This window comes from Convolutriloba macropyga, chromosome 9 (assembly GCF_964194025.1).
Source record: "Convolutriloba macropyga chromosome 9, txConMacr16.3, whole genome shotgun sequence".
Lineage (NCBI taxonomy): Eukaryota > Metazoa > Xenacoelomorpha > Acoela > Convolutidae > Convolutriloba > Convolutriloba macropyga.
This window is the reverse complement of record NC_134476.1, coordinates 53767158-53839246: the sequence shown is the minus strand read 5'-3', so window position 1 is coordinate 53839246 and position 72089 is coordinate 53767158. Positions and strand designations below refer to the sequence as shown.

At 34.4% G+C, this 72089-nt stretch overlaps 2 protein-coding genes across 2 annotated transcripts in view; both read left to right on the top strand.

Annotated features, from left to right (window-relative positions):
* Nucleotides 1–5435, top strand: part of LOC142345460 (uncharacterized) — a 14992-nt gene extending 9557 nt beyond the window's left edge. The window contains exon 2 of the mRNA XM_075397519.1: nucleotides 4223–5435. Coding sequence (XP_075253634.1) covers nucleotides 4223–4740 — 518 coding nt within the window. The 3' untranslated portion in view covers nucleotides 4741–5435. The remainder of the gene's footprint in view (nucleotides 1–4222) is intronic.
* Nucleotides 5436–15735: 10300 nt separating this feature from the next.
* On the top strand, nucleotides 15736–59869 carry LOC142345459 (uncharacterized). The gene is made up of 6 exons (XM_075397518.1): nucleotides 15736–16258; nucleotides 21382–21500; nucleotides 23217–23371; nucleotides 49082–49400; nucleotides 54168–54476; nucleotides 59467–59869. Exons 1-6 carry the CDS (start codon nucleotides 16166–16168, stop codon nucleotides 59795–59797), a joined length of 1326 nt encoding a protein of 441 aa, XP_075253633.1. The 5' UTR covers nucleotides 15736–16165; the 3' UTR covers nucleotides 59798–59869.
* Nucleotides 59870–72089: the final 12220 nt, after the last annotated feature.

Here is a 72089-nt window from a genome sequence, read left to right as displayed (position 1 = left end):
CTCTTCATTCTTATCAACTTCTCTAGTAAAAGCATCTTTGCACCTCACAATGAGACGTTCGAACATAACTTTCCCGTCTTGCTTATCCACAGCATTGTTAATTTCACCATAGATGTTATTAATTTCAGCCTCTAATTTTGCCCTCGCACTATAAAGTTTGTTGAGTTTGTCCTGCAATGTTGTCATGATCTTATCAAAACAGGAACCAAAAGTTTAGTTTGGCACTATTATAAAGTACACACACATGCAACAACACAACACAAATGGGTTATACTGAACACTAGTGTGACGGTTTGCCTAGCAGACTGCCAAGGAGCAAAGATGTTTGTCGAGTACAATAGTACCCGGCGAAAGAAAGAACGGTGAGCGCAGAAAGCGCAACACGGGACAGAACGGGAGACGGGATGGATGGGAAGGGACGCCGAACGAGTAGAGCACGACGCAACGGGAAACCGGGCGGACAAACGGGAGCGTCGGGCGAACGGTGCGCGACAAAGCGGGAAAATGGCACGGACGGTGCGGGAGCGTCGGGCAGACGGCGCGCTACGAAACGATAAAACGGTACGGACTAGAAGAAAGCGTCGAGCGGGTAGCGCGCGACGGGACGGAAAGCCAGGATAGCACGGGAGGGAGACAGTAAGCCACAAGCAAGGAGGCGGGAAGATCAATGCTCGCATACAACAGCAACTAACTCCACCAAACAAACTAGCCATAATTCCAGAATGAACTTAAGTCACACCCTAGAAAGAAGGAAAGAAGCTACTGCCAAGTAAACTAGCGCAAAACATTATGGCGATTTATCTACAGCATCAAAACATCAAAACATCAAACAATTTACGGCAACAAAGTAGTATAACCAAATATCGCAAAGGCCGGGAAATTTACTAGCCTTAACTCCAGAACAAATTTAAGTCACACCCTAGCAAACCACCATACCCAGACAACAAAAGTACATACTACCAAAATTAATAAAGCTTCAACAAATTGCTAGCAAACAAGTGTGGTGAAAGTCACGAAACAAACCAGCCGTAACTCTAGAATGAACTTAAGTCACACCCTAGCAAGCAACGAGACTAAACAACCAACCAGCATACTAGCAAAAAAAAATTACTACAGCAAAAACTCAACATACTACATCATACAACAGATAAACGGGGGATAGAAAGAAACACGGCGACACGGAAACAAAAAGACGGAATTCGAAAATGAAACCAGATAACCTGCGGAAAACGGACGGTAGTGAGTAACTCAAAACATTGGGAGAACGAAACGTTTAGTAAAGCGTTATAGGAGAGAACCAACCACAAACTAACCCGTAACTCGTGAGTAAACTAAGTCACACCGCCAGTCAGCGGGTAGACTCCCACAACAACGCAAGACTAAGTGATATTCAGGTTATCAAAGGCTTGAGTGATTTCCGCCTCCTCGAAGGCATGACGGGTGCGAAGCGTTTTACAACATCGCTTAGAGAGCTTTTTCGGTCGGGAGCGCGTTATCAAGGGCCGGAGATTGTTCTTATGAGCTAACACAATAGTGAGCGTCTTCAGCTCAAGCGCAGGCCTTTGGTGTAATGCTCTATACTCTCTAAGTAAACTAGGATCTTTCTGTTTAGGTTTAGACACAATGCCTTTCACTATGTGGATGGTAACTAGAGTACTACGCTTGAGCTGATCGTAGAATTCAGGAGTTCCCTCTCGGGGGCAATACACAATAGCTTCTATGCGCTCCTGATACTTTACAAGCACCTCAATAAGCTGCGAAGGTGTTAAAGGCTTATTGTTGTTACTGCGATGACGAGACAATGAATTGTTCACAACATCATGCAATATAACTAGCCTCTTTTTAACACGGAAGAAATGACTCAATTGGAACTGAGCAGTTTTTTGTACTTTCACCGCGTTAGGATTGAAACTCAGATCCGGTAATGCGTAAGTTCTTTTTGTATAATGGTCTTGTAACGCTTGAGGCAAAGTTTTTATGGCGCGATGCAGTGAACTTGCAGCTAATATGAAAACCATATAATGTTTTTACAACATAACTGATGTGAGTTTTGGAATATTTGGAATTAACAAGCCACCATTAAATGGCCTGTTTGTCAATACAAATGTACAGTTATCAATTGTAGGCTTTTAGAACATATCTTCTAAATTGTTTTTAACTGCTGTTATTTTGAATCTTAATATAAAAAAAAGTTTCTCAGCTCCCTTCTCTAAAAATTTTTCTATTTCGCTGAGACTTGTCAGGACAGTATTAATTGCTTTTCTTTACAATCTGGATTTGTGAATTTCTTTAGCTTTACTCAAACTCCGAACCTTGATGTTTTTCAAACTCAAAAAAACATAACGGATAGGTTATCGGTAACCAAGGGAAAATACCCGAAAAATTGAGCATGAGTCAATTTAAGAGGGGTTAGCTAGATTTGCCGGTTATTAATCAATTTACGAAAAAGAGAAACGTTTTTCAAAATGAGTTATTGGATGAGTCTTACAGTTTCATGCTTGTGCCGCTAGTTTCAGTAACCCTTCTCTTCTAATTAGCAACAGAGTAGAACTGAAGATGGTAACATGGCATCCAATGTCCAATCTGGGGCATCAAATAGGGCAGGAATGATAGCACCGCAACTAATGGGTGAACACATCATTGCAGTCCAGATGAAGGCACCCTTGCACATTTTATGTCTGAGTATTCTGATATTCGGCACTGCTCTTGTCAAATCTGCAAAATGTTATTTGTTGGATGATTGTACGAATAAACTAGGACTAGTGCAAATGTGTTGAGAGAGAACGTCAGCGTAAGAACTTATCCAATGGCTATAAAGTAAAGCAAATAATGATTTGGGTGGGTTAGGTAGTAGTCAAGTTTCTCCAGATATAATCAAGGAAAAGTGATGGGGGCACAAAGCAGCCATTAATGCGTTCAGAGGTAGAAGAAAATTTATTTGCCATTAATTTAGCAGACTTGCTTTTAGATTGTTTACGCACCGGAATCTGACATTGCAGACTGGCACACAATTAATACGAGTTGGGGTTTTCTTTAAAAACGGTTGTTCGAAAGATGAGCGGCACCAAAATTATAGGTCAAAACACTCTATCAACACATTGTTTAATTGAATAATCAAATAGAAATCGAGCAATTTTTTTGTGAAGACTACTGTGAGCAACGTACTGTACGAAGGCAACGTTCAAGGGAAAGTTTTCTCTGACCAACGGTTCTACTTCTCATCAGGGCAAAAGATTTTATCGCAACGTTGAAGCATTAAGGCTTCTGATCGTAACATCATCAAGGCGAAAAGTTATATCGCAACGTTGAAGCATCTGCTTCGTAGCATCATAAAGGCAAAAGCATCGTTTACTTACAGGCAAATCTAGCTTGATCTTTTTTAGCAGGGAACTGTCTGAGCCGATTTTCGGCTGAGATTGGTCACCAACACGTTTTCGAAACATAAAATTATTAAGCCTAAAAAGAGCGCAATCGATTTAGTATATTAGTAGGCTCAACGAAAATTATGTTAACCGAACTTTTCCCGAGCTTTCAATGCCAAATAGAACGTATTTTGTGTGCATTGACATGGCTAAGAAATATGACGTAATAAACTTTCTCGCTGGATGGATTGAATTGTTCATTTCTTGCTTTATTTAAATAGCGTTGCTCATTTACGCGGTAACAAGTATTGTTTACCAGAACTAAGGCTAAATTTTTTTTCTTATATTCCTATTGAATTATTATTATTATTAGTTTTTCTGGATGGAAACATGTTGAACCCACTAAATTATTTATCGAATCGCTTTTTCTTGCGTACCATTCTTTACTTTACTGTTGCATTTCGTGTACAAAGTGCAGTTACTATTTTGTTATATGAGATAAAGCTACCAGAAATTGTTATTTTTTTAGGATTAAAAACTCTAAATCAATTGACTTGAAGTCTAGAATTTGTATCACCAGAGTAATTTGAATTATACTGCTACATAAACCAAGATTTTGATTATATTTGAAACAAAATATTTTTTAATTTTGAAAACTGACATCGTGCGTTGATGTTGCCTTGGGCATTAGTTTTTATTTAGGCTTCAAATCACTGAGCAAAAACTAAGTTGCCATAAGAATCACTTCCTCCACTTTCTGCGAACTCGGTTGGCAAAATATTTTTCCTGTAAGATTGATCCCATATATTGCAATTTGAAAATATCAGGAAAATAGAGTTTAAAGTTGTGTTTATTGGCAGATTCTGATGGAACAGAAACAGTGATTGAGATCCACAACGTCGACATGCGAAAATTGGAAAAGGAGAGGAAACGAAAAGAACGGCAAGAACGTAAAGAGGCAGCTAAGAATAAAAACAAACCCAATCCCGACCAGGACCGTCAAAATCATCAACAACAACAACAGCCACAACAACAACAGCAGAATGGAGAACAACAATCGAATCTGCGTTTTGATGAAGTTACAGATCAAGTGGACGAATTGGAAGAAAACAGTGAAATTCATCAATTACTAGATGACTGGGCCAATGAAAAGAAGGAGCGTGAACGACTTCTTAGAAGTCAAATTCTGAGACATTATCAGCAGAAACTCATTGAGAAGAATGCACAAAAGAAACTAAACAAGACTGCAGAGGCCGATGTAGATATTGAACAAAATGAGCGGTATGGCCTGATTCTGAATGGAGAGGACGGTGTTACCACAAACATACAACAGCCTGTTTATCATGCTGAAATTGAGAACGAACCTGTATCTTCCTAGGAACGAAACAGCGAGATGATTGGATTAAATGAAAGTAATAATAACGATCAACAAAATCAATCGTTTCCGTCGCAAAACAAACAGACACGGAACGAAAAACAATTTCTGCATAATGAGTTTGCGACAGAAACGGAGCTACTGATCAGTACTGAAGTTGAAGAGAAGGGACCTTCAGTTGAGAGAACAACGAGTGAACAAAACCCGAATGCAGAAACTGACGCAGAATATTGGGCTGAAAATGAAGTTGAGCAGGAGATTGTGAATCATGAGTCAAATAATGAATTTAGTCACACTGTTTGTGGCAAACATTCAGAGATTTTCTAACCCCAAAATTTTTGGTATCATTGCTTTGGACCAATCGTAGTGTCCAGTTACAACAGCTGCATACATTCTGGCACTCTCTTAGTGATTAAACCACCAAGTTCCGCCACTTTTTTCTCTCCGCCGTCCATGTAACGGCACTCGTAAAAAATGACAGATGTACCAATATATAGAAATTGTATGGCATGCCAATCAGAGGTCAGGTAAAGTTGGTCGATTTCTGATTGGCAGAAACTCCCCAGAAGGCTCCCATCAATTAAGATATGACATTAACTTAAATTTAATCACCCGAACCTAACTTTCAGAGTAATTCAGTACTGAATCAGAATCATTCTCAGAAATATATCAGTACTGATTCAGACTCTGTTAACGTCACATTTAACAATTTAGAAATTCTCTGATTCAGACACTGAATTATTCTCAATTAGTTTCAGATTCAGACTTTGACAGCAGTAATCGCGCTAAGTTGAACCGAAAACTGAGCATTTTTTTACTAAGCTTGTCTCCCTCCTCTTCCGCTGTGATAGATAGATATGAAGTCCAACGGGCCACTGGGACATGACAATTGCACAAATGGAATCGCCAAACGAAGTAGACTTGAAAAAAGGCTACGGCGAATACGCTAATGAAGCGCATGAAAATACTAATTTGGCTGCTGTAATCAAATTCTCGGCCAGTGAGGTTCCATGAAATTTCTATACTTTGGTACAATTAATTGTTGAGACGTCGCCCCATTCAACAAATGGGGAGTTAATCCACGGTTGTTGACGGTTCTTCTAGCACTATGGGCGCATCATTTTTAGTTGATCAATAACTTGTTGATGCAACTTTTTTTTATTACAATAAGTGTTGATGAATTTTGAATGAAGTAATCAAGAAGCAGTTTTAGTTGTTAGATGAGTAGATATTGCAATCGTAGTTAGTTGATGCATATAATAAAATTATTTTATCTTTTGGTTGTTTGATAAGTCAATTCAATAGTTGCACTATTCGAGATGAAGTGTTCTCGGCCTAATATAGGAATCAGAATGAAAACGACAAAAAGACAGGTGTGGACCAGACCCAATAGATTTTGACTACCGTGGGCCAGACCGAACTCACCCACCAAAGGCATCGGACACTGGGCCAGACCGACCACGCCGGAAATTAGACAGACCGAACATATTTTGACTCTTTTTGGCTAGACTGAATAGACTTTGGTAACCCTGGGCCAGACGAAACATTCTCAAGATCAGACACTGGGCCGGAACGAACAGGCCCAAAATTAGGCATATGATAGAACGAACAAACTTTCACTGCCCTGGGTTAGACTGAAGAGTCTTTGGCGCCCCTGGGGCAGACCGAAAGAAACCAAGGCAAGAAAATGTGACAGATCGCTTTGAAATTTAAAACAGAAGAAATACTTCTTGTTTCACCTCTGAAAGTTAACAATTTCAACTATTTCACAAAAACCTATCATTTTGTTTTCCTTTTCTAAAAATTTTGTTCAAATTTTTTTCATATTCTTTTTCTGCCGATTAAAAATTTTGTAAGAACCAGCGTACCTCCGGATCAAACAGAAAATACAACATATCACACAATTTTGAGCTCTCAAAAGAGCAAACATCAACTTTGATATTGGAAAGCTCTGTGCAGAAAATTGTTTTTTTTTCGTAATTATTTATATTTATTTGATCAAAACTAACTTTTTCAGCATTATCAAAATTGAGGAGACGTAAAGAACTGATTACATGGACTAAATATCAAACTAACCAAATTCATTTTTAAAAAATAAAGATGGAAATCTTTTCAAATCATCTTTTGTATTCCTTATGTTTTCAGAGCAGATCATTCGACCTAACCTCATCTAGCATAATGCCATACAGAAAAAAATAGAATTTGAGTATTTTTTGATTGGTTGGTAGAAAAACTTTAAAAAAATGTTCATAACTTTGAAAATTAGAAGAAAATTATTCTTCAAGTGTCTATATTCTGAAAATGCTCTTCGATGCAATAGTTTCCAAAATTTGGGGTTTTCTGTTAATTGAAAAACTAACTAGTTCGTTGAATGTGAAAGGCCTCATATAAAAAATGAAGAGTGTTTTCAAAAGCCGAGAAAAATTCCTTTTCTCTTTCAGTTCACTTCAAACTATTAGAATCTAAATCTTTGAAAAAACTTCAAAGTGTGAAAAAGCGAAAACATAATTATTACGGTTATTAAGTTTTCTTTAAAACTGCTTTGGGGTTTTCATTTAAGTGCTGTGTTTGAGTTTGTGTGTTCGTGTGCGTTCGTTTGTGGATGTATGTGAGTGCTTATGTGAGTAATATGTGTGTTATGTTTGTGTAAAAGTAAAAGGGTGTTAATCTGGGAGTTAGTCATTTCACGGAGTAGACACACACAAATGCAGGCGGAGTTCAAAATCTGTCAGAAATCATAAAAATTGGAGTCTTGCAGTTAACACATCCACAGATTTGTAAAAAATGATATTTTTTTGTGATCAGGAAACATCAAAAACGACAAAACTTGTTGAAAAACTTAACTTTTGAGCATGACTAACCATGAGTTAGAATCAGCTGCCAAAAGATAAATTTCTTTAAAAATTTTTTGGTGGTGGTGTTTGTTTTTGTGTGATTTTCTTTTTGTGTAAGGTGTGTGATTTGAGCTCTTGTATGGTTTCTCCGTGTCTTCCTCTTTCAAATTGAACTCCACGTATCTTTCTAGAATGTGCTCAGGAGTTTTGGTTTTCGTCTTCCAAAAAAAGACGGAATATTGTTTGTTTCAAACAGTTGCTTTCGGATACTCTAAACGGTTTATATGGGAGAAATAATGGTTGTTTTTGCAACCCTCATAGTTTTGTTGGAGTCTACTGTGATACGTACAGACCCACACGAGCCATCATGTTTTAATTAGCTGCAGTTCAAACAACTTTAACCTGGACCTGGATCGAATATCGAGCTTTAATTAAGGCTACGGATCAGGACTCCATCAGGGCTAGAAATATGTCATTTTTTTCAACGTTTTTGCTTTTTGATACATCAACTGACACATTAGTTGGTCATAAAATTCATAGATATAGAGTATAACTAAATCATTTGATGAAACATTCCAACAGCAACTGATCTCAAAAAATAATTAATTAATCAAGATATGGTTATAGCGGCAGATAGAAACTCACAAACGTTTCTTCATTTTGGGTCAACAAACAAAATCTGGTGTTCAATGTGTCAAAATCAGTGTGTGAGTGGCATTTTGATATTCTCATGATTAATTCTATATGCATTAATTAGAGAATAGGGAAGTATTAAAAAAGATTTAATTCAGAAACAGGCTATTGATTTTCCAGAAAATTATAACCAAAAACAAAATTGATCGGGCACATTTCATCAAAGCTTTACTCAAAAGTTCTAAAAGTAAAGGCAATCGTTATAATTTAGTTATGTTCCTTTTTGCACGCATCTTTAGAATATTCAAATCGGATATTTTTTTTTAAATCTGCAAACATGTAAATTAAACTAACCACTTGGTTAATGTTACATGTTAGAAATTTATTAACCAAACATTATTTTTTTCTAATTTATAACAAACTAAGGTTCGGTTTTCGTAAAATAATTTAATAAAAAATATGTTTAAATCCTGCAACCCTTCTGTCTATTGGAACTCTTTCGTGTCGTTTAAGCATTTCCGCTGTAACTTTTTGTTTAAATTTGGTCTTCGACGTTTCTTTTCTAATTGTAATTGGAAGTGTGTTCCATTTTCGAATAAAGTTACGAACAATTGAACCATTACTCCATTTTGACTTACATTTTTGTTCTAAGAAAAGGTTATGGGTTCGTTTGTTTACAATAATAGGCACGTTTTCTACAAATCTGAAATGTTTATTAGAGCGATTTCTTGTTTGTTGGAGAATATTGAAAAACCTATTTAAAGACACCCGTGTTGTTTGGAGCTCTGCTGGAAGAATTTTAGTCTCCAGAAGTAGATCTCTGGCAGTATCGTATTTGGTTTTCATAAAGCAAACTTTTATTCCCCAGTTTATCTGTTTGTTAATTCTGTCAATAGAGTAAGATGGTAAATTTTGAAAAAAAATTGCGCTAAAATCTAAATGGGACAAAACTAGTGATTTAAAAAGATTTATTCTTGTTTTTAGCGGTACCTGATAACGAACCAAATATAATGATCTGATTGCTGAAGCCATTTTACTGATAACCTTATTTAGTTGATTTTGGTATGTCAGTTCCCTATCAATTATTACACCTAAATATCTACATTTTTCAGATGCTTCCAATCGGTGTCCCTTGAAATCGACAGTTTCAATGATCGGCAATTTTTCATTCCTGAACACCATTAACTCCGTTTTTTTCTCATTCAAAGTTAACCTGTTTTGTTTCATATATTGATCTGTCTTGTTTAATGTATCTTCAGCTATTAGCTGCAAATTTGCTTCATTCTTTGCATGACATAGAATTGCTGTATCATCGGCAAACTGTAATTGTGAACGTGATCTCAATTAAGAACGAAAATGTTAATATGTTGACTTCTTAGCTATGCTTTCTTTATAAAGCTTAGAAAAGATTTAAAAGACTTCCTGTTATCTCAACTTTCTGCCAATCATCTATTTTTTCTCTGCTCTGAGTGCTGAAACTCACTCAATCTTTTCAGCAGTATGGTAAACTGAGCGTTCTTTGTTTGAATTGAATAAAGTCGGATTAACTCAACATATGAACGGAAGAGTACCGCAGAGGAGTATGATAAAAGCTTATTTTAACTTCCGTTTAAGATCTTGTGCGATTGTTTTTGCTAAACATAAATTATTTAGTTTAAATGTTTGCAGCGTCGGTTGATCCTGCAGTCTGGCTAATACCGATTTTCGGTCTTTTAGGTCTTGTCAAAACCCACATTTTGGTTTGGTCTCTCAACTCCCCTATCTGCAACCTAAGTTAGTAAGACCAATACCTTTCATGTGCCTCAGTTATCATACTGGATTGGAAAGAATAGTAACTGAAGATTTTTTACAAAGAAAAAAATTAGATAATTGTTCCGACCCACTTTATATTTTTTTTGTTAGGACTGGGTTTATTTGTTTGGACAATTTTCACCGATCGATACAGTGAGTGGTATCATTAGAAAGCTTGCCGAAAGTAGAATTTCAATTTCAAACATCTTTTTTTTCGAATTTCGCCTTTTTCTTGGGGTTACGGAGGTTTAAAGGTGTGAACGTTAACCTAACTTCCACTCTTTTGTTCAGAATTTTCGTAATTTTTGCTTCAGTTTTGATCAATTTTTGCCCAAACATTATAGAACTAATAACGAAATCAAATTGGTTTTACGTTTGAGTATAGAAGACAGTTGGTAATTTGTTTGAACCAACTGTTTTGGCTAGATTTCCAGCTATTTTTTTTTGGATAATTAAATTTTTTTTCGAAAAAATGCCATCAAATATGCCTATTTGGCCCACTTTGTCCAGTTTCACCGTTGATGCAGTCATAAAACATGCTGAGACAATCTTTCTTTGCTCAAATATTAGCCAAACTTACCTCCGGTTTCTAAGAAAGTTTTCTGAAAAAATAAAAACATATTTGCAGTCTTTCACTAATTTAAACCGAAATATATAAAAAAAGCATAGTTTTTTTTCATATAGCAAATCTTTTGTTTGCTAAACAAAGTTGTTTCGCATTAATTAGAAAAATTGCGTTTTTTAACATCCGGGCACTAATAGCATGGCCAGATTTAGTCTCATCGTTGAGTTTTGCAATAAAAAGGATTAGCATTTTATTTCAAGTCTGTCTTATAAAATATCTTCGTTGCTTTTACGCGCTTATTTACAACAGAGTGTTCTTTAATTTCAAAATTTCATTGGGATTCCGTTATGTTCCGGAGAGGACTAATAAGAAAATATAAAGTTTTTTTAGTGATTATTTTTTTTATATTAGTCGAATTGTTTTCATATTTGTTTTAAACAAATCCTGAGATTTACCAGCATTTGATGCCTTTGTAGTCTTAGTAGTAAGTCTACTAAAGAAAAACTCTCATTTGGTATCTAGGGAGCTATTAAAGAAACTCTCTTAAGCTTTCATTTGATGCGTAATGCTTTTTTTTGGTAAAATATCTCAATAATTATCCAAGATTCATGATTTTTTGTCAGTCAATTTAGCTGTTTCGGTAGAAATTTAAACAATTTTTTGTTTTAGAGGAGAAAAAACAAGAGCAAAAGCAGTTTTCGTTCGGTTGGCGAATCTTTTAGTTGAATAATTCTTCGGATTGTGAAGGGAGCTGTATAATTTTTCAATAAATACCTTTGTTTTTTGTTATTTATGTGACTACTGGCATGAATGATTTCAAAGCAAATCTCGGCTATTGAATAATAAAATTTACGTGAGAAAAGAGGCCACCGAACCTCCTTAAAGCAAAAAGCATATGTTGCGCAGCTTCAACACCGATTGAAAAAAAAAATGTTCGTGAAGTTCTGAAATCTGTCTGTATTCAGTGCTAATGTTTAGACTTTTGAATTGATCTCACTAAATGCATGTAGAGTTGGTTTCCCTGAGAGCTACAAATTAAATTTTGTCTTTTTAGATGGAGGCTTGCGATTATGATGACTTAAAGAACTGTTTTTTAAAATTTTTGTTTTATTACATTTGCCCTTCTTAATCTTATTTTCTGCAAATTTTTAGAGTAGTCTCATTAAGGAAAAAAGTCAAAAATTTTTTTAAAAATAAATTTGATGTATTCTTAATGACTTTTTTAATGTTTCAATAATGATTTTCATGGCTGAAACTACGGTTTTTCATTTTTTTTATTTTTTGACATGTCACAATTTTCGAGGTAATATTTTGTGGTTTTTGCAATCATCAAATAAAAGCACAATAAGGAAACGTCGACCATCAAATCAATGGCGTTGAAATGAGGCGCAATTGGGCAATTGGTTTTTTCAGTATTTTTTATGAAAAGGTTTTGATCTTAGAGGGTTCCACACCGTTTCCTCTCAAATTTGAATTGGGATTCTGAATAATGACAAGTGTCAATGATGATTTTGTTTGAAGGAAAAAATGTAGCCATTGGATGGTTTCGGTTGATAGCCCATTGCTTTCATACTTTTAAAGGTTTTCAAAAACTGTAGGCGTCTTTTCTAACTTTTTGATTTCTACTTGTCTTCCTGTTAATTATTCTCATTAAGACAGGTCCCTTATCTTTTCTGGTGACATTCAAGTCATTTGGTTTAGTTTACCTTTTATTTAATGCTATTTTGACGTTTTCATTTTGAAGTTTAAAAAACGGATAGACATTGATTTTTGGTCCTAATAATGCATTTTGATTTTATTTGAATTTTTTGTTTCTATTGTCTTTTACGCTCCTTAATGGCAGTTATTATCGGCCCTCTAACGAGTAATTGTTTCTTTACTATTAATAGTGGTTAGAGTTAAAGCTTTTTTTGAAAAGCATAAATTAATTTTTATTTCGAACATTAATTGATTTTTTGAAAGTTTTCTTTCTCTTCCTTTTATGGTGGAGAACTAAGTCAAAAACGTGGTTGAGCGGGTTTGGAACTTAATATGTGAACGCACACGACCGAGCCTCCTTGTTTTAACTGAACGCTAGAAAATTCAATTATTCCATTATTAGAAAAATTAGCAGTAAATTAAACGCTTTTTTGCTAGAGCTTTTTGTAACCCAATTTTTCAATATAAGATGCCGCTATGAACTAACTTCTGAGCACTTTGGCTGACGAAGCCAACTAAGGGCACCTAGCAAATAATATCCCTAGTGATGAGCGGATTGAAATCTTGCAAGAATCTTGCAAGATGATTCAAAACTTGCAAGATTCTTGCAAGAATCTTGCAAGATATCAATCAAGGCCAAAAAATAAATCTGGGTACAAGTGTTTTAGGAAACATCTTTGAAGCAAGTTTTTGTTTACTGAACAAGTTACGAAGCCTAATTCAATGAAAAAAAATAGCCAGGATTCAAAATCTTGCAAGAATCTTGCAAGAATCTTGCAAGATTTTGAAATCCGGAAAAAAAATTTATGTGTTTTTGGTAGCTAAAACTAACTGAAAACCAAATATCATGATTTATATCAGAATTCTTGATCAGCAAAACTGAAAATAAATGACTTTTTTCGTCAACGTCTTTTGAATGTGAAATCTTGCAAGAATCTTGCAAGATTCTTGCAAGATTTTGAATTCACATACAACTTTCCGACAAAAAAATAGAAATTACTCGAGGCAATCAAATCCGTCTTTTTAAAGTTCAATTTATCTAATAAAAAACAGAAACATTTCAATATTTCTCTTATCTTTCATTAAAACAAATTATTTTTTAGAGAAACAAACAGTTGGGACTTTTTGTTACTGATCCTGTCCGTAATTTAGCATGTTTTTGTTGTAGTAAAAAAATTCCAATTAATTTGAAGTCTAATTATCTTCCTAAGGAGATTTAAATTAACCCATGATGCCTTCAGTTGATAGCTGATAGTGTTAATGTCCTTGAAGTGTTTTCATTAAGAAAAATCGATGTGTTTTTGAAAATTCATCTTTTGTTCTTCTTTCATTCAATTTATTGTTCAATCTTCATGTCAGAAAATCAACCTTGGCTTTCTGGTAGATCAAACATTAACTTCGTTTTTGATCTTATGCTAGGTAATGCTTCTTTTTGGGACAAAGAGAAAGCAACAGTCGGAGTTTTTTATTTCTGATATTTTGCAATGTACCGCAACAAACTAATTGTAAAAATGATATATTAGTTCGTTCAACCAATCTTAAAGTCATCTCATAGAAAGAAAAAAACTGTTTCAAAAATATGGCATTTTAGTTCTGTGGTGCTTTTAATAATTCTTGTTCCAAATCTTTTTTTGTCAAATCACACAAAAGACACCAGCCTCAAGGGCGAGATGGGAATTTTCTCCCAGTTCACAGTAGTGATCTTGGGTGTTCATAACTACTAAGTGGACTTGAATTACGTTCAGAATTGTCCACGTTGCACCGTTTTTAGCCGTTCTGCTCAATTGTTTGAGAAGTTGGTGTCTCCCATTAGCCCAAAATTCGCGGGTGCGCTTCATGTGTTTGACGATTTCTCCAAAACTACTGTACCAAATTGAACGGCCATTGTCTTTTTTGATGAACACTGAATGACCTTGTTTGCAGTGTTTAGTTGGTTTCCCAACTCGGCCTAAAAAAGAAGTTACTAATGTTTAAACTTGAAAATTGCGTTGTTTTAGCGTACTATATCGGTACTCTCATAGTTTATTTCTGTTACTCCGCACATTCCGGTCCATAGTCCGGAATGAAAAGGTAGGGAGAAAGCACAAATTTTATATTGGAAAACCTCAAAAGAGTCAATTTGTTCTTGACTTAAGATCATTTTCCGATAACTTTTGAGCTTTTCAAATTTTAGCTATTCCTTTTATCTGGTGTTTGTCGTTTTGTTTGTTTTGGAGAACTGTGTAAGTGCGGATTTTTTACCGCACTGTATCAGTACTCCTATAGTTTAATTCAGAAACTCCGCCACTGCCGGTCCCCAGCCCGGAATGAAAAAGGAGGAGGGAAAAACCAAAAAAACATACTGGAAAATCTCAAAAAAGTCGGTTTTAAGCTTGACTTGAGATAATTTTCCGACAACCTGTTTGCTATTGTAAATTTAGTGATTTATTTTATCTGGTGTTTGTCGTTTTGTTTGTTTTGGAGAACTGTGTAAGTGCGGATTTTTTACCGCACTGTATCAGTACTCCTATTGTTTAATTCAGTAACTCCGCCACTGCCGGTCCCCAGCCCGGAATGAAAAAGGAGGGATGAACCACCAAAATCATACTGGAAAATCTCAAAAAAGTCATGTTTTAACTTGACTTCAGAAGATTTTCCGACAGTTGATTAACTATTTCAGCTCAACCGACAGCAAAAAAGCGGCCAGGTAACCAGGACAAAAAGGTAAATGTAAATTCAAAATCTTGCAAGATTCTTGCAAGATGGATTCAAAATCTTGCAAGAATCTTGCAAGATGGATGCAAATCTTGCAAGAATCTTGCAAGATGGATACAAATCTTGCAAGAATCTTGCAAGAAAAATGGAAGAACTATGCATTCCCTTGCAAGATTTCTTGCAAGATTCTTGCAAGATTTTAAATTTTTTCATCACTAGGGATAAGTAAACATGAAAGTGTTCAGCTGAGCGATATTTTTATCGTCCTCGTGTCGAATTCAGCGTTTCTGCCACTCGTGTGAAAGTTAAATTGTATTGTATCTGTTTTCAAATATCTGAAATTTCCCATCATTGGTTCCCAAAATAGTCGTGTATTCAAAGAAAAATTAAGAAAAATCATCAACAACAGAATTTCTTGTTAAGAGCGTTTATAGAAAAAAAAGATTTTTTTTAGTTTATGGAAAATATTGATGCTTGTGAATTTACCAGCATCACTGAGAAGAGATTTGTAACCTTTGTGTCAAATGAAAATTTTGTCAATTTCAATCTGAAACAATATAATCCCCTAAGACCGTAAAATATTTCATTTTTTCCTGAACTGATAAAAACAAACATTAAAGAAGATTAGGTTACTTGCATTATTTTAAGATAGTCCATAAATTCCTCTATCTTGTAGGATTAAAAGATTAAATCGTTCTTATAGAATAGTTTGATGTTTTTGAGTTCATAAATTTTGAATAGAAATTGTATATACGCATTATTCATTGAGTCTATGACGTTAAAAGTGGCCGTGTATTAGAATTACTTACAGCGCTGTTAGAGCAAACAATGCATTTTGAAAAAGCAGCAATTAAACTTTCAAAAAATCATTCACAGCTAATAATTTATTCAGCAGGCACAACAGATTGTAAAACTGCAAAACAGTCATTTAAATTCATTTCTGCTCTATTTGGCTTTTTCGAGTTTGGCTGTAACAAAACGAAAGACGCACGGCTTTAATTTTTAGTGTTCTCTTTTCTCCAAATATTTTTTGACGAAAAACCGCTATTTTTTCCTGGTTAGCAGGCAACGAAAAGTGATAACTTTATCAATTGAACATCGAATTTTCTCGCAGTTTTTTAAAATCAGCGAACAAACAGCAATAACAACATTTTTGTATTTGAAATATCTCTTCTTCTACCCCAATTTGTTATTATTTTGGGCATTAGTAGTTATGGTTTACAGCGAGACCCTCTCTAAGGGTTATGGGGACAGAATGGGCATTGAGCGCGTGCTCTTTGATGCCATTTTCACCGGAAGATTCAAGGTAACCTTCAATCCTTCATTACTATAATTAATGAATTATCATACGTCATACATCGTAGAATACCCAGGTTGAGGTTCAGACCAAAATGGCTTTTGATCAGACCGTCCCAGACAAAAGCGACCTCTGATCAGACCGACTCAGACTGAGGTGTCCTCTGATTAGACTATCGTGCGCTCGAAGCTTCGTGGAAGCTTAAAGTGCGCTCGAAAACCTCTTCAGATCAGACTATTGTGCGCTCGAAAGCCATGCCCTGGTCAGACTAGTGTGCGCTCGAATCGGCCTCTGATCAGACTAGTGTGCGCTTGAAAATGCCTCTGATCAGACCGTCCCTGACCAAAGTGACCTCTGATCAGACCGTCTCAGACCAAAGTGGCCTCTGATCAGGGAAGTTCCAGACCATTGTCCAGACAAAAGTGCGCTCGAAGCCTTTTTCAGACCATGTAATTCGAGCGCACCGAGAACATGTGTGCGCACGAAGATGGTCTGATCAAAGCTCAAATCGGTCTGGCCACCTCGACCTGGGTAGCGCTTCAGTGAATTATTTACTAAATGAATATTATAAAACAAAACGTACTGCTAACTCAATTAACTCTTTCATAAACTGATTTACATCTTTGTTGTTAACTCTATCTGCGGTTGATGAAATAAACTTTTTATATTTGTTCTGCTGTGCGATGCAGTTTTGAAACACTTCGAAAAGGCACATGATGAAATCAGATTTTCTCGCTTCAAGTGACGATAGTAAAATCCTGGGTCGAGGAATACTCGAGGAAATAATGTAGAAAACGTGTTGAATTGTGTTTAAATTGAAATGCTCACTGAAATTTTGTTACATTCTTAGCAGTGAATACATAAAGTTAAGCAGTGATTTTTTTAATTTTCGTTATAGCGCAGTTTTTTCAGCCACATTCCCATACGGGGTGAACACAATATACCGATATAAACCGCATCAATACAAAAATTCACCACAATAAACGTAATTCCTACATAAATAGCAGTGAATTGATCAAACTCCTCGACCTGGTATTTTTAAAGTTGAAGCACTCGTTTGTTCTATTTGTCATCTACCAACTCAAACAAATTCCTGGATGAGCTACATATTCTTATTTTCCCAATTCCTGTAATTAATTAATGTTGCCTTTGAAAAAGTTGACTTTATCTGCAGTAATTTATGAATTACTAGTGCCAACAAAGACTACAAGTTTCTACAAAAATTGCATTTACTTAAATTTTGCATGTTTTTTTCTCGGAAAATGAAAAAAAAATTTTGTTATCACACGTCATAACGGAATACAGCTCCACTGACTCAATCGTAGGTTGTTTACTTCGAAAAAATAGCTGACCTGTGTGGTTGCATTTAGTTGTAAGGACGCAAAAAGTCTCTTCAAAGTTAGACGATCAGGAAGCAAATTTTGTGAACTATCGGTTTCCGAACTTTCGCTAGGCCGAATCGTGAAAGACAAGTGTTATAGTGTTGTTTTACCGATATGACTCTATAAAGTAAATGATGATGACGTTGACTTTTTATTTTTATCTATCATTGGTTACATTAATGATATCATGCGCATTTAACAAAAACATCTGAACTAAAAACAAGGTAACAAAACACTTCTACTCTTAGACCTTTTTCATTTAATTTCATTAAACTCGACGAGAAAAGTTTCAAATATCATTATTACCTTCAAGTGTCAGATAGTGCAGCAGTGCACTTAAAACTCTTTTGAATTTTTTTTTGAATCTAAAATCCTCACCTAAAGTTGACTTTAAAACCATAAAAATATTCAAACAAATCCTTAAAAACCATCGTCGAAAGAATTCTGGAAACGACTCGAAGGTAGCCAAAAGCAATCCCTCCAAAAAACTAGTATCTACTTAAACCTCTCATTAGATTTTAAAAATAAAATCTGAAATTAAATCCTGAAAAAAATATCTTAGAAGGTATTGAAAAGAAGTTGAACTTAAAAACTAGAAATAAATTTAGAAACCAAAAAAAATTGTCTCAAGCCAAAATAGGCTATAAAAATATGCCTAATTTGTGGCGTATTTTTCAACAAAAAGGGTTCTATAATAACAAAACTGTACTTTTTTGGTATTTAAAAGCTCTTTAAATAGTAGGCGTCTTTCAAATCCTACTTAAGGCAGTGAAACAAAACCATACGCTTAAAATTGCTAAAATTCGCCTAAAAACCAGAAAAAAGCAAAAAAACGGCAAATTAGCATAGGACTCCTATGTGATATCAGCAACCTGGAAATCAATAACAAAACAATCCTAAATAAAAACAAGCATATTCAAACCTCCTGACCATCAAAAATTAAAAACAGTTTGAGGAAGCCGCATATGATCAGCAAATTTTTTTCGCTTATACAAAATTTCATCACAACTCAATTTCTTGCTGGGTATATATACAGTGGTATAAACAGAAAACCACTCTCTATTCGCTCCGCTCTTCATTTTTTTCAGCACCCAAACCGATCAAAAGTTTATCACGCGTTTTTCTTCAAATTTCACTGCAATTGAATCCTTCTAAGAAGACACTTCTCCAATACGCATTCTTGATTCGTAAGAAAAAGACAACCCCAGTACAATTCAATTGGTTTGATACCATGTTTTGAGATATGAGAAGGAGGAAAACTCATCTAGTCAAGAATACCATCTAAGCGTCTTTTTCCACTTTTGCAAAAATTTAAGATTGTGTTAATTGTTTGGCATAAAATCACCCAAATTTGTTCTCCTTCAAATGAATTCTTTTGAAATACCGGTGGCTGAAATGGAAGTAAATGCATCCAATTTGGGGTATTGGCAGGCCAAATTCGTCTGTAAAATTTATTTTGGAGAAAATTTCAATAAAATGTAGTCACTTTAAGACGGTTTGTTGGAACTTATCAAAAATTCTTTCATTTTTTGCCCTTTCAGAGATATAAAGATCAGAGGTTTATTTATTTCTTTTGGTTCGTATTTTGTGTGGGAAATTTAGCTTCAAAGTGGCTGGAAATTGCTGCTCTAAAACATAAAAATTGGATGCGAGTATTATCAGAGCTTTTGAAAAGTTTCAGAGCTGTTTAAAATCCTTTTTGGCGTGGCTATCTATTGTTAAGAAGCAGAACCTGATTTTACTGTATCCGCCAGCGAAAATTCGCTATAGTCAAGAGCACCAAATCGACAAATGATGATATCGGTATCTTCGGTTTTAAACGCAAGTGAGCTTTGGTATCATCAAAGTCTTCAGTATTGTTGTTTTTGAACGCAATAGAGATTCGTTATTGTCGGTCTTGGACGCAAGAAAATTTTAGTTTTCTCGTTTCTGGACGTAAGAGAGATTCGGTAAGTTTGGTTTTAGAAGATTTACAAGAAAGATCTTGTACCGTAGATTTTGAACGCAAGACATATTCGGTATTGTCATCTTTGAGCGCAAGACAGATTCGCTATCGTCATCTTCGGATATATTGTTCTCTCAAATTAATTTTTGTTGCCAGTAATCTTGAAAGATTCTGGCAAATGACGCTTATCGTGTAAGATCTTGCAAGAGTCTTGCAAACAACGTCTATCTTTCAAGATGCAAGATCCGGACGCTCTTCGCGGAGGAGTCTCACAAGATCTTGTAAGATATTCGTCCATTTTTTTCTGGAAAATCTTATATAGCATTGACAATTTTGATCTCGTTAATAGCCCAGAATATGACCAATTTTTCTTTAAATTGACAGAGTAGACAAAACTTTCTCTAAATTCAAAACTCAAAATTGTGCAATGGTATTGAAATAATAGTTAATTTGGCTAAATCGAGCCTCCAATTTACTAGCTTGGAGCCGGTTTTTCCTTATTTTGAGCCTCTGTTATTTAAGACTCTTCAAAAGAAACATCAGGATGCATAAAACGGCAAAAAGATGCAATATGCGGGTCAAGCGGATGAGACAAAGTTTTCTTTGAATTGAAAGACCATTTTAATTCTCAGGTAATATTAATTTTAATTCAAAAATTTTAATTCTCGACAAAATAGGTTTTAAAATACATTAGAAGAAAAAGGTTAGCAAGTATTAACGAATTAATCAGAATTGAAATTTTCACCCTAGTGATGAGCGGATTCAAATCTTGCAAGAATCTTGCAAGATGATTCAAAACTTGCAAGATTCTTGCAAGAATCTTGCAAGATATCAATCAAGGCCAAAAAATAAATCTGGGTACAAGTGTTTTAGGAAGCATCTTTGAAGCAAGTTTTTGTTTACTGAACAAGTTACGAAGCCTAATTAAATGAAAAAAAAATAGCCAGGATTCAAAATCTTGCAAGAATCTTGCAAGAATCTTGCAAGATTTTGAATTCCGGAAAAAATATTTATGTGTTTTTGGTAGCTAAAACTAACTGAAAACCAAATATCATGACTGACATCAGAATTCTTGATCAGCAAAACTGAAAATAATTGACTTTTTCCGTCAACGCCTTTTGAATGTGAAATCTTGCAAGAATCTTGCAAGATTCTTGCAAGATTTTGAATTCAAATACAACTTTCCGACAAATAAATAGAAATTACTCGAGGCAATCAAATCCGTCTTTTTAAAGTTCAATTTACCTAATAAAAAGCAGAAATATTTCAATCTTTTTCTCATCTTTCATTAAAACAAATTATTTTTAGAGAAACAAACAGTTGGGACTTTTTGTTACTGATCCTGTCCGTAATTTAGCATGTTTTTGTTGTCGTAAAAAAATTCCAATTAGTTTGAAGTCTAATTATCTTCCTAAGGAGATTTAAATTAACTTGACTTGAGCAAATTTTCCGACACAATTTCATGCTTAACATTGAAATTTTTAGCTCGTCTGCCATCGTCATCTAGCCAGGTAACCAAAAAAAAGAATTCAAAATCTTGCAAGATTCTTGCAAGAAAAATTTAAAATCTTGCAAGATTCTTGCAAGAAGAATTCAATTCTTGCAAGAATCTTGCAAGAAGAATTCAATTCTTGCAAGAAAAATGGAAGAACTATGCATTATCTTGCAAGATTTCTTGCAAGATTCTTGCAAGATTTTGAATTCTTTGATCACTAGGGCATGATTCGATTTTGACCGTTCTCAAGAAATGTCACTTCGGGTACATCAAAACCTTTACGCGGTTAAAATTTTATTTATTTGTGCAGTACCTGCGGAGACTGTTGGATGCTGGATTCAACCCTAATGTGGTGGATGACAACAGAATGAGTCTGCTCACACATGCATGTCTCATCGAGAACCATCTACAACGACAGTCTCTTGTAAAGTAAGCCCGTTTCCAATTATTCCACAAGGTAGCACCTGCTTGTGAAATAAAAGGGATCAGTTGAAGGCTAGAAAAATCTTTTAGTTGTCCCGGTTAACCATAGTTTCAGATTCAACGAACCAAGCTTTTAATAAATCTTTTTGCCATTTGCATTAAGTTTATCTACAGTTTCTCGAAACCAAAAAAAATCATAACAATTGGTTTTTCGAAAGTGGAAAACTAGCACACTTTCCTTTCTCTGAAGACAAATTTTAAAAATCTTTTTCTTGCTTTAAAAGCTTAAAAAATGCAAATATTTTGAATTTCAACGTCAAAGTTTGCTCGATAGGCAGTCTTGTTAAGCGCTTCAAACTACTTTGCGTTTGTGTAGATTTCCCAAGTTTTCCCTCAATTATTTCGTTCATTGCTGATATGGTTGTAGTTCAATCAACGTTCCACTAATTCAGTTTAACGTCCCTTTTCCTGTTCGTTATTTTAATCTATTATTTTCTTATTTACCGTCAACTCAAGCAACCTGCGCAACTCCCCTATGATTGGGTGAATCAAGAAGAAATAGTGGATAAACAAAGTCCTATCTCATTAAGTGACACACTATTTCAGCTCCAATATTTAACCAGTAGTTACTTTAGCAATTGTTCTGCGATATGAAAAGTTACGAGATCAGCTTTTGATTTATTATGGGCTAGTTACCACCCAATCTAAGACTTAAAATTCCATTTAGCTATGTATTTATTTGATACCGTTATTATAGTAATTTTTTCAAATAATTCTAAGCTCATTCTTTTAAATAGTATATGCTTTGAAGTGACATAGATTACAGTGCAATTGAAAATTGAGTTTATTTTTTTAAAAATTGTTTGCCGTTCCTGGAAAATTCAATTTTATGAAACTATTTCATTCATATCATTTGCATGTGAGTTCTGATAAACATAGATAAATATAGCTTTGCTTACAAACGAATAGCTTCCTAGAACTCTTTGTGAAATATATTTGTGAGATATTACATTTGAACTAGTCTTTGGGCAAACCTTTAGGTTTTTCACATTTCTTTCAGACGCTACATGAAAAAAAATAGCAGATATCATGAAGGTGAGTGGTTTGTGTAGGTAGCTGTTTTAACTCCAAACAAAAAAGTACTAAGTAGTGTTTTGTTAAAAACTTAATGTAAAAACTGGAGTTTTGATTGCTCTCAAACCATGATTGCGTTTTTTTTCTATGCAAAATTTTGATTTGATCTCTTCTTGTGCTTGCTCCTGAGCTAGCTTAAATCAAAGCCCAACCTTTGCCCGTCGTTGGAGAGCCATTTGTCTGACGGTGTTCCGTTGTCTGTGCCGTCTCAAGAAAAAAATCGTTTTACAGAGCAGCCAGAGTTTCTTAGAATAAATTTTTATCCTATGAAGTTTTTAGTTTCTTTTCAGCTTAACTGTGATATTTCCACTAGTTTCGCGGATCGAGGTTATTTGCGGTTAATTGTTCAGTTAAATATTGAGGCTTAAAACATTGCAAAAAAAGACGACCAACATTTTCAGGGAAGCAAATTTAAATCGTAAATAATCTCGATCCGCGAACCATTCTAGTTAATAGTTATAATCGTAAATAACATTTATAAAGTAAAAATTAAGAAAACGAGATATTTTTGTTCGAAAGCCAACGCCGCGTCCCTGGTACGTTTTGAAAACAACGCTACGAAAAGTATTTTACAATTTTTGTTTACAGACTTCTACTTGATCACGGTGCAGTTGCTGACAAGAGAGACAATTTTGACATGGACAGTGTGATGCACGCCACTCTAGCTGCACACTGTGACATCATTCAACTGCTCATTGATCACTGCAGTGACGACATCGATGTCAGACACTTGTCAACTGAGGGTAATCACTTCATATTCTATCACGTGTCTATCATATATCTATGGTCATTCACTTCATTTTCATTATTGAATCCGACTAGAGCGTTGGCAAGAATAATGGATGCTAGGCTCTGTCTCTGTTCTCACTGGTGCATTATTCTTGTATTTATAATATTGTTTATAATAATGGATGACCAACCATTGATAAAAAACTAGAAATAAATGTTAGTACAGCATAGTAAGGGTACGCGCAGCTTTTGTCAGTAGGATCACATATTGTAGGATCACATATTAGGGCTCAGCAATTTTATTTCATGAAAAAAATAAACAGTGTTTAGAAGCAAAGGCTAAAAAATATTGATTGAAACTGAACAATATATGAAACAAAACAAGTTAACTCTAAATAAGGGGAAAACAGAAATAATGGTTTTCAAAAATGAAAAGTCACCAGCTGTCAATTGCCTTGAATATAAAAGTCATTCTTTGAAACTAACAGACGAATGCAGATATTTAGGTGTTATTCTTGACAAAGAGTTGAAATACCAAAAACAACCTAATAATGTGATCAGTAAAATGGCTTTAGCTATCAGATCAATCTATTTGGTACGCAATCAAATAACTTTAAAGGCTCGAATAATCTCTTCAGATCATTTGTTTTGTCGCATATAGAATTTAGTGCAATATTTTTTCAAAGTTTGCCATCCTACTCAATTGACAGAATAAACAAACAAATTAGGTGGGGCATAAAAGTTTACTTTTCTTAACCAAATATGGCAGTGCTCATAAGCTACCTCTTGAAAATTAAATACTTCCCGCAGAACTCCAAATAGCAAAAACTTCATTAATTAGACTTTTCGATATTGTCCAACAAACAAACATACAAGTCCATAAGCAATTCAGAATAATCGGAGACGTTGAAATTACAGTAAATAATTGTACAAATGGTTTTTCTCTCACAACAAAATGTAAATCAAAGTGGAGTTAAAATTCAATTATAAGAAACTTTGTTCGTAAATGGAACAAACTTTCAAAAGTTTCAAGAAAAGAAAAATCAAAGAAACAGTTTTAAAAAATTAAAAGAAGAGATGCAAAAAAGACACAAACGAGTTCCAAGAGACAGAAAAATTGAAGGTTTTAAAAGTCTATTTTTATAAAATAATTCACAAAAACTAGAATTTGAACCTTAGTTTTTTTTTAAATATTATATTTAGTTTTTTAAAGGAGAGAATTAGTATATTTGATTTATAATATTACAACATGTAACTTTAACGTCGTGGTTATTCGAATTTATATGTTTGATTTTTTTTTAAAAAAAAAGAAATACTAAAAAAGTCGTGTTGGTGTTCAAACTCTTAAGGAACTCAGATTGGCAGGTTTAGGGATTTTTTAACGCAAAAGTTGATTTTCATTGTTTATTGAGGGAGGCTATTCGAAGAGAGAGAATTTTAATCAAATTAGAGTGTTCAATATCCACGCGTATATTTTTACTTCTCTACAATAGTTTATTTTTAAAAAAAATAGCGTTTTCGGCGATACAAACCCTTGTCCAGAAATTATTGCTTTACAACATAAGAAAATCGTCGGTGTGTTCGGTTTTGGTCAGACGAAAATGACGAAATCCCTTACGTTTTTTTTCTTTGTTATAGTCGGTATGTCGGTTTTTAAACAAAAAAAATTGTCAATGTGTTTGGTTTCTTAGATTCGATATGTTCGAAATGAATTGAAGAAGCAGAAAGGATCAAAAATACACCACAAATATTTGGGTCTCTCATTAGAGCCCCCATGAAATTTTATTCGTCCATTATGGTATATTTACCATGATTGGGGGGCTATAGGTTATCTTACCGTAAAGTTGGGAGGGGGGCTGTAATGGAAAATACCCCAACTATTCTTGTTGTGTTGAACTTCCAACCAAAAGGCAAACTTACATACCAAGTTTTCTTTCAGTTGAAGAACTCCTTGACCCGCTGAAATCCACTTTTTAAAATTTGTTTCCCGCTTATATGCAACTAAAAACAGATGAAATTCTCATTTTTTTCATGAAAAAGCTATCCCAAAATTTTTGGTGCTTTCGACTATTATTACATAGGGAAACTTACGTATCATGTTTGGTTCCATTTGACACGGTTGAAACTTTTCTTGCCTCGAAAAATATATCCCGTTTATATACATTTAAATACAGTTGAAAAGTCGAACATTTTCCGAGAAAAGCGCATAAGGGACACAAACTTAAACACAATTTTGGCTTAATTTGAACAACTCCTTAACTAAATTGAACTCCATTTTTTTCCTGTTATCTTACATTCATGTGATCAAATAAGAGACTAAACATACCACAGAATATCGTACGTTTAAAAACAAACATAGCTGACGTTTTGACAGTTTCTTAAAATTGAAACCAAACATACCAGGTCTAGGAGACCAGACGTACCGACTATTATATTGCGTTCAAAAACGAACATACGGAATCTGAGTAACCGAACATAACAAGTCGAAGAAACCGATCATACCTAATGTAAGAGACCAAACCCACCGACGAATTTTTTAAGTTTGAAACTGATAAAACGGAACATTTAATAATACGTTTTTTTTCAATCTTCTTGACTAGTTTAAATGTAAAGCTGCTCAAGATATTTATTTGATGAAGAAAAGGGGCGTTCGGAAACTATTTGCAGCTTTTTGTAATTTCATCAGTGCACATTTACTTTTAAAAAAATTTTTAACAACAACTTGCCGATTAATTATACACTGTTAAAATATGAGATCAATTGACCTTCTGCAATCGTCGTAGCTTGTTTTTTGTAACAATATACCGTACGTTTCAATTGCGCTTGAACCAGTTCCATGCCTCAATTTCCCATAGGCCTTGATATAAGTCACCCGCAATTGATCATTGGGCCACTTTATAAAGCAATTGTTTTGTTTTTTTTTAGTTCCGCAAAGCGTAGGGGACCGAAGCTCTTATCGGCGATGTGTTTGTGTTTTTTGTCATCAAAATTATTTTCAATTTTAATCATTTTCGAACGTTGGGGGACCTAGCCTTGAAAATGACCTATTTGTTTTGCCATGCCGTCGGTTAGCAGATGATAAAGAAAATAACTATTTCCAGCTTTAGAAATTCGAGATTTTGCATCTTTACAATTTCCTTTCAAATTGATCACAAGTTCGGTTTATTTTAGTTGGGGACTAAACATTTAAGGGTTTCTACGTAATCGTATTTGAGAAAAACACAGAAAGCACACATTTATTGCAATTGTGGCCCCCAAACTTGTCAAAATCATTTGCTGTTGAAAATCAAAGCCAGTTAAACCACGCAAACGGATGATTCGACTTATCTGGTGCCATAAAAATGCAAATGATAAAATATCTTCAATTTTTTCCGAAAATCTTTTTATAAAAAATTTTACATTTGGAAAAACAATAACCCTGAAGCTAGTGTAGAATTTTTTGATAGTTTCAAAGATTAGTAGAATGAAATGCGAAATGAGAGATCAATTTTAATTTTTTCAAAAATATCTCTAAAAGCCACAGTGAGTGATTATTTTTTTGTTTCCCTGAATATTAGTCAAATTAGTGCTGAAAACCTTAACAGCGTCCCAGGTTGCCAACCTTAGAAGAAACTTTGAAAACTTGCTTAGAGATATACGGTGTCGTAGAAAACTTAAAAAACTTGGTATGGATAAAGCCGTTACAAGTTTTCTACGGCAGTGTAACTATATAATGTTTAATTATCAATTCATAAAGTCTGAACTCATAAAACGATTTAAAATATAGAATTTATCTTATTCAAGCTATTTTTTCATTACTATTTAGCACCGGGTATAACTTTTCACACCTCAGAAAACTTAAAAAAAAAACTTAATACCGCGCCGTGGTAGGCGAACATACTATTTTCAATATTTAGCATAGTTGAGGGCGGAGAGGGGCAATTTTGTGTCGATTTTGTGGGCATTTCTTGAGAGGGTCTATCGCAGGTGGAAATTGACTCCAAAACAAGATTAAAGAAAGTTGCCAAAGTAGAAAAATAGCATTTAAAAGGTATATAGGTGTAAAGCACTTGTAATGTGGACGCATACGGTGCATCATAACAGCATTCAATGGAATGTTCCTGAAACTTAATTGACTTTTTATTATCACTATATTGCACTTTAATTGATAACCTGTTAGTGATGTGAACGATGAAATCTTCGAAGCTTTCCAGGTTTCTGATGAAAAATTTGGACAATTTGGCGTATTGTATTCACGCAATCTACTGTCAGTTTATTGCCATTCACAGTGGAGACCTTGACTTTATGAAAAGATTTGAATAGAGTTCAGGGGGTGTACGTTGACTTTAATTACGCAGCAGGGGAAACCCAGTTAACGTCGAGTAATCTTTTTGGTTGTTTGTACCAAGTCTGTTTTTCACGTAAATAGGACGCGGACCGAGATCAATCCCGAGACATAATTATGAATACTCTAAGAGGCTATATACTTTTTTAACGTAAACAGTACCACTAAAACTTGAAAGGAGCAAAAATTTTTTTGTGCATCGTGGTTATCCTTTGTCTCACTTATAAGGTGAAAGCGAAGCTTTCGTTTGAAGTTTCTGTAGACCCAGGTGGTCTAGACCTCGGCTAATGAAAGGACTTTAGCTGGACCATGAAAAAACCTTCTTGAGTCTAGCTAAAGTCTTTTATTGCAAACATTGGGTCGAGCTTAAGTCCAGCCCTAACTGTGAGTCGAGCTAAATTCTTTTGTAAAATTTTGGGTCGAGCTAAAGTCTTTCGAGAGAAGGTCTTTTCATGGCTGAAATGATTCAGGTATGGTCTTTTCGTAATACATTTTGGTCGAGCATTGTTTTTCATAAGTCTGTACCAAGGCCTGGGGAGCACGGTGTAGTATTACGAGAGCCGTTACAAATGAACGGATAACTAATCCCGCATTAGAGCGAACGTATTTAGGCGCTAATTAACCATTCGCCGCGCGCTAAACAAACTAACGCTTGTTAAGACTACCAGTACACAAGTATTTAAACAACTCAGTTCGACTTATTTAAATAACACAATTTTAGGCCTGGAACTCGTCGCTTATATCCAGGATAGAAAACGTACTTTGTTGAACGTAGGCGGCCTGTAAAACCACAGTTTCTTTTCATTTAAATTACTTCTGCTTTTGACAGTTGCAATGCAGATCTTTTCCCATAAGTTCAATAAAGACGAAGCAGATTGCTTCAGGGGAAAAGACAATAGAGTCTCATACAAAAGCCCCCAAGAAGACCATAATTGTTGCGGTTTTAGAAGAGGGGGAAAGCAGAAAACAGGCGCCTGCGAACTCAATGATTGATGCTCTCAGCTTTTTAGATTTTTTTATTCTTTGGAGTTTCAAATATTTTTTCCGTGAGATAAAAAAGAGTTAATTCTCTTGCCTTCTCGGCCAATAGGAAAACTAAGAAGCACCTCACTATGAACGTGAGTTTGTGATTCGCTCCCTATCGGCCCAAACGGAGCTGAGAGGGATTTATTGTTTCTCTCAGCGAAGTGGGACGGAATAAAATTAGAGAGACAGAAACAACTTCCAGAAGTCAGCAGCAGACAACTGCTTTCATTTTTTCGAGAAATAACTTAAAATTTCGACAAGAAAATAATCGAACAACACTGTTTAAAAACTTAAACAAATATTTCTGGATTCAACTTTATAAATTTCTTTTCCCGTCAAAACTGAAGAACTACCCAGCCGAACAATCGCCTTGAAGCTCATCTCGATTTCACCACAACGTAACTGGTAATTAGTAAGCTGTAATTTTATATTTACTCTTTTATTAATTTAACACTTTCAGCCCCCCAACTATTTTAATTTGAGACTTATAGCACAGACAGGTCTTAGGCATATATCTTTGCCTTCGATTTGTTATATCTTTTGTCAAGTTTGACTGGCATACATAAAGAGATCCCGTATTGTGAGATCTGTAGCAGCCCAGCCAAATTTGATAACTGGTGCGCCCAGAGGAAAGAATCACGCCTGATTTTTTTTCTTCTATCCGATCGGATTAAAATAGTAAAATAGCCACTACCACAGAAGTGAAAGCACACTAATAGACAAACAAATAGAGTAATTTATGTCAAATTTACGGCCGAAATACAGTAAATTTACATTGAAATAGTAACAGGCAACTGATTCTTTGCTCCTGTATAATTGTTCTGACTGGTGGGGGTAATCTATGTCCGATTATTAATTTATTTTTATAACAATTGAAGTAATTTCACATTTTATAATCGAAATTTAACCAAAAATCATCCCCCCAAAACCCATTTAGCCTAATTTTCACCCAATTTCCAGCAAATTTATGGTTAAATTTTAGTGTTTACACTTTAAATAACCAAAATTCAACCAGATTTTATCCCCCAATACGTTATTTTATCCCCCTAATTTTCTACACATTTAAGGACACATTGTTGCATTTTCACATTAACTAACCCAATTTTGGTTAAATATAAGCCTTCCTCAGTTGATTATTCACTCTGTTTTATCCATTTCTTGACCCGGTTGGGGTAATATTAATCAAATTTTAACCAAATAGACATCATTTTGATCTAAATCCTCAAATATTAACCAGAATTTAACAAAATTAACGTCACTTTATCATAATTTAAGGGAAACTAATCAGATTTAAGCTATAAAAACATCATTTTTATCCAATTTTAATCAATTTTACATAAAATTAAGCCAATTTAGCGTCTTTTTTACATTATATTATCCCCCAACATAGATTTTTAGCCTGGAAATAACATAAATTGATGAGAATTTCCCCAGTTTAGCTGGTTTCACACAAACATTTTCACCAATAGAGGTTTCAAACAGTGCATGGACCAAACTGGAATAGTTATTGTAGAACATCTTAATTTAACAGCAATAGAAAACACTAGAAGGGGTAAAATAACACGATTTTTTACTGACGGAATTACCTTTGTAGCTATTTTCTACGTGTTTGAGCATAATTCCCCCGCTAATTTTTATCTAACTTATGCACCTGGGAACCCTAATTTTTAGAGTTTACTAACTTTGCTAAAAATTAAAAACAGTGTGATCGAGATTCCTGCAGAAAATTTAGCCAATAGTTAATTAAAAGAGCGTAAATTAGCCTTCTTAACGCAATTTGTACACAAATTTATCATAAAAAAGTTGTTCTTTCATGCTAAAATACGGTCATTAACAGACTCAAGCACTTTAGAAACATTATATATACACATTTCTACATAATAATAGCTACTAAAACACTACTACTGATGTACTAAACATCCCCTATTAAACGTTTTTATACTGTTTTCTGTGTAATTTCATACAAAAATACAATAATAAAACAACAAAAAAACAATTGTTCTATGTTATTTATATGTCATATACTAAAGTAAATGTTCAGAAATTAAATATAAGTATTAAAGTGCAGAACAAAATAGGCATAGTTTCATACTATTTGACAGATCAGAACAGAAACTTTTTATGCATTTACCATCATTCTCCTAACGAAACACAGACCGAAATCTATATTACTTATAAGTGGACTAACCCAAACTTTAATGGACTTTTGGTTGCTCTAAGAAATCAAAACAGTGTGATAGAATTAGCTTAAACGTTATCATCTTCGGTGTGGATGAGCCACCAAAATATAACTTCCCCGTTTGGTTTACAAATTTTAAAAATCATTAAACCAAATACATCAACGTTTCTCCTGATGATCCGAGTTTACCAAACAGAATAAAACTACTTATAAAAACAGAATTAGTCACACAAATTAGATTTTCAAAAATAAACAGATTCCACCAATACTCTGTTGAATTTAAACACTCTGAAAATACTTATCCTTGGTTATTAAATTTTACCGTTGAGCAAACTGATATTTACTCTTGGGTTGAAATTTTTAGCACTGATAACGGCAAAAACTTTGAATTTAAAATACAATCATTAAACGCTTCTAAAAAAATCATAACACAAAACAAACAGTTCAATTTTCTACTTTAGTATTAGTGTTTTTTTACTTAATTGTTATAACAAAAATATTTTCTACACTAATTACCCAAACTAATAGTAATTTATTATAAAATATTCTTTTCACATACTAAAATAAAACAAGGCAGCGAACGTTGTTGCGTACCCTGACATAGCGTTAGAGATATTTACAGGTTTAGATCCAACAGAAGATGCCCAGGAATTCTTCAGTTTAATACAAAGAAAAATCCAATTCTCGCTAGGAACCAGAGATCCTGTGGATGCTGATTTGCAAGCAGCATACGACGCTAGACAAAAAGCGTGGTTTGGTTCGGTTTGGCGTGGGCCAGCAGCCCAATGGTTTGAAACCTTAGCACCAAGTTTGGCTTGGAACGAATTTAGAAATCAGTATATTGCCCGTTTCACTGATGCAAAACATAAGTATAGAAAAAGAATTGAAGTCGAGAGTATTAAAAGGCAACCAGATGAGTTGATAAAAAGCTTTACACACCGAGTAACAAAAGCAGTTGAAAAAGAATGACCTGATCCAGATTTTAACAACGACCAGCGTAACGCTAAGTGTATGGATTACGTTGTAAGAGGATTAACGCCACCTGCACTCAAGCAAAAGGCACATTAGTTGTTAATAGAAACCCCAAATACAACTTGGCAACAATTACAGGATCATGTAGCAACTATGGACTTAAGTTTTTCTGTTAGCAGTGAGTTCACGGGTACTGCCTCAAGTAGTATCGACAATAAAATAGAAATAGAAGGGTTAAAGAACCGACTTACAGAAATTGCAAATCTCATGAAAGATCATAAAATAAACGCCACGTACAACAACGACAATCCCAGATTCAAACAAAACCAGACTAGATTCTGCAAGTTTTGCAAACGTTCAGGTCACACAATAGCATTCTGCTTTAAGTACAAGGACTTTAAAAACGAAAATCGAAACCCACCTCAACAACGAGAAAAGTTCACCGATAATTATAAACGTAGTAGGAGCCATTCACCAGGTCAACAAAATTACAAAAAAAACAATTATGGCAATCCAAATTCTAGGGACAGACACAGAAAAAGTTTTCACCAAAATCAATCCAATTTTCAAAACAACTCTAGATCAGACTACCGACATCGATCACCGTACTCATCAAACTCTGCAAACAATTACCGATCATGTTCTTACGATAACCGATCACAGGAGCAACAAAGTAACTGTAGAAACAACTCTTACAGAGATAGCAATTGGCAAAACAGTAGGGATAGACAGAGCAACGCTCCCCCAAGATCAGACAACCGATATCGCGATAGGAGTAGAGATCAGGATCGAGATAGGACACCTACTAGACAAAACAAGGCAACTCATTCAAGAGTTAGCAGTGATGGGCGGAACCCCCGAGTCCACTTTACCAGCGAAACTCCCGGAGGCTATTACAATGAGGAAAAATACAACGGCGAATATTTGAACTAGACAAGTCTCCGTTCATAAACACTACTAATAGCAAAGCAAGTTATTCACATATTTATATTAATTTATATCAATCCGTCGGAGACAAAAATAAAAATAACGGTTTAGAAACACAGTTCTTGGTGGACACAGGAGCAGCTAGCTCTATAATTAATTACCACACTTAAATTGAATTGTGCAAAACACAAAACATTGAGATGAAAGCTTCAAAAAATCATACTTTAGTGGTTAATGGTGAGAAACTAAAACTGCTAGGTCAAATAACTTTTAAAACTTCTTTCGACATTGAAGTTCCGCATGGATTTCAGCCAAAGATGGCTGCAAGCCGAACTTGTTGGGAATGAATTTCCTTGAATCCACTGCAAAATTCATTGACATAAGCACTCCAAAAATTGTTTAAAAATTTACCCTGAAGTAGCCGTCAAACTATCTAGATACCAAACCAAAAGCTACCCGTATGTTAGTTCCTACAAAATTGTAACTCCTGATAAGCAGATACCATTAGCACCAAAATCAACTCGCGTAATATCAATTAGACCACCAAACGAATTTTTCAGAAAAGGAACCTCCTTTGTAATTGGAAGTGAACTGCAAGCTCAAGGTAATTATACCTAAAATGTTCAATGTTTTAGAAAAGAAAAAGAACTATCAATCATGCTAAACAATCCCCAAAACACCAAGGTTGTCATTCAAAAGGGTCCTATTGGGAACCTCTTGGAAAACATTGATATTAAACAAGACACAGAATATTCTGTATTTGACAACGTTGCATTCATAAACCGCCTAATGAACAGTGACACTAATTGGGGTCAAATATTCCATATTAGTGAGAAACAAGGTCCAAAAATTTCAAAAATTCAAAATTTTTTTGAAACCAACAAAACCCCTGAAAAGCAAAAGAAAACAGAAAAGCGCAAAAGACAGCAAGATTTTACCAACAACTACGAATTGGAAACAGACTTTAGCGACGACCTTAAGGAACTTCAGCCACAATTAGAAACAACTGATGAGAACATCAGACCCGTTGAGCTTCCCAAAGAAAAACTTAATAGATGTGACAAAATCGATCAAACGTTTCTCAAAAAATTTGATTTCAGTCAAGCTGACATCAATGACGAAAACTTAGACAAATTAATGAAAATTCTGACTAAAAATGAGGACGTTTATTCTCAACACCTATACGATGTTGGAAAGATAGAGCAAAAATTTCATGTCAAACTTTTACCAAATTCAACTTTCACAAAACAGAGACCCTCCAAAGTACTATTAGATCATCAAAAAACTAGAAAACCTTTTAGAACAACTGTGTAAAACAGGTATAATTCGGGAAATGGGTAAGGATAAAGAAAGGGTTTCAGAATTTATTAATCCAATCATAATCCTACCCAAGGGGAACACAGTAAAACTGGTTATAGATGCCCGATATTTAAATTCAATAACAGATATTAGCCGATATTCATGGCCACTCGAGCCAATCGGAAGCCTATTAACTAGACTTAAGGGTAATTTCTTCACAACCAGTGATCTTTGTCCAGCTTATAACCAAGTGCCTCTAACTGAGGAAACCAAACAGCTGGTAAGTTTTGTTATTGGTCCAAAGCAATACACATTTGAACGCGGATTTTACGGTCTATGCGGTCCACCTAACTTCTTCAGTCGTATAATGACTATTCACTTTGCACCAATAATTAGAAAAAAAACAAACTATAACGTACCTTGATGGCACCATCATGCAAGCGCAAGACGAAACCGAAATGTTTGAAATAATTGATAATATTATAATGAACTTTTAAGGAAATCAGGGTTGAAAGCTCAAGCTGAAAAGACTAAATTTTTCCTTAGGAAAGTACAGTTCTTGGGACACGTAGTAGGTAAAGATGGGATACAACCAGTCAAGAAGCGAGTAGCAGATTTAAAAGCACTAAAGTTGCCTGAAAACAGACGTGATTTCATGAGAGTTCTAGGTTGCATGTTGACTGCAAAAATTTGCATGTTGACTGCAAACCATTCTATGACCTAATCCCCACAGAAACTAAATTTGTCTGGACAACGGAACACGAAACATTATTTAACGACCTTAAAAACAGGATTAGCGAAGATACTATCTTAGAAATACCTGATACTAAACACCTTTTCCATGTGCATGTAGACGCTTCTTCTATAGGAGTAGGCTCAATTCTCGTCCAGGAATTTTCAGAAGGGAAACGAATATTGTCTTTTAACTCTAGAATTTACACTAAAGAGGAACAAAAAAAGAGCACCACAGCTAGCGAACTTTGCGGTGTAATATCTGCGTTACAAACCTATGAGCGTTACTTAATTGGTTCTCCCCATCCTGTATACGTGTACACAGACCATAAGCCTTTAATTTATCTATGGAGTAGAAGAGGAAAACTCTCTCACAGGTTTTTCAGATACCAGTTAGTAATTTCTCAATTCCAGAATTTGAAAATTATCTGTACCGAAGGAAAAAACTTAGCTCTTCCCGACATCCTAAGTCGTAATGTAAAAATTAAAGACCTTGACAAGTATCAACTTAAACACAGAAAGATATCAAAAGACATTAGTTTTTACAACGAGCATGGTAACGAGGAAAACTACTTCATTTTGCGTGATAATGAAAAGGAACCAGCAGATGATTTTTTTTCCAATCTTAAAACAAAGCGTAAAAGGTATCGACAAATTTATTTTCAAAAACGACAAAGTGGTAAAGCAAAAGTACGACAACCATCAAAACAGACTCTGTTCAATAAATAATATTTCGGAAGGTTTCTCGAATGGTTCATCAATTAACCACTACAGACGTCACTGCGATTATGAAATAACCCCTGTATCAGAACAAGAGGAGGACGAAATGTCTGACCACTAAACAGAAATCCCTTTCTACCAGGAAGAGGAGACGTTGGAACAATATTTTGACCCAATTTCGGAATTTGAGCTGTTCAATGAGAACCAGCCGTCGGATTAAAATTTTGATGAACTCTACGTCGATCAAAATAATACAACTGACTCGGAGTATAGGTTCCCACTAGAAAACGATAAATTTTTTCTCGTGAAAAATAGTACATGTATAGATAAAACCGAATTAACTAAAAAATTTCCAGAAAACCCAAAAATTTAAGATGCAAGGGAACTCATCGATAAACTCACAGCCTTCTCTAAAGAAGTTGATCTAAATACTTCAGTAATTTGTCAGGGACAATTAAAAGACCCAGTGTTACAACAAATTCGCCAATTAAGGTCTAACAAAACCAAAGCTGAAAAGAAAATTGAATTCCGACAATCTAAAGCCATAATGTCGTACATTTAAAATTTTGAAAAGTTGAGTTTTGGAACATCTTATGTATTCAACAACGAACAGACGAACCAGATTATGAATATTTAAGAATTTGTGTACCATTGTCATTGTTCTTCAAAGCATTACAGCTAGCTCATTGTGAATTGTCAGGTCATGTGGGATTAGATAAAACACTTGCTAACGTAAAAAGATTTTTTTATTGGCCCGGAGTGTATAAATGGATTGAAAATTTTATTGCTGATTGTCTTAATTGCCAAAAAAACAAACAAAAACGGAGAGACATCCACGAAGCACCTCTTGAAAAATGGACTGATACAGTCCCATTCCTCTTTTGTACGGTCCACATTGATCACAAGGGACCTTTAAATCCTCCATCGAACGGTAAATATCATTGCCTAGTTTTTGTCGATTCATTCTCACGATTCATTCAGGTATACCCTGTACGTTCCACAGTTGCTGTAGATACCGTAAACGCTTTAGAAAAAACTATTTTGTCTTTTGGAAAACCACAAAAATTTGTGTTTGATAAGGGTTCGGCACTCATGAACCAAGATTTTACAAGATATATTCATGAACTAGGCATAACACCTGCACCTCGAACTGCTTATTCACCTTGGACTAATGGTAAAGTCGAGATCCAAAACAAACATCTAGGAGCACATTTCCGAACTTTTCTAGAACAAGCTCGAGATAAATGGGATAAATTGGCACTAAAATTTGCCTTTTCCCATAACACTGTTCCGAATGCTAGTACAGGAATTTCACCTTATGAAATTGTGTTTGGACAAAAACCACAGATACGTTTGTCACTTAAGTTGGGACTAATACGCAATTCACAACTCACCTACTCCTCCGAATTTTGTCCGAAGACCTGCCCCTTCACAGGCATACTCTGCAAACTTCAAAAAACACAGAATGTGACAAACTCCTAAAACCAACTATAAACAATTCATTGCTCATGCGAGAAAACCCATTTAAACAAATATACAATAACGCCTATAAAAAGAGCTTAGAAAAATAATAACCGCTTACAAAAACAGAAACAAACACAAGTTAGGTAAACCACTGGAAATTGGACGAAAAGTTATAATGGAAAATCATCAGTCTCCCTGTCACCTAGTCTAGTGTTACCTAGTCACCTAGTCTAGTGTTACCCAGCTACGGAAATTATACCAGAGTTAACACCAGAATATGGTATAGATAAAAATAATTGCGACAAATTTTATAATAACTTGATGACTAGCCAAATGAATTAACTCAATTGTCCTTTGGCTAAGTTCTATTTTCAAGGCTCAACTAACACCGAATATTTACCAGTGGAGAATTTCGTAAGAAGAGATTCATCTGTGCAGAACCTTGACCCTAATTGAACTCCTACCAATTTTGACTCTGGATTTAACGAAGAAAGTTCAGCTGGCCGTGACAACCACCCCCCAGTTCCATTTATTTTGCCCAGTGACAGTATAACAAGGAGCTCAACTTCTTGCCCGCTGAACAATTCTAGAATACCTCTAGACCCCAATTTAAGTCCTCTCCACTCTAAAAGATCGGAACAAGGACCTTCTAATTTACAAAATTCAGAAAATAATAATAGGCGAACTTCTAGTTGCTCGACTAAGCCACCATCACGTTATCAAGCCGGATTTACTTAACTTTGTTTTAGGTACCAAAAACCCAGTCAGCATTTTTTGGACGTGCCTATTACTACAACACTTAGCCTTAACCCCGGGCTTGAAGCGCTAAAAAAGAACAGGATGAAAAGATATCCGTGTTTTGAAAAACTCTTTTTTTCTTTTTTATTTATAAGTCTTTTCTACTTTTGTACTCTTTTATATTTATTAACTCTATGAACCCCTCCTTGACGATATTAATGATGTATCTAACAAACTTAGGGTCATTCAGTATGACTGTTATAAAATAAAAGAAAACAAAATGTATGCTCCAACACAAGTTTCTCCTTGCAAAATCACACCCGAAAACATTCAGATTATTGATACACATGTAACACTTTACCGACGGTCTTATCGGACCTTTGTCAAAGCTCTTATGTGCAAAGTCACTGCAATGCTCTTTCGTTATAATTGTGGTATGTTTTCCCATTCGTCAATTGTACACAACGCTCCAATAATAACATACGATATTATTATTTCGCCTGAACAACGTTTAAACGCTAACAAAACTGGAAAAATTACTGTTACAGAATTTGATTATGATGACATGGAAATTGACATAAAACATGGAATAAAAACTGTCTCCTGTAAAAACCAGGGAGTTGACACCTAGGCATAACACTAGGCATAACACCTGCACCTCGAACTGCTTATTCACCTTGGACTAATGGTAAAGTCGAGATACAAAACAAACAATTAGGAGCACATTTCCGAATTTTTCTAGAACAAGCTCGAGGTAAATTGGATAAATTGGCACCAAAACGTGCCTTTTCTCATAACACGGTTCCAAATGCTAGTACAGGAATTTCAAATTATGAAATTGTGTTTGGACAAAAACCACAGATACCTTTGTCACTTAAGTTGGGACTACTACGAAATTCACAACTCACCTGCTCCTCCGAATTTTGTAAAGACCTGCGCCTTCACAGGTCAATTCTAGAATACCTCTAGACCCAAATTTGAGTCCACTCCACCCTAATAGATCGGAACAAGGACCTTCTAATTTACAAAATTCAGAAAATAATAATAATAGGCAAACTTCTAGTCGCTCGACTAAGCCGCCATCACGTTATCCAGCCGGATTTACTTAACTTTGTTTTAGGTACCAAAAACCCCGTCAACATTTTCTGGACGTGCTTATTACTACAATTCTTAGCCTTAACCCCCGGCTTGAAGCGCTAAAAAAACAGGATGAAAAGATATCTTTGTTTTGAAAACCTCTATTTTTCGTATTTACTTTTAAGTCTTTTCTACTTTTGTACTCCTCTTGTAGTTATTAAACTCTGCTGAACCCCTCCTTGACGATAATAATGATGTATCTAACAAACTTAGGGTCATTCATTATGACTGTTCTAAAATGAAAGAAAACAAATTGTATGCTCCAACACAAGTTTCTCCTTGCAAAATTACACCCGAAAACATTCAGATGGTTGATACACATGTAACACTTTACCAACGATCTTATCGGACCTTTGTCAAAGCTCTTATGTGCAAAGTCATGCAATGCTCATTTGTTATAATTATGGTATGGTTTCCCATTCATCAATTGTACACAACGCACCAATAATAACATACGATATTATTGTTTCGCCTGAACAATGTTTAAATGCTAACAAATCTGGAAAAATTACTGTTACAGAATTTGATGATGATGACATGGAACTTGACATAAAACATGGAATAAAAACTGTCTCCTATAAAAACCAGCGAGTTGATCTTGAAGGTGATTCATCAACATCTTGTGATAATCGTGGTCAAATTAAACATTTTTCTTTTGAAACCCTGATGCAAGAAACCGTACTCGATATTGATCTTAATGACAGAACTGTCTATAACATTCAAGGACTAAAACTTCCTTGTGCTCTCTCAGAAGGAGGTTGTCATTCGACATCAATCGACCCCTTTGCATACAATTGGGAGGCACCGGAAAATTGTATAGTTACTAAAAGATTTTCACAAAATGCTAAAAAGCTTTAACATGAAAACGAACTTGTTAACGTACAGTTTTTCATAGTGAGTGATGCCCTATGAAGGACCAGGAACGTATTCTCTTGCTGAATTGGATATTAAAGTTAGAGTAGTTGATGAAAAAGAAAAGGTGTGTGGAAAACCTGAAATTATTTACAGAACAAATTTAGATTCGTTATATGTTTCTTATACAAGCAGATTTAATATGAAGACTGGCAAACCTTATGAGTCAAAAACTGAACTATTTTTTAAAAATTTTCGTTTTGATTCTGACAACAGCCGAAGTGTAACTGGGTTTAATAGGAAGCCTTCAGATGACCAGATTCGAACATCCGACAATGGTTTTGTTGCATGGGAACATTTAGACAAAGACAAGTTAGACTATGATCTTAACTTTGCGGTATAAATGGATTTTGTCATATATCATAACTACATGTAAATAAAACAAGCATGGAAAGGTTTGGTCATAGAGCAATGCGAACTTGATCGAACTCAAAAACAAATGATACTTATGCAGGCTATCCAAAATAATCGTAGCATAGGTTGGCTGTACCACTGTCCAAAACGAAGCTCACCAATTAAGGTTCTTGATCAGTGTTTTGATAGGATCCCTATTCACTATGTTGATAGGACAATGTTCGTCGATCCAATTACTCGACAAACCTATCCATTTGCTAACGAAGTAAATTGTATTGGAGGCTACAAAAATGCCTACCAATTAGATATTGATAATGATAATTCATGGTACAATTTGATGCCAATACTTGTTTCTTTACAACCGCCAAAAATATGCTCTTCAAGAGTTGTTAGTTCTGTTCCAAAATTTACCGGTTACGAATCACAACGTGCCGGAATTTACACATCAAATCAACTAAAATCTTTTTGGGACAATATCTTGCATTCGGAAGCATCAAATTCAGTTTTAACAAAAATTTCAAGAGAAGTTCTCGAAGGAAGAAGTATAGACTACTCTCAAAAAGATATTTATGCGTCCGCGATGGGCATAAATAGACAAATTTACCTAGACTCTCTACTCTCACCTACATTTTTTACCGAGCAGTTCAAAGGCACTTTTGGAATTATCACTTTCCATTTAGAAAAAATTGGAGTTTATTTTGCTTCTTTCTTGCGCATAAAATTCCTTACTGATGTAATTGTAACTATCATAAGAGGGTTCGAAATCCACAAAATATCCAACAAAACAATGGGTTTTTGGAGAATTCCATTAGGTGCAACTTATAATCTTTGTATCTTATCGTTCTTTACACCGGTATTTTCTAACGAAACCACACCGTCGGCCCCACGAAACAACAATAATTTATTACCGCTTAGTAATTATCAACCCTATAGCACAATAGAAAAAAAATTACAAATGCGTTGAGGACCAACCAAGAGAAACTAAAGATGATGAACAGTGTCATACTGAAAATAATAAAATAACATACCAGAATCTCAATTCACATCAACCACAACCACAAAATGAGGCTACCCTTCGAAGTGTGGTGGCACCCCCTTAAAGCTGTGACCAGGACAAAAAATCATCCTTTTATAAAAAAATAATTTGTCTAAAAATCATAAAAATTATTTGTATTAGACCCTATAAACTAATTAATATTTTGCTTAGATACACTTCAAGATTGCCATATTATGCAGCCCAAGTTCATAAAACAGCCTAACGCTTTATTCATTCGATTTGGACGATACACTGGACAAATATTATCATCAATTATTTCCGCCTTGAAAACTACTGTAACTATTAGAGTTGCATCTTTCTACTTCAGTGACATTATTGATCTGGATGTACCGCATTCAAATTTTCAATATTTCTCGTTGTTAAGAGCCCTGATTGATAACACAATTACTTTCGTAAACATTGGAATCGAATACGAAACTTTTTCAAAGCGCCTGAAGAAAAATATTACTAGAATTTGAATTCTCTTGTAAGTTCAACATTGAGAGACATGTAAGGATTTCTTTCTTTTTTTTTTCTTCTTATAATCCAGTTTTAACTATGTAATCCCAACTATGTCTATCTAGCTATTGCCTGCACTCTTCCCCTACTCCAATTTTGCTACAGTGAATCCGATTGATATATTATCTATAAAAATCAATCGTTGTCAATAATCCTTTTTTCAGAAATAATTAACACCCCTTTTATCCTTTTTTTTAATTTACATACTTTAATACATAGTTTTTAAATGAATAGCAATAAGTTATTTAGCAACTAAAACGCTTCCATTAATGTACTTTTTGTTTCAAGCTAGACTTGTTACAATTTCTCAAATAAAGAAAACCTTTGAAGAAAATCACGGAGAGATTTTCCCTCAAATTGTTTTAAATTTCGAGTTTTGGGACACTTGGGAAAACGATAGTGCGATTTTAACCCCTCATTCGTTGTATTGGAATTATTTCGTGTATTTAGCATAATTTGACCCTAATAGTTTGCCTAATGAACTAGACCAGCAAACATGATTCATTTAACTAATAGAAACCTACAAGTCAGAATCGGAAAACAAAAATTTTGAGCTTTTAGCCGTATACTATGTTCCGCTATAAGTATAATGGTTTCGCGAAAAAAAAACCATGACCAATACTTAGAGACTTTTAACTATTTTCAATACTCATCCTCAGTTCGCCGAATTCACTATTTTTCTAGCTTACAAAGAGAACTCGATATTTCAAGTACAACATCCAATCTACATTGCTTAAGTATAATTCCAAACTATGATATTTGCAGTTAACAATAAATTTGTAGAGTAGCAAAAAATTCAACGATCTTTTGATGCATACCCAACTCCTGTACCTACTATGCTAGTAGCACTCAAAGAAATCCAAAGTGAAAAAATTTGTTTAATAAGTATTAATCCTCTCTCAATTCATGGGAAATTCTTCCTCTTCATTCTAGAAAATCCAAACTGTGTACCTCACAATATTTATTTTGATCTGCAAAAAAATGATTCTTGTAAAAACGATATCATTTCTAAAGAATTGGAAACAATTAACAATTAAAAAACAGCAATGATCTTCTCATACCAAAATTGCCTTGTACAAATTCAATTTTTTGAAAAATCATTTGCCACAACAAAATGTAACAGAATAATACCACAAATAATACTCCATTTCGAATACTTAAACACTTGGACTGATGGAACCATTACCTTAACACCATCTTCCCCCAAATGGACATTCTTTATAAATATATCCCAAGCTTTGGATGGTTCTAAAATCCCTTTTAATTTGGATCTTCAGTAATGCTGTTCCACTTTGGTGAGCGCCTAGTCAAAGTAGAGTCCATCGAGCGATCATTCATTGAAACTCCCACTGCAGAAATTAAACCCTGTATAACCATACATTATACTGACTACGAACGTGGATGCGAGGGTTCTCGATTCACCATGGGAATGATGCACTGGGAACTCTTTCTAGCACTCATTGATATCGAAGAGCACTTCCCAGTCAACTTGGGCGCTCTTCAGTAAAGTAATTTGTTTCACATAGCTTTCTCTCCCCAAAAATAATTTTTTTTCCCTGCTCATTATTTCTATTCTTTTTTTCTGATCAATTTGTTCCTTTTCCCTCATTTCTTTCCAAATTGTTAAAAATAAAATGATTTTGTTCATTGGTAAGGAAAAAGTTAAAATTGTTAAAGCAGAAAGATGGTTTACTATCTGTTTCATACAAAATAAAGCATGTTTCAAATTAACTTATATGTTCCTAAGCACAGGTACCATTAATCATTATTACATCAATCCAAACGAGAAACAGTGGAATTTCTTTTTTGCTATTGCAGATTTAAATGTAAATATCCCCAACGAACTTGAACACCATGGATTAGAAGTGGCATACCCAAATATCTCTGATTTATCCATATAATAGGAAACATCTTGAAAATATTATCTCAGCAACCACAAATTGACTCAACCCCAAAAATCGAATGCCCTATTTTTTACCTCCTTTGTCGTCAATTCAAAAAATTGCACAAAAATCCAAACGGTCAACCCCCCCCCCCATTTTGCTTGCATTCCTTGCAGAAATGAGTTATTTAAATATTGGAACCAACCTAAATGCCCCATTTGCGTAACTCCCATTTATACAATCAGTCATTGCCATTATTTCCAGCGCAATTGTTGTCAAGAAGTCAAAAAGTTATCTAACAGCCATAGTCACTTCAGAAATTTTCATCCAAAACAATCAATTTGTTTGCAGTGCATGACTTTCACAACTACTAAATGCCCCTTATGCAAAAAAAAACAATTGACCCAAACAACCCGTGCTAAAATCCTCGATTTAAAACTACGCTCACAAACTATCCAAAATGTTTACCCCCACATTACTTGATGTTTTATTAATGGCCCTCATGATTATTGCAGCAGCCTCCTCCTTCGTTTTAACCGTTTTCCTCGTAGTTGTAAGTATTCCTTTCAACTTTTTGATGTTAATAGTTATATTAGTAATAGACCAAACAAAAAAAGCCCAAAATAATCAACAACCAAATCCTCCAACCGTGCCAATCCCATAATTTCCTCCAACAACAATCTTTCAAAAATGATTACAATTGACAAAGAAACCAATACTATGGAATCCAAACCGGTCTCATTAATTTGTTTATGCTGCAGACGCGAAACAATTGTTTTCAAGAAATTACACGAGAACCCCCCTAATGAACTACCCCACGTAATGTGTCTGCTCTGTTACCAATATGTTATAAAAGATATGGGCTATGATTTTTATCCTAAATGCTCTAAATTTAGTGTTATCTTTTCAATCTTTAACTGGTTTCAATGTGATATTTGCAAACAAACAAGACTTCAATACTCTGTTGCAAAAACGTTTCATCACAGTGATCATAAGCCCGTCAACTTTCGTAAATTTTGCGTAGAAGATTATAAATTATGCCCTCTTTGCGAAAAAACAATCAAATAATCTAAAATGCGTCCAAGAGCTTCCAAAATTTTACTTCTTTCCCTAGTTTTATTTTTAATCCACTCGATATCCCTACTTCCATTCAGTTTTTACCAGGAGCAAGTCACCTCCTTCTCCCTAGTTCTACACTACTCATTGAATTGACAAAATGCACCCCATAACATTGTTTATTCTTCTATTAGTTCTCTTATGCGCATTGGCAATATCCCCTTTTATAGGAGGAGGTACCAGGAGCAAGTCACCTCCAGGAGCCTCCAGGAGGAGGTACCAGGAGCAAGTCACCTAATAAACAAGGAGGTACCAGGAGCAAGTCACCTCCTTCACCCTAGTTCTAGACTACTCATTGAATTGACAAAATGCACCCCATAACATTGTTTATTCTTCGATTTGTTCTCTTATGCGCATTGGCAATATCCCCTTTTATTAATCACTACCTCCTTTCCGCAAATGGCCAAATTTTCACCAGATACTGAGAATGACCAACCTAGACCTATCCACAAAAATATTTATCCTAATCCTAATTACCTTGCTTGCCATATCGTTCCTCATTAATCTCATCCTACTGCAGTTTCTCAAAGGTTTCCCTGTTTTTGTCTAATGAAAATAAAAGAACAGTCACTCGATGGGTCTTTCGCAATCCTTTTTCGACGGTTTCCGTTGGCTCTATCCCCATGAGGACATTATCTGCCCCATATGTTCACGAAAAACCGTTATTGTAGAAAAACTACACAAGCAATTCCCCAAAGAAAATCCTCACTATGTATGTATTCCTTGCACAAAAAGGCACTTTTTAAAGATACAAAAACCCTAAATGCCCCATCTGTCTTCGACCTTGTCTTCCCGTCCTGATCAAATCCTACATTCGCTGTAATTTATGCAAAAAATGAAAACAGAATTAGGAGTAACAAAACACCCACATTTTTCCCAATATAAGGATCATCAATTCTGTCGAGTATGTATAAATAAGCAGACAAGGTGTCCCATTTGCAAAAATTTTCTAGACGACGTTGTCTAATAAACCAAAAAAACAACTCAAGTCTAAACGACCTCTTTTCAGCTTTTTCACTATTTCCTCGGGAAGGGGTTACCTCAGCTTTCTCGAACTTGCCCTCCTTAGCTTTTGAAATTGAAATTTTCAGCTCAGAAAGGTTGTCTCCCCAGCTACACGGGTCGTTGCAGCCGTGTTAGTGTGACACACGCCCCAAGATTCACACCTCCAGGCAGCGGAGAAAGACGTACTTGTGCCAGGGCTGCCCGCCTGGCATAAGTATAAAATTTTTTTTTGTTATTCCCCGTCCTTCATTGAATAAACTTTGCAGTTAGCAAAACAAGAAAACTTTTCTACCAAACCTTAATAACAAATGCATTTAGCATTATAATTTTTAAAATAAAGCAGTTAACAACATAACCTTACAAAAACATTTTTACAATATAATACTTTTTTATAAAAGCAATACATTTGCTAACATGAAAATAAGCCATAATGTGTGATATTGATGACACAGGCTAAACAAAATCAAAATATTTTAGACCATTAACAAGGAAACACTCTCAATGGCTGCCAGACCCACACCCGCAAACGTGGTTATCCCCAGTCAACATCAACAAATGACAACAGAACAGGAACAAACACAAATCCATTCTTCTCAGCCTCCTATTTTCTCAAAGCCTCCAATTAAATCTCAGAACACACAACAAGTTACTACACCCATTGCACCTCCATCAACTTTCAGTCAATATGATCCGCAAAACAATTGTTTAGTCAATTGAAAAAGACCAGCTCTAGGAAATCATCCAACCGGTCACGCCGCAAAAGTCAAGAAAATGTCAAATATTGACGATCTGTTAACAGAAGATGATAGAAATAACATCCCTCATTGCCTAGACATACAGAAAACAAGAGAAGCGAAAATGAACGCTGAAAACCACAGGTTTGTTACAAACCTCAAATATGCGCTAAAAAATGAGTATAATAAATTCGCCGTATTCGAAAGAGTTAAAGTGAGCAAAACTATTACAGGAGAAGACCTCTTCATGAACTCAAGCGAACTACCAATTCTAAAAGACTTCTCTTTGAGCAACAACCAAAATGTATGGAGGATTAAAAACCGAAATCCGACCAAAAAAATGTATAATATTAGGAACAATCAGCTGGACATTTACGCTAATGTACCATATGAGGCTATAACTGCTTTTCCTTCAACTAATGAACAGAACGAAATCACGAGAGAATCCTTAATTTCAGAAAATACGAGGTTCAGACAGGAATTTTTCATCAAAGAGACGGAATTGCAGTAACTACAAATAAAATTTGAAAGTCTGCAAATGAACAATACAGAGAAAGGAAAAACAACAACTGACGACTACTGGAGAAGGCAGTACGTTCTAACAAAACAGTTATAGAAAACAGAAGAAAGCAACCTGAAGCATTTAAGCTGAAAATTATCAAAGCATTTGCTCAGAAGCATCTTGAAATCACGTCGGCTAACAAAAAGTTAGGAATGGCAAACAAGAAATTAGGTGAACAAATCAAACAATTGACCTGCAAGCTAGAAAAAGAAAAAAGAAGTAGCGGAAACAAAAAAGCTAATAAAGTCACTGATCTCTAAGCACGAGAAGACCCCAGAGTCAAACGATGACAGTCAAGATGTACAAGAAGTCCTTTTAATCGAAGACGATGAGAGTCCGGTAACAAGCCCGGTCATTTTGCCACCGGAATTTTTAAACTAATATTGCTCAACATTATCGCCCTTTGCGATTGATTTTAAAGCACACCAATGTCGCCTTTTGCGATTGATTTTATAGCATACCTTTATCGCCCTTTGCGATTGATTTTATAGCACAACATTATGGCCCTTTGCGATTGATTTTATATTACGACGCCATCAAAGCTTGTGACTAACTGACTTACAACCCTTCGCAACCAACCAACATTTGCCACCTCCAACTCAATTGATTGCCGCCATCTCAACTCAATCAACGAAAACTTGAACAGTTTTCAAGACTTACCTGATCTTCATTTAAAACTTTTATATGATGTAGATTAATGTATTAAAATTGTTTCTCACTAAAAATCGGGGTGAGCTGTAGTATTACGAGAGCCGTTACAAATGAACGGATAATTAGTCCCGCATTAGAGCGAACGTATTTAGGCGCTAATTAATTCTTTCGCCGCGCGCTAAACAAACTAACGCTTGTTAAGACTACCAGTACACAAGTATTTGAACAACTCAGTTCGACTTATTTAAATAACACAACTTTAGGCCTGGAACTCCTCACTTATATCCAGGATAGAAAACGTATTTTGTTGAACGTAGGCGGCCTGTAAAACCACGGTTTCTTTTCATTTAAATTACTTCTGCTTTTGACAGTTGCAATGCAGATCTTTTCCCACAAGTTCAATAAAGACGAAGCAGATTGCTTCAGGGGAAAAGACAATAGAGTCTCATAAAAAACCCCCAACCCCCAAGAAAACCATAATTGTTGTGGTTTTAGATGAGGGGAAAGCAGAAAACAGGCGCCTGCGAACTCAATAATTGATGCTCTCAGCATTTTAGATTTTTTTGTATTTTTTGGAGTTTCAATAATTTTTCCGTGAGATAAAAAAGAGTTAATTCTCTTGCCTTCTCGGCCAATAGGAAAATTAAGAAGCACCTCACTATGAACGTGAGTTTGTGATTCGCTCCCTATCGGCCCAAACGGAGCTGAGGGGGATTTATTGTTTCTCTCAGCGAAGTGGGACGGAATAAAATTAGAGAGACAGAAACAACTTCCAGAAGTCAGCAGCAGACAACTGCTTTCATTTTTTCGAGAAATAACTTAAAGTTTCGACAAGAAAATAATCGAGCAACATTGTTTAAAAACTTAAACAAATATTTCTAGATTCAATTTTATAAATTTCTTTTCCCGTCAAAACTGAAGAACTACCCAACTGAAAAATCGCCTTGCAGCTCATCTCGATTTCACCACAATGTAACTGGTAATTAGTAAGCTGTAATTTTATATTTACTCTTTTATTAATTTAAGACTTTCAGCCAGCCAACTATTTTAAATTGAGACTTATAGCACAGACAGGTCTTAGGCATATATCTTTGCCTTCGATTTGTTATATCTTTTGTCAAGTTTGACTGGCATACATAAAGAGATCCCGTATTGTGAGATATGTAGCAGCCCAGCCAAATTTGATAACGGTACCATCAAAACCAATATCGGTCATTGGTCGTGGACGTTTTTTTTTCATAAGTAAACCAGGAAGCACTTAAATGCACTGCAGGGTCCCACGAATTGGTTTGTGATTACTTGCGGGATTCATAGTTTATACTGGAACAAGCTTTTTTCCTGAGAATTTTTTTTATAGATTCTTGTTGTCTTCATTTTGACTTTTTTCTGTCTTCAAATTGCCAGTTTGTTCATTTTTAGTTTTATTGTTTTCAGGCTACCCGATACTGTCTATGGCTGTCATATCACAAGACTTAGCCACAGTTCAAAAAATCTACCAATTGCACCGTCGGCTAGGCGTGCACGTGGATGACGTCACAAATGAAGAAGGCATAACTCCATATATGGAAGCTGTTAGACGAGACTACACAGAGATTGCAGAATTCCTTCGGATTGTAGGAAAAGCGTCTCCGTTAAGAGTGTCGCATAATGGACGCACTGTGGCAGAGGTCACAGCCGAGTTTCAAAAGGACAAGAATGACAGAATTGAGGCAAAGATTCGTGAAATGAGAATGATCAACCCCCCAAGATACAGGTATAATAATACTGAATACTGGTCATAATATCTGAACAATTAATCAACTATCGTTGCAATAACAAGGCAGTTGCGAATCTATGCATTGAGAATAGGCTACTTTTTTCTTGCCATGGTTGCAATTTAATGAGTTGTGCAAATGAAAACGTTGATTAACAAGCTACACGGGAGCGTAACTTTGCGATTGTTCAGAGTGTATGCTATAATATAGTAATGGAAGCCCTAGGCAATCAGAGCTCAAATTGCGGAGCTCAAATTGTCGAGAGATTACCTGAAATGGGTCCCCAAGTTTGGTACTTAATAACATCTTAGGTCTGTTTGACCTAAGGATTTGTATCCCAATGCTTGTATGAGTTTTACGATTCGTTTAGGGTCCTTTGTGGGGTTCAAGTCTCCTCAGATTTTACAAAATTGAGCAACAGAGAAATGTAAAATTGCTCACAGAACAATGACAGTCATAATGAAAGAGAAAAAGCATACTTTATTTATGATCCCTATTGGATCCCATCTCAAGTGCATCACAGTAAATTTTTTGATTAAAAAAATGAACTTTTTGATAAAACTTATTAGTGACATTTGGTAAAATTGATTGTTTTCAGCGGGCATAAAAGTTTGGTTTTGTATTAAAACTGACTGTAAAAATCTATCGTTAATAGAATAATTTTTAGTAGTCACAGAAGCTGTTTTTTTTGCCTAATAGTCCGACTTTTTGACTGTTTGGACTGAACAAGATAGTAAAAAATAAAGTTTCTATGTATTTTTCTTAGCTAAAAACAACTTGAATTGACAAACTTGTACAGTCATTGCAACTATTTTTTATCTGAACCTCATCCCGTTTCTAATCAACTCCACTCTTTTCTTTAAAAAATTAAATCATTTTTAGTACTACACAATCCCTCTCTAACTTTTAATTCATAAACTCAAGAATTCATTCAAACAGTTGGAGCTGCATTGTTAAAAATAGCCGAAACTTTTTAGTCACTTTGAAAATCGAACAGCTCCTTCTATTCATGAAATGAGTTTTATCAAAAATTTCAATTTTAGGCACAACTGCAGAAGATTTGACAACTGCAACCATATACTCAAATGGGCGTTTTTTGTTCTGTCAATTTTGACCGATCGATATATTCATCGTACAGAGTTGTGAAAAGTGTCATTAAAAAGCCGGTCCAGCGCGGAATATGGAATCAAAAAGGTTATTTTGAATTTCGTTTTCTGGAGCGAAATATCTTAGTTTAAATTTTTGTGAATATCAGACCAATTTGCGTTATTTTTGTTCACATTTTCTGGAGTTTTTTCCTAAAATTTCGTCAATTTTGCTAAAACATTAAAAATTGTTAGCAATAGATTTGTTGAGTTTAAATTTAAAGACAAAAAAGTCTTGTTGATTAATTTGCTATAATCTTTTTGGCTAAAAGTTTGGCTAAATATTTCATAATACAGCCTGTTCCATAAAACTTTGCCTAAATTAAACTTCTTTAGTGCGTTTTGGTTAAATTTGCCGGAAGCACACACCCAAAGACAACTAACACAATCTTTTTAAACTACATAGGGAGCTAGTACTACTTCCATTTCCATTGAGAGTAGTCCGGAGTAAAAAAATTTGTCGTTTTTTACCAACTTTACTCTTTGATTACAAAAAACGCAGCATCTATTTTTGATCTTTGATCTGACAAATTAAATAGATCTATAACTTTCGAAAAAATTGAGATTTCAAAATGGACGGAACGCAATAACCGGATTGGTTTTTTAATGCTTTTTTGTTAAGTAAGGAACAGATCAATTCAAATCAAAACTCACTGTTGACAGGTTCAATTGGCTTCCTAAGAAGTTCCAAACTTAATTATCTAGTTTTTATACTCGAAAGATTATGCTCGTTTTGAGTTTTAAGAATGTGTGATTTTTAACTAAACAATGGTTTATTGAACTTTGCACTATTTTTCTCTTAATTTGTTCCAATTTATTTTGGTGTCAGCAACGGAAGAACGTTTCTTATTCCTCTTTTTTCTACTGAGTTAAAATTCAATCTTTCTTGCAGCTTTACTCGTTGAGTTTCGGTTCTCTGGTTTAAATACTACTAGATTTCACAATTTTTAAAAAACTTTATGCCTTGGCCTGTTTTGCAGGATTTTTCGTCGTTTTGTCACATTATCACATTGTTGGCACATCACATTACATTGACTTTCCAAAAGAACATAACTGAATATATTAAAGTCTTTAAAGACAGAGTGGTTTTAACGGCTGCCACACCCCATTTTTGAAGAATTTAATCGAATTTTTAGCATCTGACTTTAACTGTCGTTTTTAATTTGCCTTTTAGTCTTATTAAAATTCCTGGATAATTACAATGACAGGTGTCAGAGTTTTTATGCAGGAATAAATTAGCCTATCTTCATGTTTGCGTAGATAGCTGATGGAGTTCACGACTTTGAAAACAATTCTTTTCGAAGAATAACGTTTTTCAACTTCATTTTGTCTTTTTGTCATGTTTCATGTGAAAAGCACCGCTACAATACATTGCTGTAGTCCAGTAAAAACAAGAACTACACTATAGAAGATTTCTAAAATTTGAGCAAATTGTTTGTGGTTTTATAAGGACAAATTGGGACGATTGGAAACAGGACTTCTTAGACACAAATCAGAGCGCTCTTTAAGTTAAACGAGATGGTTTTTGATATGAGAGGCTTTCTTTAAAAACAACAATGCGTAAATTGAATTGGGTTGAATATCGAAAAAATATATGAAGGCTTTTGATCAGATACAGATACTGTCTACACTACAGTTCGTCGTTCAGTTCAGTTGGAAAATAATTGTTGGAACACAAATTCAATAATTGTTGAATCAGATGTGTTTTTTGCGCAAATTGTTTGTGGTTTTATAACAACAAATTGGAGCAATAAGAGCAAATATTTTGTGATTTTATAAGAGCAAATTGTTTGTGGTTTTATAAGAACAAATTGGGACGATTGGAAACAGGACTTCTTAGACACAAATCAGAGCGCTCTATAAGTTAAACATTTTGGTTTTTGATATGAGAGGCTTTCTTTAAAAACACTAATGCTTAAATTGAATTGAGTTGAATATCGAAAAAAAATATGAAGGCTTTTGATCAGATACGGATACTGTCTACACTACAGTTCGTCGTTCAGTTCAGTTGGAAAGTAAGTGTTGGAACACAAATTCAATAATTATTGAATCAGATGGCCGGGCCGTATTTTCTTCAAAGATTTTTTCAATTAGTTGTAAATAGTGAGTAATATGATATTAGTCGCTAATTAGACGGCTTTTTCATCGAGAAGACATTTTTTTACCTTTATGCAAATCGAGAGAATGTTTTGTCAATTTTTTCGTAGATCAATTTACAACAAAAAAGCTGACAGCAAAACTGTTTTTTAAATATTAGTAATTTAGATAAAAACAGTACTCATAGCAAGTGTTGTTTATTGAGTCAAATTTGTTTTTTATCATTTCTTGAAGAATATTGAATATTTAAAGAATGTTAATCTTTGATTTTCAGGAGTTGTGTAAGACAAGACTGTTTTGCAAAATTTGGTATTGATATGTGTCTCTGCAACAAATGAAAAATTTTTTCTCTCGTGAAACAAATTTTGAGTTTAACCCAGTGTCTTGATTTGGATATCTTCGAATTACGAGGTTCTATATTTGTAAAGATAAAGTGAATACTTAACAATTATTTGCGTTTTCGCGCTAGAACGTTTGATCTGAGAACTCTAAGAAATTTTGTTACAACTTTTATTTTCTTGGTCAACAAGATTTTTATTGGTTGTGCTGTTTTTGATCTTTTGATTTCGTAATTGTTTAATGTAACGACATTTCTTTCCTTTGTTTCAGAAATTAACTTTAAAATAATCAAATGTCTAGTATAGTGTTTTTAATAGCTTTTTGTTTGGTTTGAGACACAAATCGAGATCAGAAGTTTGTATTCAGTACAAATCAATACAGACAGACAAGCTTACATGCTATTACAAGAAAGAAAACCAATCACTTTAGATCTTTCCGAAAAAATAACACTGCCTCCCCTTATGGTGCAAAGGGCGGTTCTTAATTTTTATGGTGCAAAGGGCGGTTTTAATGGTGCAAAGGGCGGTTCTTAATCTTAAATGTTTGACAAACGGGTGTGAAAACCTGATGAGAAAGTGCTGCTGACTTCTTGACAGAAAGTACCTCAAACTTAGTGGCCTTATTTTTCTACTTCGTTGCCTTCCTTTCGCACAATTGAGTTCTTTTAAAACTAAGAGTTGATTAAGACTTTTACCACGCGGATTTTTAGCTCTCTTGAAATTTTCAACAACTCTGCTTTGCCGTAGAGTTTGATAACTTCTTGATGGCGACAACAATGGGTTTGCTGGTTTGCTATTAATCATTCTCGTATCTTTTTTTCTGAAGGAGAGCTTTGAACGATGGTGGTATTTTAATGAAAACTGTGCAAATTCGATGGGATTTAGGCACTACATACTACCTGCTTGGTGGAATTATTAGAAAATAGTGAATGCGGGTGAAGACTCATATATATATTCAATGAAAAATGAAAAACACCCCAGCTTTTTGCGGTGGCTTATGTCGCTTCTAGTAAGATATTATTGTATTCGCTCCGAAATATCTCTGACCTCTTTCATTGCATTAATCGCATCGTTCAAAAATTCAACGTTCGAGATTCATTTTTAAATATTTTTTGCAGCCAAAAATTCAACACCAAGAGTTTACATAGGTATGGGAAAACAATTTTATCCTGCAAATTGACTTTAGTGAGATCCATCCAGAGATATCCCGACTCCCAGTTGCAAGTGGAGGAGGGAAAAACTTCCTTGATAGACACAGAAGCAAGTCAGTGTCGTTCCTCGCGTCTCGTGAGGACACAAGGGTCACTTTTGACAGTGAACACATTCTACTGCCAGTACAGTCCAGACAACACTTTCCATACAATACCTCGTCTGCTAACAATCACTTGAGGCTCTCCTTTGGCAAGTTTCAGATATTCAGGAACCCAGAATTTGTTCACACTTTCCAACCAAGGGCAAGGGAGATTAAAAGTGAAGCAAAGTTAGCAGCATTACAGTAAGTGGTTATGCATTTTATGGCCAGATAAAAGTAATAATCATTGTTTTATTGTGATCACTTCTTTTCCCCTAATGTTATGTCAAATTTTACCATCTGACAAGTTGACACAATTAATTTTCTGATTTCTCTGTTGGCTAACAATGCGATGATGATCAGCACATTATAAAAGTTTACAATAGTCCAAATTAATTTTCAGATGCACTTCAAGCCTGTGATTATCCCAGAAATCGATTCCTGTTTTTTCTTGAATTTGGAATTTCAGGCATTGCATGATAATATATTATAGGTAGGCGTGTTGGCATCACGGTTTGTTCCATTCTTCAAGCACCCGGGTTGAAAATTCTTAGTAGTCATGCAAGGATCATTTATGATGTAAATGAAATCATAACGTATATTTCCTAACACGATCCTAAAATGACTTCAAAGCAAGCATTCATGACACTTGTATGACTCCAGAGAAACTTTAAATGATAGATATTACTGCTCATAGATTGCAAGCATTTGAGAACCGGTAGTTGGATATTTGAAACTGCTGTAAACCGATCTATGACTTACATGAAATCATTTATGATCCATAAAATCATATAGGATCGATAACACTGTGCTCGAAAAGCAAGCATTCGAGAACCCATGAACGGCGAACCAGTACTGCTACAAGCCGATAAAAGACTACTAATAAATCATACATGATCCTTGTATGACCACTAAGAAAAGATATATGATCCTTGCATGACTACCAAGAAATTATATGATTGCTAAAAATCATATCTGGCCTTTTATGAATGTTAAGAATTTCTTATGATGAGCATCCTGGGCAATAAAGAAAACATTTTTTCTCTTCATGAGCATGTCTGAACAGGCTAGTATCTGTTTCTGCTAAATAACTGTGAAGTTTAGCTTTTCTCGCTAAAGAGTTTTCTACGCTTCCAGGGTCATCAGTATGGTCTCTATTTTTTGTGTATTTCCAGGGTCATCTGTTTTTCCATGGTCATCAGTATTTACAGGGTCAGCAGTATTTCCAGGGTCATCAGTATTTACAGGGTCATCTGTATTTACAGGGTCAGCAGTATTTCCAGGGTCATCAGTATTTACAGGGTCATCTGTATTTCCAGGGTCATCAGTATTTACAGCGTCATCTGTATTTACAGGGTCAGCAGTATTTCCAGGGTCATCAGTATTTACAGGGTCATCTGTATTTCCAGGGTCATCAGTATTTACAGGGTCATCTGTATTTACAGGGTCAGCAGTATTTCCAGGGTCATCAGTATTTACAGCGTCATCTGTATTTACAGGGTCAGCAGTATTTCCAGGGTCATCTGCATTTACAGGGTCATCAGTACCTACAGGGTCAGCAGTATTTCCAGGGTCATCAGTATTTACAGGGTCATCTGTATTTACAGGGTCAGCAGTATTTCCAGGGTCATCAGTACTTACAGGGTCATCTGTATTTCCAGGGTCATCAGTATTTACAGGGTCATCTGTATTTACAGGGTCAGCAGTATTTACAGGGTCAGCAGTATTTCCAGGGTCATCAGTATTTACAGGAACATCTGTATATACAGGGTCAGCAGTATTTCCAGGGTCATCAGTATTTACAGGGTCATCTGTATTTACAGGGTCAGCAGTATTTACAGGGTAGTCTGTATTTACAAGGTCATCAGTATTTACAGGGCGATCTTTTTTTTACAGTGTCAGCAGTATTTCCATGGTCATCAGTATGGTCTCTATTTTCTTGTATTTCCAGGGTCATCTGTAATTCCAGGGTTATCAGTATTTACAGGGTCAGCAGTATTCCCAGGGTCATCAGTATTTACAGGGTCATCTGTATTTACAGGGTCAGCAGTACTTCCAGGGTCATTCAGTGTTTACAGGGTCATCTGTATTTCCAGGGTCATCCGTATTTAAAGGATCATCTGTATATACAGGGTTAGCGGTAATTTTGCAGGGTCAGCAGTATTTACAGGGTCAGCAGTATTTCCAGGGTCATCTGTATTTACAGGGTCAGCATTATTTACAGGGTCATCTGTATTTACAGGGTCAGCAGTATTTCCAGGGTCATCAGTATTTCCAGGGTCAGCAGTATTTCCAGGGTCATCAGTATTTACAGTGTCATCTGTATTTCCAGGGTCATCAGTATTTACAGGGTTATCTCTCTTTACAGGGTCAGCAGAATTTCCAGGGTCAGCAGTATTTACCGGGTCATCTGTATTTACAGGGTCAGCAGTTTTTCCAGGGTCATCAGTATTTACAGGGTCATCTGTATTTACAGGGTCAGCAGTATTTCCAGGGTCATCAGTATTTACAGGGTCATCTGTATTTACAGGGTCAGCAATATTTACACGGTCATCTGTATTTACAGGGTCATCTGTATTTACAGGGTCAGCAGTTTTTACACGGTCATCTGTATTAACAGGGTCAGCAGTTTTTACAGGGTCAGCAGTATTTCCAGGGTCATCTGTATTTACAGGGTCAGCAATATTTACACGGTCATCTGTATTTACAGGGTCATCTGTATTAACAGGGTCAGCAGTATTTACAGGGTCATCAGTATTTACAGGGTCATCTGTATTTACAGGGTCAGCAATATTTACACGGTCATCTGTATTTACAGGGTCATCTGTATTTACAGGGTCAGCAGTTTTTACACGGTCATCTGTATTAACAGGGTCAGCAGTATTTCCAGGGTCAGCAGTATTTCCAGGGTCATCTGTATTTACAGGGTCAGCAATATTTACACGGTCATCTGTATTTACAGGGTCATCTGTATTAACATGGTCAGCAGTATTTACAGGGTCATCAGTATTTACAGGGTCATCTGTATTTACAGGGTCAGCAATATTTACACGGTCATCTGTATTTACAGGGTCATCTGTATTTACAGGGTCAGCAGTTTTTACACGGTCATCTGTATTAACAGGGTCAGCAGTATTTACAGGGTCAGCAGTATTTCCAGGGTCATCAGTATTTACACGGTCATCTGTATTTACAGGGTCATCTGTATTAACAGGGTCAGCAGTATTTACAGGGTCATCAGTATTTACAGGGTCATCTGTATTTACAGGGTCATCTGTATTAACAGGGTCAGCAGTATTGACAGGGTCATCAGTATATACACGGTCATCTGTATTTACAGGGTCATCTGTATTAACAGGGTCAGCAGTATTTACAGGGTCATCAGTATTTACACGGTCATCTGTATTTACAGGGTCATCTGTATTAACAGGGTCAGCAGTATTTACAGGGTCATCAGTATTTACAGGGTCATCTGTATTTACACGGTCATCTGTATTTACAGGGTCATCTGTATTAACAGGGTCAGCAATATTTACACGGTCATCTGTATTTACAGGGTCATCTGTATTAACAGGGTCAGCAGTATTTACAGGGTCAGCAGTATTTACAGGGTCATCAGTATTTACACGGTCATCTGTATTTACAGGGTCATCTGTATTAACAGGGTCAGCAATATTTACACGATCATCTGTATTTACACGGTCATCTGTATTAACAGGGTCAGCAGTATTTACAGGGTCAGCAGTATTTACAGGGTCATCAGTATTTACACGGTCATCAGTATTTACAGGGTCATCTGTATTTACAGGGTCAGCAATATTTACACGGTCATCTGTATTTACAGGGTCATCTGTATTTACAGGGTCAGCAGTTTTTACACGGTCATCTGTATTAACAGGGTCAGCAGTATTTACAGGGTCAGCAGTATTTCCAGGGTCATCAGTATTTACACAGTCATCTGTATTTACAGGGTCATCTGTATTAACAGGGTCAGCAGTATTTACAGGGTCATCAGTATTTACAGGGTCATCTGTATTTACAGGGTCAGCAATATTTACACGGTCATCTGTATTTACAGGGTCATCTGTATTTACAGGGTCAGCAGTTTTTAAACGGTCATCTGTATTAACAGGGTCAGCAGTATTTACAGGGTCAGCAGTATTTCCAGGGTCATCAGTATTAACAGGGTCAGCAGTATTTACAGGGTCAGCAGTATTTACAGGGTCATCAGTATTTACACGGTCATCAGTATTTACAGGGTCATCTGTATTTACAGGGTCAGCAATATTTACACGGTCATCTGTATTTACAGGGTCATCTGTATTTACAGGGTCAGCAGTTTTTACACGGTCATCTGTATTAACAGGGTCAGCAGTATTTACAGGGTCATCAGTATTTACACGGTCATCTGTATTTACAGGGTCATCTGTATTAACAGGGTCAGCAGTATTTACAGGGTCATCAGTATTTACAGGGTCATCTGTATTTACACGGTCATCTGAATTTACAGGGTCATCTGTATTAACAGGGTCAGCAATATTTACACGGTCATCTGTATTTACAGGGTCATCTGTATTAACAGGGTCAGCAGTATTTACAGGGTCAGCAGTATTTACAGGGTCATCAGTATTTACACGGTCATCTGTATTTACAGGGTCATCTGTATTAACAGGGTCAGCAATATTTACACGGTCATCTGTATTTACAGGGTCATCTGTATTAACAGGGTCAGCAGTATTTACAGGGTCATCAGTATTTACAGGGTCATCTGTATTTACACGGTCATCTGTATTTACAGGGTCATCTGTATTAACAGGGTCAGCAATATTTACACGGTCATCTGTATTTACAGGGTCATCTGTATTAACAGGGTCAGCAGTATTTACAGGGTCAGCAGTATTTACAGGGTCATCAGTATTTACACGGTCATCTGTATTTACAGGGTCATCTGTATTAACAGGGTCAGCAATATTTACACGGTCATCTGTATTTACACGGTCATCTGTATTAACAGGGTCAGCAGTATTTTTACTGTTTTTTGTGTGAATTATGTATGTGTTGGTGGGTTGATGGTTCGAAATGTTTTCTTATCAGATGGAAAAGATCTTTAATTAAAAATTGTAGTAATCTGGAGTCTGATAAATATTAAAGAAGCAATGCCAGGAGTAATGGTAGAATTTTTCTCACTTTTCAGAAACGCAAAGGACACAAAGTCAATTTCAAATGATAACGTGCATGAAGCTTTCGAACGACAATCTGAAAAACACAGCGACCTCTTGCGACCAAATTTCACAAATGAGCATGTCACGTTAGACTCACGCGAGCTGGCGCTGATGAAGAAAGCTGATCGGAAAGTGAAACGTCGCCAACAGAGGGCTAATAAATCTTCAGGTAGTGGTGGTCACCATGGTTACAACATCGTCATACCACAAGACATTCAGAAACTGTTCAGCAGTCAGAAAGAGAAGTCTTTCACACTTCGCAGACCCAGTGAAGTCAGAGTTGGCTCTCAGGTGGACGATTAACCATAATTACTGGGTGATGAACAATTAAATCAGTTTTGCCATTACCTATACAAGCTTATCTATCAATTAAAATTTTAAGATTGATCATTTTCTATTTGTGCTCTCGACTAGAAAGTATGAGCTAACGGCATTTCGATGGTTTTTCGTGCAAAAATTGGCAACTAATCCCCCAAAATCGAAGGATTAGATTAGAGTTGGCGACGAGATCAAAACATTAGAGCCAATTGCACTTTTCTCCAGTTCTCACACACTGTAAAATGCAAAAAATTCTGACCTATATACCAAAATTTGAGCATGTCGGACTTACTCGCACTCGCTTACTTTCCTGATCTTAATACATGTGTGCGGAAAACAGCGATATGCCGGCTATATATACTCGCGAAAATGTGTTTTTTTTGCAACGAAACGGGAATTTTCTTTGTATTAATTATGCAATATTAAGTTCCTGCTGCCTCGGAGACAGGATACTCAACTTGTATGCTTCTCGCAGAAAGTGATGTTTATCTTGTAAGATCTCCTGACAAGATGAAATGTTCGATTAAAATTTTTTAAGATCAAAGTGGTTATTTATTAGAGTTTGCAAAACGATGTGTTATCTTGAATGCATGGTTTTCGGCAATTTCCCTCAAGTGGAGCTCTGCTTTTTTTGTCTTTGTTTCATTTTTTGCTTAATTTTTGTTGTCTAGAAATTAACAGCAGAACTCTTTTTTGGTTCTAGATCTCATTCTAAAGCACTCTGCATCAAATTAATTTTTTTGGGAGTTTAGAAATCAGAATTTTAGAAATTAGAATTTAGAACTTTTATCAACGTTTGAACCGTGCTGATTGAAATTGCAAATTATGGACCACACAAAAATTGAGCTTTCTGTTACTTTATATGATCAAATGTTCAAATATTTATGTTTATCGTGGTTTGTCATGATATTATTATTCTTTTCAGGATTCCTTGTGCTCACTTTCAAAAAAAGAATTCATATAAGGTTAAACAACTGTTAACCCTGAAGGATTCAGCTGTAATGGTTTTGCTGTTATGAAAATTTTTGAAGCAAAAAAAACAGTTACTGATATAGCTCTATTATTTTCAATTTTATTCAGCTCAGATGAACTGCAGTTTACAATATAAAGGTTCAGTTTGGGATGTGCTGTGTGAAGAATCGCTGTTATTGCTCATGAGTCAAGTGACACATGCGTGTTTTTTTTTGAGGTTGCCATTATGTACTCCATTGTTTTTAACGGACACAATTGAATTTTAGTCTCTCTCTCTCTCTCACACACACTCTCTCCTCTCTCTCTCTCTCTCCTCTCTCTCTCTCTCTCTCTCTCTCTCTCTCTCTCTCTCTCTCTCTGTCGCCATGCAATTTGCTAGTTAGTTGAGTGTTTTTTAATAAAGGAAACTATTAAGTGTGTGGGAGACTTTTGAGAGTGAGTAAAATTGACGACTCATAAAATTAGTTTCATGATGAGTAAAGAAGAAAAGAAACAAAAAAATTTTGATTTTTTACTTGTTCTCAAACGAACTCTATACCAATTATATTAGTCCTGTGGCCTTTTTTATTGCAATTTTTTGCTTGACAATTTTTTGGTCTGATCCTTTTGTTGGATAAACAGATAGAGCTCGGAGGGCATTAAATGGCCGAGCAGCTCTCTTAGAACCTTTCGCCTTACTTGTCTCTAAGTATGCGATTCACCGAAACTGTTTTGAAGAGACAATTTCAGGGTGTGGGGGTAGTCTGACCAACAACCCACCCTCCCCCTCAGTCACCCCCGGAGCCAACCGCTCGTCGTTTGAGAGCAATTCGCCCGACGTTAGGCGATTATGTATGAAGTACTATTTACATTCAGGACCTGCGAGTAGCTAAAATGAGAGAATTTTTACCAATTAAAAAACAACAATTTTGATCTACAAAAGTAGAGCAGATAAAACTAAGGCCAAAAGCGTTTTTAAATGGAACAAAAGAAGTGGATAAAACAAGGAAACCAACCACCAGTAAAATTTGACCCTTTCTCCTCACGCTAGTCGCGCATGTCGAATAGAGCCAAATATTGCTGCTTGTTGGTTTCCTTGTTATATCCACTACTACACATTCACTCTAAGTCTAACATTAAATTAAGAAATGTCTTAATTCTAGAAAATAATAATAAGCTCGTTTGCAAATTCACCTTTTTTCGTTTTTTCACATTTTTATGTTAAATCTTCCAGCATATTCCTCGAATCTCTCTTTGGTATGTGTATATCTATATCTATGTAAATAAATACAAAATCTACACTTAAAATTTTTAAATCTAAATCCGCTGATGTGTTGATTTTCATTACACATAATATAAGTTATATATAGACTAGGATCATTATAATGTATATTCATATGATTAATATAATCTCTATTCTTAAAGTAACCCTTACAGATATAACAGTCAAATAAACTAACTAAACAATTATCACAACATTTTCTCCATGATTTATCTTTACATCCACCACATTTTACTGATGTAGACATTTTTAATTTGTATGTTTTCAAAAATGAATTTTTTGTCTATAAAATTAAAATTGTCTAATGTAGAAAAAACGTAAACTTTTGTTATATTTGTGATTTGGCCTTTGAAACAAGGAAACAATTTGTCAAACATAGTTTAAGTGATGAACACTTAAACAGGTTGAGAGAGGAGTATGAGGATGAAGTGGAAGATGAAACAAGGGAAAGGGAGTATAATTCAGATGAAAATGGCTACGTTCTCAGACCTAAAGATCTACGAAGTAGCTTTGCTAATATTTCTAAGGATATTATTAAAACTAAAACTGAAACTGAAACTAAAGCTAAAACTAAAACAGATACTGATGATAATATCTACACCAGAATTAAATATGAGTGGAAAGAATGACATGAAGAATTTAGGAATAAAAAAGCGGCAACTACTCATTCATATAGTCATAATCGCAAGTATCTAGAAAACACAGAATACTTTGATATAAACTCTAGCCAGATCATGAGAGAATTTTATATTACTGATAAAGCTGGAAATTACATTGAAGACATAGACGAAGCCATTGATAACTCTTTAGAAGAAATTAAAAAGTGTTACCAGAAAAGTTAAGAGTTTTAAATATAAGATCACAGCTGAGTGTGAGTACAAAAAGAGAACCCAAGAAGAAGTTAAAACTACTAAAATATTTTTCAACACTGACTATATTATTAATAACGCAATATATGGAAATGGAGAATTCACTCATTGATTAAACTTTGAAAAGGAAATATATGAGGGTACTATAGGGAATATATATTGCGAAAAGGAAATATATAGATGGTACTACAGAACACTGGTGCTCTAATCAAAAACATAGAAACCTTGTTAGATCGACAAATAAAAATAACATTGAATATTATTATTTTGATAGATGTACATATTGGTTTGATTCACAAATTAAATACGACAAACATGAATGTAACAACTCTTTCAAACCCGAGGTTGTTTTTCCTAAGAAGAAAAAATTACTTTTATAAATGAACATAAACGTCAGAATATAAAAAATATTATAACTGCTGAGAAAGAATGTTGTGTCACCAACGTCTCGACCTCAACTAGCAAATATGTAATAGCTGAACAAATACCAATAAGTGTGGGTTACATCTGGCAGTGTAATTTCAAATACTATTTCGGTCTTGATTGTATCAAAAATTTGCTAGTGATCTATTAGTAATGGAAACTGAGAAACAAACAAATGCAACAAACTTCAAGCGCAACAAACAAATGATATTTAATGAAGAAGATAAATTATATCATGAAACTAATAACACTTGTCATATCTGCAGTAAAACATGTATTAATAAAGTGAGAGTTGTCATGAAACTGGTAAATATAGAGTACCAGCATGTAGAATAGGAAATCTGAGGTACAAACAACAAAACTTCTTTCCCATAATATTCCATAATCGCTCTGGTTATGATTTCAATCTACTATATAGTGAACTCTTCAAACAGAATAACGATAAAAGAAAAGTAGATAACATACCACTAGCAGCTGGTAAGTCTAAGATGTTTAGCTTCGGTTGTCTGAAATTCTTATATAGTTATAACTTCTTAGCGATGCCTCTAGATCAAATGGCGAAGATATACCGATGTAAAACTATAAGATTATATCCATATGAATACTTTGGTTTGGACTCGTATGATGAAGTTATAGGTAATCTAAAAATAGAAGACTTCAAATCCTCTCTCTCGAATAAATTACCAACACAAGAAGAAGTCGATTTCTTTAATAAAGACATCAGTCATAAAACTGGTAAAGATCTAACTATAGAGTATTTAGAAAATGATGTGGAAATATTAAACTACTGCATGAATGAATATGTTAAACTAAGTATGAAAGTTTTCAAGCTCAATCCCCTGCACTACGTAAGTCTCCCAGGCTATAGTTTTGATTGTTGATTCATGTCAAGCGGTGTAACATTAGATACATTACAAGATAAACAAATGCTAGATGATTTTGTTGAAGCAAAGCGAGGAGGCATATGTGGCATAATGGAAGATAGGATAGTCAACAATGGTGAAACAGGGATGAAGTCCCATAACAAAAATATCTGGTACATTGATGCAAACAACCTATATGGCCATGCAATGATGCAAAAGCTACCTTATAAGGACTTCCAGTTTACTACTACTAGTACTCTTGATACTGTAATAAATACTCCAGATGATAGTGATCATGGTTATTATATAGTTTGCGGTATTAATTATACTGATACATGTAAAGATAGAACAGAGCAAATAGCATTGATGCCCGATAAGAGAAAGATAAATGATAATGAATTGGGATATCGAGAAAGAGAGAAAGGCAAAACAAAAACAGAAAAATTAATTTCAGACCAAAACAAAACAGAATACATGGTTCATTATAGGATGTTAAAGTTCTATATCAAGATGCGTGTAAAACTAACTAAAATACATAGAGTAGTTAAATTCAAACAAGATTATATATGTAGAGATTATATACCAAAACAATACAAAAAAAGAGCAACAGCTAAATCTGAAGCAGAGAAGGATGTAAGGAAATTAATGAACAACTCCCTATATGGAAGAATGTGCATGAATCCCCTACACTTCCTTCAAAGTAAGTTCTTACATGATGAAGAAAAGATAAAGAAAAGTATAAGTAAACCATCATTTAAGACTATAACTAGATATAAGGCTTATAGCCAAATTGAGAATATAAAAAAATAGAATACGATTCTCCAGTATATGTAGGTGTTACTATTTTAGAATTAAGTAAATTACACATGTATGATGTATTCTATAATATTCTTCAACCATCTCTCAAAGATCTATAACTCCATTATATGGATACTGATAGTTTTGTGTTGAGTTATACTGAAAGTAAAGATAGTGACAAGCACATGGATCTGTCCGAACTAGATTGCCCAATCAAAACTAATAATAAAGTCCCTGGTGAATTCAAACATTAAATGGGAAGTAATGTCATAGAAGAGTTTGTGGCACTAATACCAAAGACATATAGCTTCAAAGACTACCCAAATAAAACTAAAGGGAAAGGAATAAAGAACTGTCTTAATGCTAAACATGAAGAATATTATGATGCACTAATGTATAACACAGAGAGAACTGTAGATGGATGTAGAATACAAAAGGTTGGTGATAACATGACAACAACAAAAAGAAGTAAGATTAGTCTAAACACATTTGATGATAAAAGATTTTATGAAAAAAATATTAAAAGCTATCTTCATGATGAGAATCTATATCTATTCAAAAGAGATATAATCAATAAAATCTGCGAAGCAGGTTCCCCGAATAAGAATGCATCAGTGGAACTGCTTCGCAGATCATTAGATGGAGACAAAGACCTATTGGTTAATAATATTTTAGAACTAACCATTACTGATGATGGAAAGTTAATTGAAGCTAATATTACACTATATAATGATTTATAATAACCATAAAAAATGAATAAACTAGAAACACTTATAAAATTAAATCAATCTAGAAAAGCAAAACAGAAGAAATAGATTAGAAGCTAAATAAAAAAAAGAAGAATATTATGGTGAAAAAAAAGAGTTATTTGATCTTTAACTGAAACACTAAATGCAAACAGTGAAACATGGCTAGCCCATAATGAACACAATCTAGCATTAATTGAACAAACTTTAAGAGCAATAGATTGGCAAAATCAAGAGTTAGATAAACAAATTAAGATGATCCAGCAAGCTGGTTTCCAGCTTAATGAAACTGCTTCTCGGATCGGTGAAAAAACTTCCAAAATTAATGAAACGCTAAAGGGGACTATAAAGGAAACTCATGATATAGCACCAGTTTTTGTTGATACAAAGACAGCCAAATTTCTTCATGACATGGGGGCTCAAACTAATCCTCAATTATAATTAGAACTCGTAGATTTACCTACTAGGAGATATAAAATGAATGGTGTTAATATAACTCTAGAGCAGGGTGCATTTTTAGTTAGGGATAATGTATATGAGTTTTCAGAAGGATTTACTGATTTTCTTACTAAATCAATTGTAACATATGATGATAATATTGAGGAAGATGAAAACAAAATTAAAAGGTTTTTAAAGGATATTAGATATGATGTAGGAAAAGGGGATAAGAAAAGCGCTAGATATAGAACAAAAAAACGTATAGTGGGGTGAAAGATGATGTATTTGGCAGGGGTTTAAATAGCAACCCTAACTCAAATAATCAACAAAATTGCCGTTTAAATATTTTAGTAGAAAGACTAGAATTATTAATACTGGAAACAAAAGCTGGTCATGATGGATTATGTGATGAAATGCTAGATATATCTGAGCAACTATTATCTATAAAAATTATTAATCAAGAGCAACTAGATAAGTTTGTTTTTAACTCTGGTAAATAAATAAAACAACAAGGGATGAAGTCCCATAACAAAAATATCTGGTACATTGATGCAAACAACCTATACGGCCATGCAATGATGCAAAAGCTACCTTATGGCAAAAGAAGTATTCAGTCCTCAAATAACAAAGATCAGAAGAGAAAGAATAATATCATTTTTTAAAGATGAAACAAGATCAGCTGATTTAATTGATAAGTCATCTTTAAGTAAATACAATAAAACTTATAAGTTAGACATATATTCACAAAATATGCATGGGCTATTCCATTGAAGAATAAATTTGGTTTATCTATAACTATTGTTTTGAAAATAGTAATGAGTGAAAATCCACAGGGTGGCTCTAAAAGTTGAAAACCAGAAAAGTTATGGGTAGATAGAGGTAGTGAGTTTTACAATAAAACACTTAAATCTTTACTTAAAGAATATGAAACAAAACTATATTCTACTTATAGTGAATTAAAGGCTGTGTTTATAGAGAGATTCAATAGAATATTATTACATATAATTAATAAACCAATGTTCGTCAATGGTGATGGTAATTGGGTAAATATACTAAATGATGCAGTCATAACATATAACAATAACATTCATTCAACAATTAATATGACACCAGTTGATGCTTCTAATATTCCTGATAAAATTAAATACTATGTTAAATCTACCAAAGCAACACCAAAATTTAAAGTTGGTAATCATGTTAGAAATGCAGATAAACGTAATATCTTTTCTAAAGGTTACACTTCTAATTGGAATAGAGAATTGTTTAAAGTTAAAGAAGTTCTAAAAACACGACCATCAACATATAAGATAGAAGATAAGAATGGAGAGATAATTGAATGTAAATACTATGAACAAGAATTATTGAAATCTGAGTTTGATTTCGAGTCTAATAATAAAGTTTTAGAATCATTAAACACTTTTCTCAATATAAATAATGACAAGAAACAGATTCAATCAGGTTAAACATCAATCAATATCAACACCAACAAACAACTTAGCACTAAGTAAAGCTCACGGATTATTCCTAGAAGATAATGATAATATTGTTATGAAGGACATCTATAAAATTACAAATGTACATCCTCCGATAGATGAAAACGATGTTGTTAATAAAATGTATTGTGACAGAACTTATTGGCTTCTAATAATAAAATAGATATTTCAAGTAAAAACATAACTGAGCTAAGAAAACATAACTGAGCTGAATTTGATAAAGTCACAACTAAAACATTACAACTAAATGAAACACGAGTTAATGATGAACTAATTATGAGTTTATTGAATCAGCAAATGAAGTCACAAATACTGTTAAGTTTGGTAATAAAGTTGCTGCTGATACTATCTCTAAATATAATTAATTAAAACAAGAATTTGATAATAATAAGTTTAATCAAAATATTACTCCCATACATCTAGATGATATGTTTTCTAACAGTCTAAGAGAAATGAAAGAATACAATAAATCTCTTAGAAAAAATAAAGTACATTATATAACTGCTATACTTTTATAAATACGTTAGTTGATAATAAAGAGAAAGCAAGACTTGAGATGCATTATGGTTTTAAACAAAAAGATATAATGAAAGAAATAGAAAGAATTTTTACTAATGAAAATAAGTAAAGCTATGACGGAGTCCATGACTAATCCAATAGCACCGAGTGAGAGATTACTATATCCAGATCTGTCTTCAGTATCAGAGCGGCTGTTAAACGAAAAGATTCAAGCTAATAAAAAATTTAACAAAAATATTAACATTATAGAAGATATTAGAAATTATTATGAAACTGAAACTAATAACTATAATAAGAACTTAAGTAGATATAAAAATTATTTTAATGTAGCTGAGACAAGAGAAATACTATTATCATCAATAGCAACAACGGCAACAACAACATCAGTTGCATTAACAGGTATAGGATTACCTTATTCTATACCAACAGCTGGGTTTCTAGATGCAGCTGCACTTCCTATTTTACTTGCTATTTCTAATGCTCTTACTGGATTATTAGCAACTTTCTTTCCGAAGTTAACTGTAGCTTTACCAACACTTTTAAAGAAACCTTTCAATCCCTCAGCTTCTATTGTTGCATCAGATACTGTCATTGATTTATTCCTTCTACATTTAGTGCAGGATCCTCTTAACATATTAGTACCTTTTGAAGTAATAGCTCCACTTATATTATTAGTTCCACTATAATGTCTGCCATCAACACAATAAGAATTAGTTTTGAACTTATTTAAAAGACTCATTTCTAAATATAAAAAATAATGGAAGTTAAAAAGTATAATCCTTTTGTTGTTATTAAATCTAAGCCTAAGGCTAAACCATTACCTAAGGCTAAGATTAAGCCAAAGCCTAAAGCTGAAATTGAAGCTAAGGGATTGACTCTAGATTATAAAAAGAAACTGGATACTATTTATGCTTAAGGTTTTGTTAAGACTAGTAGGAAATAGATTGATTATCATTGATTTAGTCATTGATTTATTCATTGATTTGGTCATTGATTTAGTCATTGATTTAGTCATTGTTTAAGTCGTTAACTATAATTATAATTATGATACCATATCAACCGTCTTATTACCATCACTATTAACACTAATAACTTTTCTAGTTAATACTAATGCTTGACATATAACATCTGCAACTGCAGCACTAAATTTAAAACTAAATTGTATTGGTTTTGGACCTATATGATCAGTTTGATATCTAGTATCGAATACATATATTCTATAACTATTTTTGAATGTTCTATGAATTATATATATTTTTATATTATGTGGTAACCCATTATAACCTTTATTAAAGCTAACAATCTCTTTAAAAGCCTCATTATAATTATTAGTACCATAATTTATATTCATTCTATCTACAGGATAAAACTCACTACCAATCTTACAATAACATTCAGTAACATTAATTATATCAAATGTACTTGCATCGTGAGTTTGTTCATTAACATTATTATTTTCAAAACCAACTATTATATATTGTGGTCTTTCCATGCCACTTTCCATAACTAGATCAAACAAGAAGTTAGTAGCATTGGGTACATTCTTATAAAATGTCTTTCTTTCAAAATAACTAAAGTCTACATTATTCTTTTTACTTAAACCCTTTTGCACAATAATTCTATTATCATTACTAGGATCAATACTAGGTACACACCATGATATATCTCTAATTTTTATATTAGCATCATTAGCAACTGCACCAGGATTAGCATTAATTCTATATAGAGCTCTATCATTTTTATTTCTTTTTAATATTAGTTTAAATCCTAAACCATATATAATCTTTTCTAAATCATTTACGAAACCAAATAGATCTCTCATCTTAACCATCATATACATATGACCTCTTTCTGCAGCAACATGATCACCTTTGAGTTGACTATTCCTATTATCTATATTTCTAACAAACCCACTCTCATATTCATCATCGGTACTAGTTAATAACTCATACATCAATAGATTAGGATGACAATGATCTATGTATTCAATAGTCCTACCACTAATAGTTTCAAGCTTAACTGAACTAAACAATCTATTATTAGCATCATTAGCAAACACACCACCAGCATCATCTGATACAACAAACTCTATCTCTAGATATAAATCACGCAAATTTAAATGATTCTCTTCTCTATTGAGAATGATGTTAATATTAGTATTAACCGTATTCATTGTTGCTTGATTATTAGGTTTTTTTTATAATCTTATTTTTGTGTATATCATTATTATAACCATAACTTGTATCCAAATTGAATTTCATTTTTATAATCCAAAAATATAACTTTAACTATAACTATAATTATAACTATAACTATGACTATAACCAAAGCTATAATTATAACTATGGGGCTTCGCCCATGTTTCACCATAAATATAATCTAATTTTTGAAAAGAAAAAATGACAGATAACTTAATTCTATATGAACTACGATTGATACATGATGCTTTAACTAAAACTAAAGAAGAACATACATTTAACTTTAGAATGATAAAGCCAACAGAAAAATTTAACTTTAGTGAACCTATACTTAACTCATCAAAATTAGGTTTAATTAGATTATCTGTTTATAATTCTGTGTTTAATGTGAATAGAAGGAACAATCAATTCTTATATGATACCCAAGGTGAAACATGGTTAAATACCCGTATTTTAGCTGTTATACCAGGTGCATATGAATTGATCGCAATAGTAGAAATAATAAAAGAAGAAACTAATGGTAATGTTATAATAGAACCTGATAAGAATACAATGAAAAGTTTAATGGAAATAAAACAAGGTGCAATTAACTTTGACATAGAAAATTCAATAGCCCCATTACTAGGATTTAGAAAAATAGTTTATAAAAAAGGTAAAAATACATCTCAGAAAATTGTTGATATTATGGGTTTTAGTACTATTAACATTCATTGTAATGTGATATCTGGTGTTAAAGTTAATAGGAATAACACAGACATACTATTTACTTTTACTCTAACAGAACCACCATGTTACTTGATAAATATTATACCAACTAATATCTTGAATCAAATGTAACTAAAGATAGAATAGAATATATAGAGTTTTCAAATTAGAGATGAGCATGGCAAACCTAAAGACTTTAATGGTGATGTATTAAGTTTTACTTTACATCTGTGTTATCACAGCAACTTCGTTGATCTGATGTAGTCAGCTGGGCGAAGTCCCATCTGTGTTAGCACAGCTGGTCGAACACCTCTCAGTGAAGCTGCTTCGCAGATCTGGTGTAACCAGCAACTTCGTTGATCTAGGCTAAATTATAGATCTAATTCTAGATATTGATAAAAACTTAAACTAAACTCTAAAACTCTCCGATTCCAATTATTTCTTAGTTTAAAGAAATATTAATATGTAGATATGAGGACTTTACCTCTTTGTTCGAATAAAATAAATAGATTACAATTCTCTCTAACACTCTGTCTATCTATTGTGAATAGAGTTTGATTAAGATATATCATATTGCAATTATCATGTCTACCTCCACAAAAGTATTCATTAATAACTGGTTCTTTGTCTCTAAAATCATCGAAAATCATCAATTTCTTTGAGTCTTTGGGTAGTTGATCGGAAGAGGGTAAATCTTTTATATCTTTAACAACCTCAACATCTGCTTTATCGTCAACAGAGTTGCAACTTTGTCGATTATAACTCTCTACACCTTCATATTGATCACCAGTAGGACCAATAATGTATAGCTTATCAAAGTATATTCTAGCCAGAATTAGTTTTTTAATAAGAATGTCTTACCACATTCACTAGGACCAGATATTATACATCTAAAGTTCTCTGGGAGTGTGGCTTCTATAATTGTATTATCATCATTTAGCCATGATTATAGATCTTCAGGTATATTTACAGAGATATTGTTACTAAGATCA

Excerpts from the sequence above, each read along its gene's own strand:
- LOC142345459 (XM_075397518.1), top strand. The coding sequence starts at position 16,166 with ATGGTTTACAGCGAGACCCTCTCTAAGGGTTATGGGGACAGAATGGGC. Across the intron at positions 16,259-21,381 it reads TTTTCACCGGAAGATTCAAG|TACCTGCGGAGACTGTTGGA; the intron begins GTAACCTTCAAT and ends TTATTTGTGCAG. Across the intron at positions 21,501-23,216 it reads CAACGACAGTCTCTTGTAAA|ACTTCTACTTGATCACGGTG; the intron begins GTAAGCCCGTTT and ends TTTTGTTTACAG.